General features: G+C 36.7%; 1 protein-coding gene and 2 pseudogenes across 1 annotated transcript; all 3 read right to left on the bottom strand.

Moving 5' to 3' along the window:
* Positions 1-3,938: 3,938 nt before the first annotated feature.
* LOC149151799 (uncharacterized) lies at positions 3,939-4,535 on the bottom strand. Its single transcript, XM_089443272.1, has one exon. It carries the CDS (start codon positions 4,533-4,535, stop codon positions 3,939-3,941), a length of 597 nt encoding a protein of 198 aa, XP_089299398.1.
* A 39,608-nt stretch (positions 4,536-44,143) lies between these two features.
* LOC149151798 (tubulin beta chain pseudogene) lies at positions 44,144-44,512 on the bottom strand (annotated as a pseudogene).
* Positions 44,513-45,126: 614 nt separating this feature from the next.
* On the bottom strand, positions 45,127-46,554 carry LOC149151797 (glucomannan 4-beta-mannosyltransferase 9 pseudogene; annotated as a pseudogene).
* Positions 46,555-72,089: the final 25,535 nt, after the last annotated feature.

Here is a 72,089-nt window from a genome sequence, read left to right as displayed (position 1 = left end):
CAAATAGGATGTTCCACATCAGTAAGCGGGTGCGGGGGGGCGCCTTAAGCTTCCAGAGCAATTTCCAAGTCAGAAGTATGTTCTGAGGCTTGTGAGGTTCCATTAGTCTAATATATCCCTGTTTCGGAGAATATACACCATGTCTGGCAAAAGCCCAAATGATCTCATCCGGTCCTTCAGTGAGACGGATGTGTGCCTGGGTAAGAGCATCCGTGAATTCCTGCCAATCCTGCTGCCACTGTACAGGGATGTCCAATTCTCGAGCCGATTTCCATGCCTGCTGAAGAAAGGAGGAGTTGTTATTGTCACCTATGTGTTTGATGTGGGTGATACCCCTGCTGTGTAAATGCCTTATTAAGTCTGCTGGTAGTCTATGTGCATTACCACAGCCTACCCATGGGTCTAGACCGATACGAACAACATTGCCCTCCTTGATACGCCACATAATGCCTTCACGCAGGAGAGGTAGTGTACTAATGACTGCTTTCCATATATTGGATATGTTATTACTCATCCCATGTTGTTGTCTGAACTAGTCCATCAAGTTTATGGGCCAAATATACTTCACTTGAGCAACTCGGGACCAGAGACTGTTAGTGGTAATAAGTTTCCAGCTGAGCTTTGCTGCCAGTGCTTTGGAAAATAGATCAAGCCTCTTGATGCCCCATCCTCCCCATCTCTTGGGCTTTACGATTGTGTCCCATTTGACCCAGGAGAAAAGTTTTCCCGGTTGATTGCCCTTCCATAGGAATCTCTAGCATATACTTTGTACTCTATTCAAAATACCTTTCAGTATCCAAGCAAGGGTCATCTAGTAGACCAGAGTGGCTTCAATCACAGCTTTAATGAGGAACAATCCACCTGCACGAACTAGATATTTGTGGTACCATACTTGTAGTCACTTTTCCACTTTCGCAATGAGCCATGTCCAGTCAGCGATCCTGTAACTGAGGGGCTTTAATCTAAAGCCCAGGTATTTTAGACTGTCTGCCAGATTCAGTGAGGTGAAGGGGAAGCGCTGTGATGTATATATAATCTCGTGCTCTGTGCAACCAAATGTAGTAATTGTGGATTTACTAAAATTTATTAACATCCCTGTAGCCTATTGAAAAAGATTGAAGATTTTCTGGAGGACCATGGTGTCCCCAATACTGCCATTTCAAAAAATGATAATGTCATCAACAAACAATAGATGAGTGAGGAAAAAATTCTCAGATATCTTGATTCCTATTAGTTGATTCCTATCGCGAGCAGATATAATGGTCCTACTTAATCCTTCCATGATAAGTAAGAAAAGTAAGGGTGAGAGTGGACATCCCTACATGAGTCCTCTCTCTGAGCTGAAGAAAGAAGTAGCTTCCCTATTTAGTAATACATTATATGATGCATCTATTATACAAATCATGATCCATTTGATATATGCATAAGGAAACCCTAGGTGGGTCAGCAAAAATCTGATGTAGAGCCAAGTTTCTCTGTCAAAAGCCTTTGAGAGCTCCACCTTCAGAATCATACCTTTCTGCTTCTTCATCTGCAGAGTGTGGAGGAGTTCCTGCGCTGTGGCTATGGCTTCATGAATCTGTCTATGATGAATGAAAGAAAACTATTCAGAAGATATGTGTTGAGAGAGGATAGGCTTCAGGAGATTAGCGATGATCTTTGCAATAATCTTGTACAGAAAGTTACAGAGGGAAATGGGACGGAAATTGTTGAAAGAGGAGGGATTGTCAAATTTCGTAATAAGGGAAATGAAGGTGGATTTTATGGCCGGGGATATTCTGCCACTCCTTCTGTAATCCTCCACAATCTTGAGTATGTCATCCACCAGGATTTCAAAAAAGGTTATGTAGAACTCAATGCTCCACCCATCTAGACCAGGGCTGTTGTCTTTGTTGAACCATTTTACAGTAGCCTCAAGCTCTTCCTTCAACACTTCCATCAACAGTTCCTACGTGTTTCACTGATGTAGGAATCTAGGGAAGTTTTCAGCAACCCGCATGATTTCCATGATGTTCAAAGCTCTAGGCGCCTTATAGATTCTTTTGAAATGCTCAATGGCTAATCTAGCCAGATCCCTATGTGATGATATTGAGTGTCCCTGGCCATCACGGAATTCCAAAATAGTGTTGATGGCTTTTCTATCGTTGGAAAATTTATGAAAGAGCTTGGTGTTGTCATCTCCTTTGGTGAGCCATATTGCCCTGCTACTGAGCCTCCAGCTTTCTTCCCTTTCCTTTAGAATTTGGGAGCGCTTCTTGATGTGGGAGGTGTAGAGTTCTTTACTCTCAGGTGTAGGGAAGGTGCCATTAGAGGTGTCCTCATGTGCAGCAATGGCCCTCTCTGCCTCCCTCAGAGTGTTGTTATCATTCATTCGCTTCTGGTGAGCCCATATGTTTGAGATCCTCTTTAGTTTAGTCAATTTCCTAATAAAGCCTTCAATATGATCCTCACTATAAGGAATAGGGTTGGTATGCCAATAATTAGAGACCATATGTATATAAGAAGGATCCTTTAGCCAAGAGGCATTGAGTTTGAAGGAGCTCTTGATCTTCTGACTCGCATCGGCCAATTCCAAAAATATTGGTCGATGATATGAGATGCCTCCAATACCAACCCATTGACGAATGCGGGGAAGACTGCTAAGGAAAGCTTCCTTGATGAGAAATCTGTCGAGCCTCCTGGCGAGACTGTGGTCACCACTGCGATTATTTGTCCAAGTAAATTGAATCCTGGTAGATGGGATGTCCACCCATTGATGTTCCTCAAGTAGGGTAGAGATAGTATTAGATAAGCTGTCTACCTGGGCCGAGTGTCCCCAAGATTCACTAAATCACAAAGAAAAGTTTAAGTCCCCTCCTAGAATGATGTTGTCTGCGTGAAGAAGATTTGAGTCCAAAAAAGTTCTCCAAAGGTTTGCCCTGTCTACACAAGGACCATAAACATTCATAATACGGATTTCCATCTCAAGAGGGTGGGAAAAAATATCCATGTCGATGAAGCCTCTACCACCCCAAATGTTCCTAATATCCAAATCTTTGTTACAAATACCAATAACAGAACCCCCAGATCTCCCAGACGCATCCAGAGCGTGGAAGGTCCAATTAGGCAGCCAGGAATTTAGAGTGTAAGTAAGAGGTTCAGCCAAACAGAGTATTTCTTGTAGAGATATAATGTCCGTCTGAGACGAAGTGAGAAGTCTTCTAAGCACTAGTTTTTGGGTAGAATAGCAAACCCTTTGCAATTGAATGATAAGATCTTCATGTAGGGTGAGACTGCGGGCCATTCCTAGCTCTAAGGGACCTGAAAATGGTTTGTTGTCGCTTGAGGGAAACTTCTTCTCCCGCTGTGTTTCTGGTTTTAGTGAGACGAGAGGGTCAGCCCCTTGAGGGCTTATGGGAGGCAGGGGTAGCCTCAGGGTCCAGACCAATCGCATCAAGGCCTCTCTCCTTTGATCTGGAACGGAGTGAGTACCAGGGGGATATGGAGGGGGAGGGGATGGAAAGAGAAGGAAGGGAGGAAGATGACAGGGATGGGATGCAGGGGGAGGTGGAGGGTGAGGGGAGGGGAAGGGAACAGATAAGGGAGGAGGGGGGAGCAAGACCCTGGGTTCTAGTTAAACCCAAGGAGATCATGGGCAATGAAAGAGGGGTAGATGTGCAATTGAATGAATGAGATGCAAAAAATTTAGATATGCCAGTCATAGGAGAAGTGTGAGAGGAGGATGAAAATAACATACCCAGCATCGAGTTGACCTCCTGTACAGGACCGGTGCACGCTGGAGGAGGAGGCGATGAAGAGTTTGAATCTGAGAGACCCTTGACTGCACCCGCTTTATCAGGTGTTCCCTGGGAGTCCCCTGCAGCCTTGTCGCGCTCCTCTAGTTCGATATCTTTTTCTTGCCGAGAGAGGATTCCCATGGGATGCTCGGTCTCCAAGCCCTATGCAGTATCCCTGATCATATGTAGGAGGGGGCAATCCTTGTATAAGTGCCCCACTTTGTGGCATCTGTGACAGCGATACGAAATGCCTTCATAGACAATGATTTGTTTGCGAGATGTGTCCCTCCACTGGACAGTGATGTACTCCTGTAAGCCGCCCCGAGTGTCTAGATTGATGAGGATCCGAGCATATGCCATCATTCCTGTGAGCTGATAAGACTTATTGTAATCCATATAGGAGCCTACCACATTGCCAATCCGCCTGAAGATGTCTTCAGACCAGTATTGTAGAGGAATGCTAGGGAGCCGAATCCAAACTTGTCCAAGGCCTATCTGCTCAGTGTCAGGATCGAAAAGGGGCATTGATCGCTTGAGGCGAATCGAGGCATGCTCAAAATGCCAGTAAGAGGACAACACCGAATTGGTATGGTCGGCACGAGCGAATCTCAAAGCAAACCATCCCCTCACAAAATTTTGCAGGAAGGGAATGTCAACCAGATGGTGCCCCCAAACCTCAAATGCGCAGGTCTTCAAGCGGGCAGCAGTGTAATTCCGTCCTCTAATGCGCCCAACCAAGACTCTGTCAGTGAAGTCCATAGTCTCTCCCCATTGTATGTCCTCTTCTAATCTAAGAAAAATATCATCCGCCTTGGACATGTAACACTTGTACTTCTTCTTAGATGCCAATGGAGGTGGCTGGAAATGAACCCCACTCGGAGGAGGGTCAGAAATAGGTTGGGAGTGTAAGGGTTAGACGAGGGAGGGTTGGGGTTGGCCGCAGAGACCAGGAAAGAACCGGCGAGTGGTGGAACGATGGTAAAGCTGCCAGAAGGAGGAGCAATGGAGACTTGAGGGGTAAATGCAGCAGAAACAAAGGGCACTGTTGGGGGGGAAAACGACCGGGACAGTGCTCTAGTCGCAGGGAGGTCCAAACCAGGGTTAGGGTTCAAACATTTGGAGATGAAACCGAGGTTTTCCGGGGAGTGTGGGGGGTAGAAAGCGATGGCCAAGTAGGTGGGTCATCCGGGAGGGGCACGGGTTGAGACGAATAACTCCCGGTGAGGCCATAGCTGTATAAACCTTCCGATGTGGAGAAACAGGAGCGCCAAATGGATACCCCCTCCAGTGTGTCTTCAGAGTAATCCATAGCCTCAAGATCTTCCATGACGATAGCTACTTCTTGGAACGACGGACACCTTGCATAACTGGAATAACGGAGAGTAAACCAAAGCTCAGAAAAGGATATTTTGCAGCAGGGGAAACACAAACCATCGACAGGTAGATGACCGGGAGATAGCAAAATAGTAATAACCCACCCGAGGTCCCGACAGGTCAACCAGAGCATAGAAAGGAGAAAGGTAATGGACGGAGCACAACAACAAGCGGCGAAGATACAGGTTACCGGCGGCCATCCATACTGTAACCTGTAGAGAAATAGAAGCCCTAACCCAAACCCTCGTGAGCCATCCTCTCCTCTATCTCATATTATTTGTATGATAATTATATTATATCTTAATTATATATTAATAATATTATATATAATTATAATATAAATGTTATGTTTATTTCAATTAGTTAAACTTAGTGTAAAGTGGCCCCATATTAGACATTGTCAGTGGAAAAAGCCATTAATGGTGGAATTGAACTTATGCAATGGTTAATTTCCATTTGTTGGATATTGGACAACAAATTTTCATATTGGATAAAACATGAGATATTTGCCAAGAGGGATTATACGAAGTAATGTTGGTGAAAAATTATGCACAGATAGAGAACCTAGGTTTAGACATAGGGGCCAACAAAAGGGTTTGATGTAGTCTAGTGTAAAGTCTACATTTTCACCTTACTCAAGAATAATAAGGTGTATCACCCGAGGCTTGTCACGACCTTACTTATAAGCTAAGGGATTGGAACCAAGCATTAGGGGGAATCTTCCAATGACTAACACTACTCTTTAACTTAGAAACACTTTATCAGATGCATAACCATTATGAAAGAATACAAATAAATCAACTAAAGCATTTGAAGGAACATAAAATATGCACATAAATTCAGAGTAAAAGTTTCAAGGGGTCACATAAAACTAACACAAGTAAATCCACAAACATCCCAACAAATCTCTTTCAATAGTTTCAAACATCAATACATTATTACAATCACCCTTTGATGCCTTTCCAATAGAACAAGAACTGGAACATAAACTTATACGGGACTAGGCAAAAACGTGATCATGTGAAGCTCAATAGGCTCAATGACAACATTTTGTTACACACACTTTCGCCTCTAGGCCAGTTTTCCTTTCCCTTAAGCTTTTATGCACTTCGATTACCTGGATTGTTGGTTTCTTCCTCGGATTCCCCTCCCTTTCCTTCTCGACTACTTTTTTTCTCGGTTACGACTACTTCCTTTGTTGTTGATGATGGTTTTTGACTTGACTATGACTGCATGTGTCCCTATTTCCATGAGCACCTTCCACAACTGTCATACCTTATCAGCTTCCTTCTCTTTCCATGGCTTATTTCTTCGCGACTTCCCATCAATCAAGTTTGGTCAAAATAGCTTTGTCCCCAAAAAGGACACAACATGCCCCAACTATAATTGATTTACTCACCCGACTTATGCATATTTTGAGGTAATAAACATCATGGGGGACAAAGACCCATATCAGACATTGCTAGGAATAGATTAGGCCTTTGTAAACTATGACTTAATTTACTTGAAGAAATAAACCAACATAGGTAAATCCACAAACATCCTCACAACTCTCTTTCATTAGGTTCAAACATAAATACATCATTATAGTGAGGCTCTAATTCCTTTCCAATAGAATAGGAATTATAACATAAACTAATATGGGAAAAGGTGAACATAGCATCATGCGAAGCTTAATAGGTTTTGTGAAATAATTTTGTTACACACCCTTTCTCCTCTAGCATGTTTTACCTTTTCCTTCTCGACTACTTCTATTGCTTGGATTCGACTACTTCAACTATTGATGATGGTTGTTTTCGACTTGGTTGTGATTGCATGTGTCCTTATTACCTTGAGCAACCTTCTGCAACTGCCAGACCATATCAAATTCATTCTCTTTCATTGGTTGCTTTCTTTATGACCCCCTGTCGGCCATGTTTGGTCAAAACATGTCAAACATTTGGCCCCATAACGAAGGACCCAATAGGCCCCTACCACAATCGATTGACTTTCCCTTGAGTAATTCATTTTTTTACCTTATTGTTGCTTCTTCTTGCTATGGAGCTTCTGTTGGTGCTACTCCTTCTTGGCATATTCCTTCAAATGAAGGACCCAACTCCAGAATGGATTAGATAATGTCGGTTTTAAATTGTGTGTACTTAGCAAGGGATGACTTCCATGAACATGTGATAGTGTTTCCTTGTTTGAACAACTGTGTGTAGTGAGTTCAACCATTAGTTGAGTGAGTCTTGTAGTCAAAAGAGTATTCCATTGAGCTTTTGTGGTTGCGTTGATCTAGTGAAATTTCTAGATGTGGACCTGTGAAGGTGGCTTAAGGTAGCGTAGTACAGTCTTCCTGTAGCATGATTCATCCTGAATTTGCTAAATCTATTTTTTCAGGATGTCCATCTATAAAAAAATCCTTTTTTTGGTGGAGGTGTGAGGTGGTGAGGGATTCATTGAAGAAGTAATTTGCTTTTTGGGACAGAGCATAGACTAGCTGATTTTTCTTTGCTATGAAGCCCAACTAGTCATGAACGTGAGCGAAGATTTCTTTAGCTTCCTCCATATCTTGTTGAATGGAAGATTTCATACAAGTCACTTCACTGATTTTTTGCTTGATTTCGCTAGCGTACTAGTTTGTTGGATTCGGGAGCGCCCTTTTGGTGGCAAAAATAGTTGTTTTAAGCTCTTTGTTTGCTGATAAAAGGTCAGTGCATGAAATTCTAATATGATCACAAAAAACTAAAATAGTGGAGGCCGAAAAATATCTAGTGCTTTGGGTACTATTTTCGTGAATGTGGTCAAAAGATCCTAGAACTTTGCATTGATTTCATCAATTTGTTGTTGTATTTACTGTTTCTCCTGTAGAAGTTGATCTCATTCATCTGCAATGAAAATAAGTTATTTTTGTTGTTTCTTCTGTCATAGTAGTAGGTGGAGGATATTGACTTTACAGTGGTGGCCATTGGCAACCAATTTCTTGGATTTACCTTGGGGTGAAGTCTCCTGCTGTAGGGTCTCAAAGGTGTGGGTACTTGTATGGTATGGAATGGAATGTGGTGGTGAAAGGGTGGTGGTGTTGGATGTTAGAGGCAATGTATGTATGGTTTTTGTGCCCTAGGTATAAAAAATAATAGGTTTTTTGGTTGTCATTTGTGTCCCTAGTGTTAGTAGAAAAGATAACATAAATGTATTAACTAACTTCGTGTTTGTAGGGTAAACAATGAGTGCATCTTTATTATTGTCCACAATGGACAGGGTTAGAGAATCCACTGCCATTTTAGCCTCGACATCAAGAAGGTTGTTGGACGGGGGGAATATCTGAGATAGTGGCAAAGGGGGAGGTTGTTTAGGGTGATGGATTCCACAACGTCAAGGACAAAGTGGAGGTAGACGATGGGTTTTCCTCAAGGGATGGTGTGGTGGTATGGGACTATGGTTCCTTGGTGGTGAGGTCGACAACTTGGGTAGAGGTAATCGTGATCAGTTTATTAGAAGTTGATGGTGGTCGGGAAATAATTGACCGAGTATCTTGGATGGTAGGTTCAATATGAGAGTGGGGACCCACTAAGGGAATTGAGGAAATGACTGGGCTAAACAAAAAAGTAATAATGGGAATAGCATTAAGAAATTGAAAGAATAAAGGAAAGGGACATACTAATGACCTCAGACCCTTGAGAGTATTGTGAACTAACGTCATCGTCATGTCGAGTTTCTTCAAGACAGGATTGAGTGTCCCCTCTGCCACTCACTTTCAGGAGGCGAAGGGGTTCTTTCCAGGAAGTGACCTAGGTGGCATATGTTCAAAAGAATATGTCGTCATACCATCCCGAACCTCTCCAAGAACTCCGGGCCAAGATGTGACTTCAGTATGGAACGCTTCTTTTGAGAGAATGTAAGGTTGATCTTGCATCTGGAATGTGTCTAGATTAACACATTTAAGCCCAATAAAGGTGTTTCCATGGCAATTGCCAATCCATATTTCATGTGAATATTCATCTAGGAGCAACAGTGGGATTTTGGGGTTGGCTTTGGTGGCAACTAGCACCATTTATTTCATTGTTGTTGGCATCCCTTAAAGTCCACCATGGTAAGTATTTGAGCACCAGAGGTTGATCCTCGGTAATAGGCACTACCTTTCTACCTAATGGTAGGCACCACTTCATCATAGCTAAGGAAATGATAAGATACCCATAAATAAAATATGTTTCCCTTTTCTATACATCTTCATAGGATTTGAATAGCTCATTCAATAGATAGATACACCAATTTAACTATGCAACTTTCTCACAAGATTCTACCACTAAAATGGTGTCCAGGGTGCACTCACCCCTTGAGTAATGGCATATTATTTTTCCACAAAGTATATAATAGGTGAGTTTGATGGTGGGAGTGTTAATTGGCTCAATAGATTCTCCCTTGCCACCACACTAAGTATCATATTTACCGTAATAATTGCTATCACTCGTCTTCTTTCCCCACTTGGAAGTAGTCTCAAAATTGGATGAAACTATGGCCCCTCCAGCGGATAGTCTTATCAGTTGTTGAATTTCATTGGCATGTATGGGGTATTCATTTTCAAGCTAGAGGGAGCCCCCATACATTTGGCTGGTAAAGAATTTAGTACACTGCATTGTTGCTCTTGATGTGGTGAACACTAGTAAACATCATAAATTCAGAAGTGTGGACCTTTGTATATCTTTGAAATCCTTTTTTATCTTGGACGATTGGATTCCAATTTTTTTTTGATGACCTATGTGAAACATTTGCACTTGAGCATGGGGAATAGAAATAATTGGATAGGTCGTTGTCCACAAGCATGACCTTCTCATATTTTCCATAGAGATTCTCAAGTTCAATGACTTAAGAGTTAGATGAATGGGTGGGAACAAAGATTTTGGAGATCTTGGTCATGGATGCATTTCTATGACTATACATAATAGACACAGTAGGCTTGAATTTGGACTGAGGGTTAGGGGAATTCGACACAGAAGCTAGACTGAGTAATTCGACCACCTACACTTTGATAATGAAGAACTTATCATTTCCATGCAAACTAGATAGGAAGGATCGACACAATATTTTTTATTAGACCGTTTAATTAATTAATATGACAATTTTCTATACTCAATTCAAATTTTGGGATTAACGGTGACTATTTCCTAGATGTTGTTATCATCCACAATATCCCAAGGCTGAGAAAGGATATCAATGGAGGTAACCTCAAACCACTTAGGGTTTAGTAGCTAGCCCTTCTAAACCAGAGAGGGATCTCTCTATAAATCTCATAGCCAAATATGACTGGAGTGGGAAAAATATATTACGCTAGATATTTCAGCTCATGTAAGGTTTTGAAATTTAGGGTTTTGCTAGATGAAGCATGAGTCAAGGAACCAAGGCTAGCATTTTAGGAAAAGCTTAGTTGCATAAATGCAAAGGATCAAGGTAGGTGTGTCTCAGTGGAACTTTGAGGCTTTGTCAGTGTAGTGTAGGGTTGAAAAACATAGTTTCAAAATGAGTATGAAAATCATGAGTCCATTCGTTACAAGATAGATAACATAATGATGAAATTTGTATAAAAAAAGAGCTTAAAATTTAAGAATTATGTTCATCAAACTCATAGAAATTTCATTGAAAGCACAGATATGGAAAGAAGATACATTAAAAATTCATAAAATTGAATCACAGAAGAAAAACACTACCACAAGATCATACCACATGAATTCCTAAATAATAGCAGCCACTAGCCTATATTACTTCAAATTGATCAAGTACAGAGGATCCAAAAGATCTCAAGCATCCAACCCTTTCTCTAACTTAGATTGGGTTACATATAGATCAAAATATCAGTTTTCCCCTCTCAGGGGTCAAATCCAAGATTCAGGAAATTGCTTACAATAATATATCCAACCATACCTAAGACTAGAGAGGTTAGAAACCAACTCCCAATTTGGTGCAAAATTGATTCATTTGACCATAAGAACCTATACAAGCATGAATCTACTTAATTTTCAGTTTGAAAAACATATTTACACCTAAATGCATCATTACAACTACTAAAATGACAAATTACATAAGAAAAATTTGAATTGGACTCAGCAAACTGAGAAAAATGAGTTCCAGGCAAAAACATAGCGAATTGCTTGAAAATGTAGCGTGCTTGGAGAAAGCACAGCGTGCTGCTTGTAAGTGGCTTTTGGAGGGGTTATTGAGCTCCAAATCAAGATGTAGAAAATGATGGAGAAGTATCTACCTATATACTACGCCATAGAATATTCAAGCACTGAAAAATACAACTTCTAAACCTCTAGAAACCATTTCTCACACATCTACTCCAGAAATATAACATGCCTCTAAAAAACATGGTAGAAAAGGTGTTTTTTGGGTACATTTTGAGTTTTTGACCTAGAAAAAGCTATTGACATGGATCTTCGGTTACATAAATTTAGTTTCCATGTCATAAGGAATCTAAAAATGCAATTGTTTGGTACCTTTTCTGCCCAAAGCTGTGTAAAATTTCCAAATTGCCCAAAATCTTCAAAAAAATCCATAATTTGTTCAAAGTGTTTGAAATATGTTCCTTGGATCTAGGTAATGATTCTTCAATATATGAGCGAAGCCTCAACCAACAACTGAAGCTTTGCCCCCCTTGTTTTGCTGAATTAGGGTTTCCCTTAGTTTTCTCTTAAAGTTTTGAATTCTGATTTGGGAAACCTTGTTTGGTATCACTGTAGATGTAGCTATGGCCTCATTTCAAGTGATTAATTTGAACCCTGCAATGTTGACCTTATCACTCCTAAGTTTTGTGGCAAAAAGACTGGTTAACTTGGCATGATATCCTACTTGTTGAATTTGCTCACAAAACCCTAAACAACCCACCTTTTGGAAACATTGTCTGGAAAATGCTGAAGACCTTAATTCTTTGGTGTCAAGTGGCTCAAACCTTGACACCTAACCTTATTTATTGTATGGCTTATTTTCTTCCTCCATTGTTCACAATTGCAAAGAAAAAACCCCAACCACAGAGATGGGAAAACATAGTTTTTTAGAGGGAGCAGGGGATTGGGATTAGTATATTTAGGTGAGGGAATGAAGGGGTTAGGGAAGAGATATGTAGGTAAGAAAAATTGGGGAGGAAGCGAGATGTGTTAGTAATTTTGGGAGGTGAAAAATGATGAAAATAGTGAAGGGATTGTTGTAGGGAATTTAAACATAGTCGTAACCCTAAAATAGCCAGAAATGCAGCGTGGAGACTAGGGTTAGGCATAGCGGTTAGGGAAATGAGTAAGGAAGGGTAATGAATGTTGTGGGGAGTGTATTTGGGTATGAGGAAGGATACGATAAGTAAGGAACTAAGTAATTGTTTTCAGTTTCAAAATATGGAGCTTCACCCACCAAAACATACCGTGGAGACTATGGGAGGTTTGGACCACTAAAACAATGAAAAGAACTGATGAAAGAAGATTACAATAGCTTCAACTGACCTGCCGATTAGCTAATGAAACCTTTACTAGGCCCTAAAAACCCATGCATATGAAAGCCTTGCTTCTCGTAGTGAAAATGTAGCAGACTGTAGAAAATTCCTTTTGAAGTTGCAATTCAGTTTTGAATGTCACTGGATGACCTTTGATGATGTGTTAGTGCTCAATGCCAATGTAATGTGAAACATAAATTATTGTATGGTCTTTATAAGAGTAAATTTCACCTTTTCTTTATGTCATTGCATGACATCATCCTCCATTTTGAAACCAAAGTGATGTGTTTTGCATTAATAATTTAATAAGTTGAAGTAGTACCTTTACCTTTAATTCATATGCCTCCTAAGATGCTAACTCCCTTATGTGTGGAATCAAGACCATAACCATGGACTTTTTTAAGCTTAAAACTGACATAATGATTACAATTAAAAGTGATGACCTATATAGACGCATATGATTATTCGATTGATCCATGGTCTGTAACACTTGAAAAATGACATGACTATGATGAATAACGATAACCATGAATGCTAAAGGGAGTAGCACTGACCTAGACACACCAACCAATTATCAAAGTTTTTTATTTGAAGACCTACTGAAACCATCAAAAACTTGATCTAGGACCCTAACAAAAACTTTGAAAGAGCACATTTGATCACTAGTGACTGGAAAGACTGACATACACTAACAGACGTGACATGTATGACGTGAAAAATGAAAAGGTGGGTGATCATGATATTTAAATATGAAAAAGTGGTGGAAAATTCCAAAAATATGATAACTAAATCATGTCAGAGATATTACGGGAGATATTTAACCCAAATTCGAAATGAAATAGTGAATTATTACTAATTATTGTGGATAATATGATTTCCACATGTGAATTCCCTACCACAATTAGTTGTGGAGGGAGGCACTGGACTTATTAACAGACCTAACAAAGGTAACTTTATTCATGATTGACACAACTAAAATAATTGATGCAACTGAAGTGACTCACTCAACCAGAATAAATGATGTAACTAAAATAACTAACATGACTAAAATAATTGAATCACTGTAGCTAAACCTAACTATGATCCCCTTTCAGTGACCAAATAAATTTGATGAAGAACTAGTTGTGCCATGGAAGGGATTTATGCATGCGTCATTCACCTAGCTACGAAAAAGTAATGCATCCAATTGCATGAGCTTGACAACTATGGATTCTTTCAATTATACAACAATGAATGGTCCTAAACAATTCATTATAAACTTCCCAGGATGTTTTAGAAACTTACTGTTGTATAAGAGAACCCGATCCCCAACTACAAAGGAAGTTCATCCCATGTGATGGCCTTCACACACATTTGAAAACATCAATTTTCTTGGTGTATTCCTTTGCACGTTAGAAAACTGTGGGCCACTAGAGTCCTGCCTGCAACACATTTCATGTGGTGGATTTCCCGCCCACATGTCCACCCATAACTCTAGAATGGAATTCCCATAACACAACCTGCTTCTCATGATTGTTGAAAGAACTTTGCAATATTTGATTAAGGTCCGTCTTGAATAACTATCCTATGATTAGTTGGTAATATGCAACTCAAAGTACCATGTGCCTCCATTGTGTCACTATGTACTCCTTTGAACATTTGTCTATGGTTAAGTATAATGCAATGTCTTCTATGTATTTTGGTATTGCCTCAACCTGAAACAAGTCACCATCCACTAGTTGATCATCTATTGATCTCCTTGCTTCAACTAACTCTAGCTGGGAAAGATGATCAAGACCCACATTCATCCTTTCATGGATGATTATTACATTGAATGTCAACTCCTGGAACAATAGAAGACATCTACAAATCCTTCCTTCGAGCACAAGCTTCTTCATTAGTTATTTTAGGGTAGAGTGATCAGTAAAGAACTTGAACACTCCCCCAGAAGATAGTTTTAGAACTTTTATAGCAAGTACACCATTGTGAGATCTTCGCACTCGGTTGTGGTATAGTTATTTTCCACTATGGAAAGCTTTTTTCTAGCAAAGTAGATTGGGTGATCAAGGTTACCATCTCTGGGCTAAGCTAAAGCAACTCCTATAGAGATTCTCGATGCATAAATATGAACATGAAACTACTTGTTTCAATCTGGGTAAAGTAGGATTGGTGCACTAGCTAGCTTCTGTTTTAGCAAATTGAAGGAAACTTTGCATTCATCATAGTAGGTAGACCTTTCATATTTTTTGAATAGCTTCTCTAGTGGTGCATTGATCAAGGCATAGTTGCAGATGAACTTGTGGTAATATCCTGTGTCGCCAAGAGTTGATCTCAGCTGCTCAACACCTGTCAATGGAGGCATATTCAAGATTTATGTCAGTTTAACAAGATTGACACACACCCCCTCCTTGCAAACTATATGATCCATTAGTGTTCCAAAGGGGATGGAAAAAATGCACTTTTTCAAGTTTAAGGAGATTTGCAGCTCCCTACAATCGTCAAGCATCACTAAGAGAAAACTAGAGTGCCATTTTAATAAAATATAGATTGTCCAATAGTCTATGTAAAACTTCATAAATCTATGAATATAGTCCTAGAAGGGAGTGATTACGATCCTCAAAAACATTTTTGGGGCATTCTTCAGTCTAAAGGGCATTACATGGTAGGCATAGGAACTTCATTCTGTCACGAATGTGGTTTTCTTCTTATCCTCCTCTACAATACGGATTTTGTGGTAACTAGAGAACCCATCTGTGAAAAAGTAGGCTTCATTACTTGCAACATTATCCAGGACTTCATCGTTGAATGGAGTAGGGAAGGGCTCATGAACGCAGGAATTTTTTAGATTGTTATAATCCACACAAACCTAGATTTCTTTAGAGTCCTTTTTATTGTGTATGATCATTGGACTGACCCACTCAACACCATCAACTATGAAAATAAGCACTACTGCCAACATTTTTTCAATCTCCCTTTTAACCTTCTCCTTGACCCTCGAGTTCAATATATATGGTTAGTGTTTCATTTGCCTCACATCTCTCATGCATAATCTTCATTTCACCCAACCCACCTTAATTCCTTTAACTCTGAAATCTATCAACAGAACATGCCTTCATACTCCGTTAGGAGATTGAAGATTTCCTTAGTAGTCTACTCATCCCAATAATTCCCAATCAAAGCTAATTTTGGCTTCTCCTCGGTACCCATATTGTTCTTTCAAAACTTCAGGGGTAGTAGTTTCAGACTAGTGGTTATAGGCCCATCTTCGGTGTTCCTCTCCCCTCCAAATTCCTTAAATGTATATTTCCTTCACCGCTCTAAATCATCTCCATCACGTTCTGGGTTTATCTTTCCGAAAGCCAAAACTTTGTGAAATATGAATTCATATATGTGATCAAGGGCATCCTGATCAAGGTAATCCTTAATAATCTTACTTGCTATGAAGAATACCCTTTTGACTTCTTTCAAAGAAGTTGTTATCCTTTCGTCGTCATTAGTGAAGGAAAAGTCACTGACAAATTGAGCTGTTATGTGGTCCCATTCACTGGCATGCCTCCTTATTTCCTCTTTCATGTACCATGCCTATGTAAATGTCCCCAGAGTGTGGATGAAGTTATGCACCCATAAATGGTTTGGAAGTCCTTCTCTAATCTACCTGGATTTATAGTCTTGTAGATTCCGGTGAGGGTTAGTTTTCCCTCCATACTTAGTGAAATTTGGTAGCTAGTCTTCTGAATACCAAAATGTGGCTATCAATGCTAACTTAACCACCCGCTAGTCTTTGAGATGGTTACAGTGAGAGCATGGCCACCTTGCTAGTGTCACATGGAGGGAGACATCCATCAAGGGCACTTTATGTACTTGCAAAATTTTTCAATTAACTTCATTGATAAAATCGGTAACAAAACCCATACCATTAAAAATAGGAAATTATCATACCTTGATACCAACCAAGTGAATATGGTGGATCGCTACCCACCACCTGGTGTTGATCTTATGTTTTTCTTGATTCCATTCATCCCATGTAATTTTGGATCCAACTTCTTATCTTTGAACACTTCTCTAGCTGGCTGACCCTCTCACCGTAGGATTTATGTAATCTTCCCTTTTTCCTACTATGATCTGGTACAACTGTTCTAGTAACTCAGGTTATTCTCTATCATCCATTGGCTCAGTGAACCTTGACCCTTTATAAGGGTCCAAGGGATGGATCACCCTAACTCCCTCCACTTCAAAGGTCATGGTTTTTACTTCAATTCAATTATCGCATAGTTTCCAAAGGATGATTCTATTCCTAGCAATGTTGGATAGGGGTATTTTCCTTGCATGACGTCTATTACCTTGAAATTTTCATGTCTTTACCCCTGCTATGTCAACATATACATATTCCATACGTACCACTGGGAGGATACAACACTAATTTTCCATGTGTAAATGAATTGGAGAGAACGCCAACTTAGGCCTTCCCAAGGCTTCCCAGGTTTTTCTTGGTAAAATATTCACATCTAAACCAAAGTCTAGCATTGTATCCTTGATATGGAATCCTACAATCTAGGCATCAAACTGAAATTCTCTCCCTGTCCTTTTCTTGTTCCTCTACACCGCTCTAGAGTGTCTTTCAGGGAAATTGGCATAAATGAGTCCTTCCCCAAGATCCCCATCCTTGAAAACAACTTTAATATTTTTCCACAAGTTCCCTAGCATTTTCTTGTCATTCATGATTCGTAAAAACAACCTGAACCATTCTACTATAGGTTGGGAATTAGTTTGCGGCAGTTTCAAGATTTTTTCCTTTGAATATTATGGTTTTTCTCCTTAGGGCTCATTAGTTGGAATCAAATTGTTAAAAATATCTACAACATCTTTGTAGCACTACTTCTGCTGAATGGAATCATATGAGCACTTTGGTGAGGCAAGCTTTATGATCCTTGGTTGTTCGGCATCTCCAAAGCTAGCTTTTGTATTATTTCCTGCCTGAATTACTATGTTAATGTTTAAGAGGGGAGTTGGCTTAGATTCCCTCGGTTTTGCATTAATTCAGTTTGCTCCCCTTTGGAATTTGCACTCTTCCCATTAGCTCTGGGAAATATTTTGTTGCATGCGTGTTGAACATGCACTAATAACACCAAGTTATTCTGGGTAGCAAATGGTCTCTTGCAACATGCCCCTCTTGATTGCAATTTTAGCAAAAGATCAGACATTTGCCTCCTGTCCTTCCCCCCTTGTTCCTCCACCTCCTCCTCCTTAAGGAGCTTCATTGATCCTGTAGGTAGAACAATCCAATCGATCAGCTAGGGCATCTAATGCTCTACACTGATTAGTGTGGTGAGTCGGTGAACCACACAACTCACATAAAACATTGTTTGGAACTTTTGAATACTTCTGTAAAATTGGATAGAGGTGAGGGAGATGTCCATAAGTCTTGCAAATTTCACAACATTCATTTGGATTTTCTCCCTACCAATTAGGAAAGGCATTGAATTATGTGCAACCTATATAAACCTTGCGTACCAACCTGCACAATTTTAGTGGCAGGAAAATATGTTGAGGGCCCTGCTGGTACAAAGGGAGTGATCGAGACCCTCAGTCCAGGGCATTTTGTTGCATGATGACCCTCGATATGGAAGGGTGTACACTGTATGTGGGTCGCAAAGGTCACATTGGCTGCATGCCCCTCAACTTCTCTGTCAGAGCAACATTCTAATGTTCTAGTCCTATGACAGTGCGGTCATGGGAAATTGCTCCTCCTAGATGTTTATGTGGGTATCCTGCCATGGCCTCAATTCGAGTTTCTTGTTCCAAGGCATCTTGCATATTATCAATTTTTTGTTGAGTCAGTGACATGCAAGTAAGTGGCAATAGTGTTTTCATTAACCAATCCCGTTGATAATTGGGATCAACATGGTAGCTCAGCTTGCGAGTGAAATCATTAAATATTTGCTTCATCTCCCATAGAGTTTCTCCTTCCTGCCGCTTGATCTCCCATATTTTAGATAACCCCTTTTGATTAGTCTGTGTGAGTTTAAAATCTTGAACAAACTCCCGTCGAACTTCGTCTATCATCATATTCTATAGTAATGTAGACCACTTGATGAACCATCCCAGTTGTTTGTCTCGAAGAGTGGTCTAAAATTCAATAAGCTTCATGGAATATGAATTTTGGGTAAAGGATCCCACCATGTTACTAGCCATACATGGTTGAACCGGCAGAACAAGTATGAATCATTGGGAACCTATTTGCGATGATCCTTGGAGACCTAAACTATAATTACTATGTCTACCTCTAGAGATAGCAGCCTTATAGGTATTATGTATTCTCTGGACCTTTATAACTTTACCTAGATTAGATAAAAATGGGAAAGGGTTGTGATAAAGTACCAGGGGAAGGTTGGGGGATGTGGTTCTTGAATTACTAGGAAACAAGTCGCTATTCATAGGAGACACATTATCCTTGGAAAAAATTCTTCTCATAGCGAAGTGCATGTCATCATCCAATCCCTGCTCGAGGCCTGATCCATCTGGTGTCCCCATCTCTTCCAGTGGAGGGAATATCTACTTCTTCTCTCAACCTTTATTGTAGTGGAAGCCCCAACCTCTCATGTTGGACCAGGTTTCATTCTATATTCATCCCCATTACTATGCACCTTCAACTACCTTCTTTCTCCTTCTCATGCTTCCATACTGCTTAACAACTCTCTTGCTTGTTGTAGCTCCCTTTGCCATCTATGAATCTTATGCGGAGATTTCTCCCACCATTATTTGGTTATCTATTCTCTCCTTTGTTCCCTCATATCTTTAGCCCTTCAGAAGTCATCCATGTCCATTTCTTCAATATTTTTATATCTCCCAACTAGGTAGCATTCCTCTCCTTATATCCCTCCCGTAGTACTGGGGATTTAAGCTTTCATGGGTGGGTCCTGGAACACCAGAAAATTATCCTCTACCATTAAAAATTTAATACACAATAGGATCTCCTTCAACAGTCATCCTTGCAACCCTGACTTGAAAACAACCTCAGCCTTAGAAAAGTACATATGGCCCTCTGTAGTGAACTCGATAATATACCCTTCTAGAGTTGTTTGCACCCATAAGTCTACAACTTGAGTTATATCTTCATCTAGCCTGTGTAATTCAATGAGGTTAGCATGAGTCCATGTACATGGAGAACTACTTTAGCTGCTAGTATTCTCTTTAGTCTGCAACCTTGATAACCAATTGTAAAGGTCCTCTGGGAATTTGCACTAGAATATCTCATATTGGTCACTTGCAGGTTGTGTGTACCAAATTTCTTCTTTCACCCACTTCACACTTCGGTGATGGAGTTGTGCTTGTTGAGAGGTAAACCGCTCTACTTAGTCATGCCACCAATCTTGCAGATCCTTCTTAAAAATTCACGACACCATATTCTAGATCTCTTTGGGAGATTTCAGGTCTCGACAACATAACCATTTGCTGGTGAAAAATGACGGACAGGTAGAGACCCTCGGTTCAGAAACAAAGGGTCAGTAATAGTCTATCGTAATGCTGAGATTTTCACCTTACTCAAGAAGAATAAGGCATCTCACCTGAGGCATGTGGTGACCTTACTTAGTTAAGGGACTTGAACCAAGCATCAGGAGGAATCACGCAACAACTAACAATACTCTTTAACTTAGAACCACTACATCAGATGCATAACCATTGTGAAAGACAACAACCAAAGCATTTGAAGGAACATAGAATATGCACACACATTCATAATAAAAATTGTAAAGGGTCACATAGAACTAACACAGGTAAATCCATAAACATCCCTGCAAGTCTCCTTCATTAATTTCAAACATCAATACACCATTACAGTTAGGCTCTCAAGCCTTTACAATAAATAGGAATTGGAACATAAACAAATATGGAACTAGGTGAATACAAGATTATGGAAAGCTCAATAGGCTCTATGACAACATTTCGTTACACACACTTTCTCCTCTAGCATGTTATTACTTTTCCTTCAGCTTTTATGCAGTTCACTCATCTAGATTGTTGATTTCATCTTTGGATGCCCCACCCTTTCCTTCTCAGTTACATCTGTTGCTCAGCTACGCCTACTTTATTTCTTGTTAATGACTATTTTCAGCTCAGATATGAATGAATTTGTCCCTATTTCCTTGACCAACCTTCTACAACTTCTAGACCTTATCGAATTCCTCTCTTTCCTCGACAACTTTTTCCATGACTCCCAGTTAGTCAAGTTTGGTCAAAACATGTCAAAACTTTGTCCTCAAAACGAAGGACCCAACAAGTATGTCAGATAATCAAAGGGAAAATATATTTCGTCAGATATTTGCCCGTTAAAGATTTTCCATTAGATATTCGATGGGCGTCGAGATTTTAGAAAAAGAAACAAAAAATACATTTAATTTCTGACACATTTTCTGATTTTATCTATTTCATGTTTGTTGTATCTTCCTTGCAGTGGATCTAATATTGTTTTGTTGTAATATGCCTCTTTTGGTACTATATTCAATCTTCTTAGTACGTTTCCCATTGTATAGGAACCTTGGTAAACATTACCACATTTAGTGCATTTCCATTCATGGGGTCTATCATCTTCTCAAATCCTCAGTTTTGTGACATGCCCCCAAAGAGGAAAGTGATTGTCTTGAATTGGAGTTGCTCTTGCATTTTAGGTATACAAAAGGAAGCTGTGGGGAAATTGTAAAATTCTAGAATAGTGTGAAAATAATCTACAATTCTGGGCATTTGCACCTTCTCTTCATCCCATAGTACAACACTTATATCTCACTATAGAGAATTCCAATGCTTATTTATCACTTCTTTAGACAACTCAAATATTGCTGCTCTGTTTCTTACTGAAAATGTAAGTGGATCTCTAATAAGGATTTTAGAGGCATCCATTATCCATACTGTTAGTTTTAGAATTTCTATGTTTTAACTTTTCAATGGTTTCTGATATGGGTCATTATGGGCTCGTAATAGATATGTGGCCTACAATTTCTTGGTGGGAGTCATTAGTTTCAGGTTGGTGATGGCTGGTTTCCTAACCATTTTTATGGAAACTAATATTGATTTTAACTATTATTGTAGCGATATTTCATTTTTTGGTACATTCATTATTTACTATTCCCCATAGTTCAATGGGGTTATGTCACTTGAGTTCTCCTATCCCTAGGGTTGTTGGGATGGGGTGGAGAAGTCCTTAATTCATAGGGGATGGCCTTGAGGAGTCCCCTCGCCAAAGGGGGATATCTAGGTGACCCAAAAACTATATTCACCTCAAAATAGTGCAAGGAGAGGAGGGGCACTGGGCAATATCACAGTTTATCTGGTTAATTAATTTTAAATTCAGAGTTTTTATTTTTATTTTTATTTATTTTTAGATATAACTTGGGAAATTTGGGAGAACTTCTTGTCATAATTGAGACATATTTTCTTGTCTCCACTATCCTAGATGGTTTTCATCTTTCAAAACTTGTGTTTGAATGCTACTTTCTATAATTTAGGTGCTTATGCTTTAGTGCGGGTATAAAAGTGTGTGCTACTATAAGAATATGTGTGCTAGTGAAAGAATCTAATGAATGATTAAAAACCTGTTGGCTGAAGGGACCCAATCCCTTTTTTATTTCTTTTGAACATTTAGGGTTGAGCTTTAGTGTTTGGGTGAATATACCTTGTTTGTTAAGACTGAAATTGTTTGACAATAAAAAATATTAGAATGTTGTTGACTTATTATTTGTCAAATTGGTCCATGTATTTGATTCATTTTAATTAATCAAGATACTCTCTAATTAGTATTGGAAAAATGATTGTAGTTGCCCATTTTTCTGACAGTATGAGAATGGAGTTATCATTGATGGAAGTGTACTTGGTCTTCAGTTGCATTACCAAAGTTATTATATCTTTCTATATTTTCATCACTTTTGAAGCTTCTATATATTTTGATTCATACTATAGTCAAATTTACCTCAGTGTTAAATTTTTGTTAAATCACACATTAGATTGTTGTTTTTGGAATCTTTTATTTTGGCTTTTCAGGTTGCAATACAACACCTCAATCTGTGGTTGCGATACTTTATATGTCCATCTCATTCATTATAGAAATTGTTAGACTAGATTTCCTTCATAAATATTTGCGGAATTGGTATTTGTTGTAGCTTATTATGTTTTTTCCTTTCTGAACTTTGTTTCTAACTAATTTTTTGCCAGTTGTTTGCAGTTATAACTTATACTGAATAAGTAATCCAATTTACAATTTTTTATGACACATTTTGTAGTTTTCAAAGAATTGACTATTGTATTTTCTAGGTAGATATATGCAATGATGTATACCAATGTCTAAGTGTTTTGCTAGTTTAATTTCTCTAGGATCTTGGTGAAGTGAAAAAATGGTAGTAGAAAGGAAATCTTTTAATCCAGAAGATCACTAATGTGGCAGTGATTATTGTGGAGGCTGGTGGAATTGTTATGGGGACTGATCACTGATATTACTTTGGAATTATTCAATTTGTAGCAAAATATTCTTTACTAAATGGAATTTCAAAATTGAAAATTTCCATAAGCCAGTTTCATTAGGGGCATTTTGAGGTCTAAAATGGGCCTCCTATAAAAAATGTACAACCAAAATAAACTTTTGAAGAACCAATAGGATTCAAGATGATGATGTCAAACATGGGGGATGATTCACCATTTTTGGAGTAGAAAAGTAAAAAGATTAAAAAATAATAAAATAATATTTTCAACTCGTATTTTCAACTTATCTCCCTAAGGTTTTACTCAAATTTGAAGTGTGAGTTCTCGTTGGATGAAAATTTTAATTCCTCATCCGAGGAGTACCCAATTTGCGTACTTTCAATGGACCCTGCTACACAAAAAATTAGAAATACATGAAAAACATGATTGAAATCATGTGTTTTCATGTATTTCTCATTCTTCATGTAGCAGGGTCCATATAAAGTATAAAACATGGTTAGTGCTTGGATGAGGAATTAAATTCTACATCCAATGAATATTGCCACTTGAAATTTGAATAAATCCATAGGGAGATAAGTTGAAAATACGAGTTGAAAAAATAGTTTTTTCCTTTTTCCCTCTAAAATTTGATGAGGTAATCTAATCTTATTTTATTATTTCCACTATTATTTTATAATTTATTTAGGAGGCGCATTTTATACCTCAGAACTCCCCTAATGGTGGTTACATACTCGGAGTTAGAGAAACGCTCATAATTGTGTGGCCGAATGTTGGATTAACAAGTGCCCTAGAAGGGGATTTCATACAAATGTATTGAGCAATTGTTCAATAATGGAAAAATATCCAACATAAGAAGGAAAACACAAAGAGTCCATATCTTTTATATATATGTGTGTGTGCATGCATGTGTCTATATATACACACATATAATTGATAATGAATAAGTGAGTTGTAAAATGAGGCTTATGATTGTATATTTTATAAGTAGACTAGTGATGAAGGTGAAAGGTTGTGTCCATTAGTTGATTTAATTAGCATTATTATTAGTATATAATGCTATATGTATTATATTCATTGCACAAAATCTTTCCATCTTTAACCAGAGGAGGTTGGTTGTGTTAATGATTTTGCCTCATGAACCACTTGACTGAGCTTGTGCTGAGGCTTCTCATTGCAACACAATGATTTTACAGTGACTGGGCTTGTGAAGTTCCTATTCGTTTTCCAATTAATTTTGAAAATCAACTCGGATCACTAGGAATCAAATACCATTCAATATTCTCATGTTCTGTCTACTTTCCAAATTCTTTAGAAAATCAACTTCGTATATAGGGACATATTGTTGAGATTCTTGTTAAGCTACTTATATATCTTTTTTTCATTAGCTTAATTATTGGATAATTATGTCTAAATGGGTGTTTATACCCATCACACTACCTTTCTTGGAGTGCGTGCCTATTATTTAATTTTTTAGATACTTGACCTTGTGATTTGTAAACATCCATGGATATGTCACTATATAGTTTGTCACAACAAATCTGGTAATACTATATTTAAAATCTGAAATTCTATACTATTATAGTTTTCTTATATTCCTAGCTCTGTAGCTTTTACTGTATATAGTGCATGCATGCCAATAAAACTAATTTAGGAAATAGAGAACAGAAAATTAAAATCTCATGCACACATTAGACATAATATTTTCTCTAGGAAATCCTTTCCGGAGAAATACCTAGCTGGAAGGTAAGGACGCATCTCTCTCTTTCTTTGTCTGGAAATATGTTTGTGAGTATAAAGAAGTATGACTTGTGGTCCATGGAATACTAAATTGCACATATCCTCTCTATGTGATCTACCTCCTATCACTCTTAGCTATTTTTTCTCCTCTATGGAACAAATGCACTTGGCATAAAAATGGAATCCGTTTTCCTCTGAGTGGCCTGGTTATAACACAACATCATAGCCTACTACTAGGTAAGTTGGACTACCTCAACTCTTAATCAAAGTTATAATACAGACTGTTATAGATTTTTTGCATCACAATCACATGAATATCCCATTTTCCATGAATAATGGGTTCTCACATGACATCCTCTCAAACTATGGTTGTAAAAACAGGAAGGTCGACATCTGAGTGGCATAACTTTGGCATACAGAGTCCAATTGACATGATTCCTGAACCATTGGAAAGGCATTTGTGTGTAGAATGGCATGAAAAGTTTTTACACTAAAGAAACATCCCCTCCCCCCCCCCCGGAAAAAAAATAAAAAAATAAAAAACAAATTTCGTTTTATTCCTCAAAATGTTCCTGGAAGGTTTCAGATCCTATTTTGCCAAAGTTGGGCCCCGGGAGTAAAAATGGTCCCATGAGCTGATTCCTCTACTTTTTCCACTTGGAATGCATCGAGATGGATGAAAAAAATTATAATGATCCAATATATATCACCTTGTGAGACATTGTACTTGATAACCTTCACATTCAGTTCTCAGAATTTGATCACTCGCAAAAGCATCAGGTGGGCTATCAGGAATAAACTTTCGCTATGTCATTGGGATCCAGAAGATAGCTTAATTTTTTTTGTTTGTCATGGTTGATAGTTACTTTTTAATATATTTCAATGGATATTATGCTTTTCTTTCATCAAATATTCTTTTGTGGGAAAATATAATGTACTGCATTTTTTAATACCACAATCTCTACTAGATATTATGTTATGTTTCAGTGGTTTAGCAATAACAACATGGTTATGACAAAGAAGAAAATATATCATATAATAACATAAGATATAAAATTAATTGACATCTAAATCTTCTATCTATATGTGATTTTATAGGTCCTAGATGTTCATTGTTATTTTGTTAGTTGAATAATTTTTTTTTTTGTCTTAAAATAGGAAAAAGAAGAGAGAAGCAAATAACTTAATAGTGATTATGCTTTTCCTTGATAATTTTTGGGTTGGCAAAGAGTTTGGTATTTTTTTTACATTTAGATCTCACAAAATCATATTACCTCTAAAAATATGGTTGATACCATAAAGTTTGTAAATTACAATAAAATATTCTAGTGGAAAATTGCTCTTTGCCATCCATTTTTTTAATCTTAGTTCTTATTGACAATGATTTCTAAGAATGATTTTATTATGCATGTCTATAAATTTTTTTTTTTTTTTGTGATTTCTTACTTGATACCTAGGTAACCCTTTAAAACTTAGGAGATCCACATATCTGACATTTTCAGTGGGTATGTGGAGATAACATGCGGAAATGATACTATGGAGTACAACTAGTTAAGGATGGGCTTAGTTTTATTTTTAGGAATCATAAAGGAGAGGAAATGCCAAGATGAAACCAATCAATAATTATATTAGTAGGAGGTTTACATCCTCTAGACCCTGAGGATCATGGCATATTGGTCCATATTACCCACCCACATGTATAGGTAACCATGAGAGAAATGTTTTCTTCTGTGATGCAATTTGCGAGCCAATTGTCATGCATTATTTATTATATGTTGTCATTTTATTTCCATTTATTTTCACAATTTATCTACATCCTGAGATTTTTAGTATGTAACTTAGTTAGCATGATTATCCCTAATATTTTCCTGAAGGTTGAATAATAATTCCCTAAGTTGTTCTTTTCTATGGTGAACTTTTATTTTATTTTTTTATGCAGTTCATTTGGCGAAATAGTGGCCACAATAGCTTAACTGAAGAAAAAAATAAATAAATAGATAAATAAAAAATAAAAATAAATAAATAAGTAAATAAATTTTAAAAAATAAAAATAAATAAAAACTTGTTTGAATTTCATTTTTTTGGGGGGAAAAATGACACTGACATTGTTGACATTGAGGTATATGTCATTTAAATCCTCTATAGTCTATTTTCGTTTATATTCTAGTGTTCATTGTCTTTCATGAAGTGACAAAATCAGAAAGCAAGAAAGAAGAGAACCGGTCTAGTGATACCCTTAAAGCCAATATCCAACATGAGACACATACATACAAGGTAATAGTCAAGTCTTTAGAGTTGGTGAATTCACCTGCAATTCCTTCACAAAACAATGATAATGTTTTGAAGTGATGAAACAATATTTCATGTGTAAATTGTAGTCCAACCAATATTAAGTTGGAAACTCATATTGTAATACTTGGAATCTCATATAATATAATTTATGTGGTTGAAATTATTTATAGTTGTACCTGATATTATTTAGTATTGTAAATAACATATAACTTTGTGTTTTCATATTAGATGAACATGCACATTGTATGGCATTTTTTTAATTTAGTTGCAAAATCATATTAATTAATATATGTTGATTAATATTGAACACATAAATCAATCTAAAACTAGTACATTAGTGGTTTATATTGATTAATGATGAAAACAAATAAAATGAATAGACAATGACTAAATTATTTGTTTATAATGATTATTAATGAAAATAAATGAAATGAATATAAACTACTAAATCATTCATTTATATAATGAATATGAAACTACCAAAAGAAGATAAATGACTGCTATAGATGATAAATTTGTAATTACAAATGATGACTAAAATTTGCATATACATGATTGTTAGTAGCTAATTTACAATATCTTATAACACAACCATAATTTAATCATATTTATTTGGTCATTGATTGGTTTCAAACGATGACAAAAATTTGCACATATATGAATATTAGTAGCTAATTTGTAGTATCTTATAACACAACCAAAATTTTGGTCATATTTCTTTGGTCATTAATTAGTTTTCTCGGGTGATCATGTAGTAGTATATTTTGTTGTGTATTTGGTCACTAATTATGACAATTAATAACTAAATATACTACTAGATGATAAAGTTAGACAACCCATTAATGATTGAGCAAAATATGACTAAAATTTTGCCGCATTATAAGATACTATAAATTAGCCACTATTGGTCACCGAATGAAAAAGGGTCATTTATGTGCACATTTTAGCTGTTTTTTTAGTAACTAATTAACCATTTTGTACTAGTGCAGGTGCACTCTCAAGCCTAGTATGGAAGAGATGTTAAAATGTCTGGTCATGTTATGTTATTGTTATGTTATGCTATCTGAACATTTTGACTTGATAAAGTTACAAACAATTAAAAATATAAATTAAATCAAAACTAAATTGAACTAATAAAATAATAATTATGATTGTTAATTAAATTTGTTTGACTCGTTAAAATTATATAAGAATAAAATTAGAATAAAACATAAATAAAATAAACCCCCATGGGGGTGACGGATAGTGAGATATCATAAATCGTGGTGAGGGATCTCCACCCAATTCTTTGGTATTTACTTGGGAAGAGTCACCATTTGGCAGGTGGGACACATGCAGTCACACATGTAGAGTCTAGTCTTTAAGGATCGCCAATTAATGTCATTTGAAATAAATGTGATTTTAGTGTACCTGATGTGCGAATAGTGGTTCACATGGTGGTGATTCGGTACCCATGGGAATTTATTGGAAAGAATGTTAGTTGGGATTATTTTGGAATCATTCATGGAGGTTTTCTCTAAGGAGTAGAGTCTAAGTTTAAGTGTAGGACACGAGAGGGGTTTCAGGGGTGATTTTGGTCTTGTAAACTTGAGTATGCAAGAGGATCTATGAAACGAGGAATTTAGCATTGTAAGGAAAGATCAAAGACTCAATCTGAATTCACTAGGAAACATCACTATTTTCACTATGCAGACATCTTTTGCAGAGATTCGTTGGGTAATTTAAACTAGGTATAATCATCTATGTCCTATTTCTTTCCCTGTGTGGGTTTTATTTTGCGTTGTTTAGTCTTTGGAGAGTTGAGTGTGGTGTTTTAGATGTTTGGTTTGAAAAAGGGTGTCTACGGCTACCCTCTCTATAGGATATGCGAAAGTGGGGTTATCTACACTGATTCTTGCGGGTGTTTAGACCCACTCTTCATTTCCCGACTGGTAATCATGGGGAGGAGTTGAATTTATTATTCAACTATGGGGTGTTTATCATCTTGATGTCTTGCTTTCACGGGTATAAATTTTCTTTGTTAATTGTGGATTGGTGAAGTGACGAATGGGGTTAGGGATGTTGCTCTGATACCTACTTTATATATCTCTTCAGTGGTTAAGAAAAAATTGTGTGGTTCTTTTAGTGCATGGTGGGGGTCGTGGGCAGCTATAACACCCTCCAAATCATGTGTCTACACTTTTCCGCATAACTGGGGTAATGGGTGTTTTGCCAAGGGGATTTTTTGAGGTTAATAAGACCCATGTTTGAAGCAAAAAATCAAAACTCTAAAAGGCAAGGTGATTCATGAGTTGGAAATACTCCCACATTAGATGGCAATTTTAATATCCTTTAATAGTTTTATTGTTCACTACTCCAGCTTAACTAGGCCCAACAAGATAACCATAATGATAGCATTGGCTCCATGAACCACCTAAAATGAAATATGTGGGAAATTCATGACAACATAGTGAGTCTTTGGAAAGGACAAAGGTGCATTCAAGAATAGTTGGACTAGTTGAAATCTAGCATGGCTCACATGGAGGGTCACATCCATTAAAGTTTAAACCCTCATCTTCTCTGGGCTCAACTCCATACCATCCTATCCTGGTACATTCTAATGATAACTAAGGTGTATTGGTTGGTTTTTTGTGTTGTTAGTATTTTGTAAATTGTTATGAAACAAGCTCACAAAAAGATAGAAAGGATAGATCAACATCTTAGACCTCAACCTCTTCGAGGGGGCAACCTCCTTTATATTACACAAATGAACAATTCTTGGATGATACAAATGACTAAACCTCCCTTCTATATATAGGAGTCTAAGGGGTCACAATATAATCAAGTTGACATAACAGTGATAACATAAGGGCACAAAAATAACAATATGGGGACAATAGGGGCAATATAATAACAATAAGGGCTAAAATGACAATAGTAATGGGGGAATCACTAGTATTATAGGGACCTAACATGCCCATATCTTTTCGAAAAGAGTTGTACTCAACGCTTGAGTAGTTATGGATGATTCTGTATAAAATTCCCATCCTCCCATGTGGAATCTTCATCGGATAAGTTCTTCCACTTAATGAGATACTGGGAAATTGATCGATTCTGTAGCTGTTGATTTCTTGTTCCTGTGACTGCTTCTGGTTCCAATATGATATTTTCTTCCTTGTCAAGTTTAGGCAATATTGTTTGAACTAGAAGCTTGTCACCTATAACCTTCTTTAAACATGAAACATGGAAAACTAGGTGCACTTGGGAAGCTGCAGGAAGCTCCAATTTGTATGCCATAGTACCAATCTTTTGCAACACCTTGTACGAACAATAATACTTTGGCGATAATTTATTATCCTTCTTAGCTTGCTTGAGGGACATTTATTTATATGGTTGTAGCTTTAGGAATACCTAGTAACCTAAATCAAAACATCCTTCGCTGCGATGTTGATCTGCCTATTCTTTCATTCTATTCTGCGCCAATGTGAGGTTATCCTTTAAGAGTTTGAGAACTTGTTTTTTATGCTCGATGTGATGTTCCACTACTTGAACCTTAGAATTTTCTCTTAAATATGATGTGATAGATGGTGGTTGATATCCATAAAGTGCCATAAATGGGGTCATTTTTGCTGCAGTATGGAAGGAAGTGTTATACCACCATTCAACCAAAGGCAACCATTTGACCAATTGTGTTTGTTTATCATATACAAAGCAACAGAGATATCCTTCCAAACATTTGTTTACTATCTCAGTTTTCTCATCAGATTGAGGATGATAAGATGAGCTATGAGCTAACTAAGTACCGAGACAAGAAAATAATTCTATCCAAAAATCTACAGTGAAAATGGGATCTCTGTAACTTACAATAATCTTTGGGTTTCCATGTAGCTTTTGAATTGTTTCAATAAATGTAGTAGAAACTGTATTGGCTTTAAATGGATGTGATAATGCACAAAAGTGTGCATACTTGGTAAGTCTCTCAACTACCACGATGATGACACTCTTTCCTTCAGACTTGGGTAAACCTGTGATAAAATCCATTGAACCTCCTCCCAATGCTGGCTTGGAATGGATAAAGGTTGTAATAGACCTGGGTTCTTAATTGTTTCAACTTTATTTTGTTGGAAAACTAAACATTTTGCCACAAACTTTTGAATATATGATTTAAGGCCATCCCAAAAAAATTCCTTCTTAACCCTATGGTAAGTTTTTAAAAATCATGAGTGCCCTCCTATGGGAGAAGTGTGCAATTCCATAAGAATTTTTTGCTCGAGTTGGGAATTATTACATAGGTATAAGTGATCTTTGTACCATAACGAACCATTTTTCTAGCTAAATGCATTAGATGTACTGGGATGTTATTGTAGCTTTTGAATGGGTGCCCACACTTCTTTGTCATTTGTCCATTCATCCCTTGCTTCATTTATCCAATCTGGTTGGATAATAGAAATGGCACACAACAATTCTCCCACATCCTCATCCTCTCTTGAGAGTGCATCTGCCACAACATTTAGCTTCCCTTTTTTGTCGATGATTTCAAAGTCATGACCCAACATCTTTGTGACCCATTTTTGTTGCTCTTTAGAGGATAATATTTTTTCTAAAAAGTATTTAATACTATCATGATTTGTTTTTACCTTGAAGTGTCTTCCCATTAGGTAGGCTCACCATTTCTTAAGTGCATGTAGTATTGCCGACATTTCCTTCTCATAAAAAGCTTTGTGTAAATACTTTCCTTTGATTGGAGGACTTTCGAAAGAAATGGGTATTTCATCTTGCATTCAAACAACAACAATTCCATTTCTTGAAGCATCACATTCCACAATAAAGGTTTTTGTGAAGTCCAGCAAAACTTAGAGCAGTGCTTGGCACATTGCCTCTTTAAGATATTCGAAGGCCTTTCTTGCTTCTAGAGTCCATGAAAATGCATCTTTCTTCAATAATGTTGTTAGAGGTGCTGTTATTCTCTCGTAATTCTAAACAAACTTATGATAATACCCTGTCAACTCGAGAAATCCTCGTAGATGCTTTATGGATGTGGGGATTTTCCATTCCTTAATGGCTTTAATTTTTCTAGGGTCTACCTTAACACCTTCATGAGATACAATATGACCCAGATATTCCACCTCTTGTACTCCAAAGAAACATTTGGAGCTTTTTGCATATAATTGTTTCTCCTCCAATAGTTTGAGCACCCTGTCAACATGTTGAGCATGATCCTTCCACGACTTGTTGTAGATTAGTATATCATCAAAAAATACAAACACAAATTTTCTAAGGAAGGGTTTGAAAATGGAATTCATCAAACCTTGAAATATAGAAGGTGCAATGGTAAGGCCAAAAGGCAAGACCAAAAATTCATAGTGACCCCCATGAGTTCCAAATGTTGTTTTGAGAATGTCTTCAGTCTTCAGTCTTCCAACATGGTGAAGTAAATTGATCCATGGAATTCATCCAATAATTCATCAATGACAGGAATAGGAAATTTATCTTTAATAGTGATCATGTTGAGCTCCCTATAATCTGGACACATGTGCCATGATCCATGGTTCTTGTGCACCAATAATACTGGAGCAGAGAAAGAGATTTGACTAGGTTGAATTATACCAGCCTCTAGCATTTCTACACCCATACATTTAATTTCACTCTTTTGGGCATAGGGATATCTGTAGAGCCTGATGTTTGGAGGAACACTTCCTGGAATCAAATGAATAGCATGATCATGATCACCAATAGGTGGGAGGCCTTTGGGAGTCTCAAATACCTTGGAATGATTGTCCAAGACTTTTTGGAGATTTGTAGAAATAGATGATTTCAATGTGGGAACCTCTAGCAAACATAATTATGAAATTACGCCTCGTTGTTCCTTCTTTAGAAGATTTGTCATACTATTAGAGCTGATTATATTTCCTGGTTTCTCTGCAATATCCCTTAATTCAATTTCCTTAAAAATTAAAAGCTATTGTACCTAAGGATTATAGCCATTGGACTCTTAATACAACATCAACACCACCCATTGGAATGGAAAGCATTGGGCTATTCAATACATATTCTCCCATGGATAGCTTGATATTATGGCACTTTGTAGAGAAATTTATGGTTCCTCCACTTGCAACCATCACTTGACACTCTGGTGTTCGATATAGGAAGCAATTCAATTCCTTGGCTATCTTACAATGAACAAAATTATGGGTACTTCCCGAATCAAGCAACACTATTACCTTTTTCTTCTTGATATGTCCTTCTATCCTAATAGTTTGGAGAGTGGTAATTCCAACCACTGCATTATAAGATATGGTCGATTCATTTCCTCTTTATCTAGGGTTTGTTCCAAGAGTATATCCTCTTCTTTTGACATTTCTTGCTCCTTTTCTTCCTCCTCTTCACAATCTATGTAGAATAATTTCTTCTCAACACACTTATGACCTTTAGAGTAATTTGCTATCACAACTATAACAAAGCCCTTTTGCTCTTTTTTCTTCAATTTTTTTTGGTGTCAACCTTGTAGGTTGTGGAAGGTGAGGGGCAACAACACTTCCATCTTTATAGTTGTGAGTGGTAGAATTCCTGGTTTCCATAATTTTAGTTTCCATTTTTCTTGCTAACTTGAATTCCTTCTCCAGTGAATGAGGCTCCCAAAGGTAGACCTCATGCTGGATATTATCCTTTAAAGTCCCTATGAACACATCAATCCTCTGCTCCTTTGGAATATCTTTTACCCTTATGTTCAATTTTTGGAAGTCCTCAATTTGCTCCATCATTGAACCCTTTTGTTTGAGATTTATTAATTGGCTAAAAAAGGTGTTGCTTTTTGTATCCTCATAATGTGCTATCATTTCTTCTGTAAAAATTTCCCAAGTGACAATTTGTTTATGAGATAAAAGCCATCGATACCATACAAACTGATTTTGTTCCAAATATAAAGTTGCAATACGTACCATTTGTGTGTTTTTCAAATTATGGAGATCGAAAAATTGCTCCATCTGTAGTATCCATGTTTGAGGATCCTTGCCATCAAACTTCCTCATATCGATTTTTGGAACATGGTGGGTCTTCAATCCAACATTAGAGTTTGTGAAATCATGATTAACATTTATTTTTTTCTCATCATGAGTTTCCTTTACTACCCTTTCCCATTAGTAACCATTTAATGTAGCAACTTATTCAAATTTATCTTCAATTCTCCCATCTTAACATCCATGCCATTCATCTTAGTGTTCATGTCATTCATCTTACCTTCCATGCCATCCATATTATCTTGCATGCCATCCATCTTATCTTCCACGCCATTCATCTTGGCTTTAGTTACCTCTTGTGACAGTGAAATGTGTTGTACTTGGTCTTGTAATTTTGATATATCATGTTGCATTTCTTCCTCTTCTTCTCGCGTCATGCCAGAGCTTTCAGGTTGCTTACTAGGTGTTTCCACTTTCATTCTTCGGGGCATCAATTAATGCTAATAATTCTTCACTAATCCCTTTGAATTCCTTCAAACTAATTTTTCAATCCAATCTTATGCAAAATTTAAAAAAACTACATAGCTTTTTTTTCACTTTGTAAGAGCACGATATCGAGTCTATTGTATCTCTATAACTGCGGATCTAGAATATCTGAAATCACATCCTATAGTATCCCTTTGGGCCCTCTTTCTAACCTTGCAAGTCTAATCAAGATTGGATTCTCCAAGGAATAGTTATGCCAAATCTCCCACGATGACCTGATTATAGACTACTTCAGTAGAGAAAACTTGTATGAAGTTCCACGTGTCATTGTTTCGACCTTAGTACATGAAATTGATATACAGGAAACTACATGATGTCCTCTTTCTGAGACTTCTTATAAAATTTCAATCTGACACTCTGAACAAAAGTTATGACTATTTTCCCCAAGACACCTGTTTGGAATGTAATTCGAGAGTATGCAAAAACCATAACTTCCTCAGATCATATCTCCGAAAATGTAGCGAGACAAGCTCTAAAATTTGGACCCGAAGTTTAAAACACTTTCGGCTCAAATGGGTTTTTTTTTTAACTTCTGAAAAAACACAGGAAAAAGCTATAGCAAAAATGCCACAATGACCTGTTTGGAGCAGCGAAAGCCTAGAATCCAAAGCTCTGATAACAAATGTTATGAAACCAACTCACAAAAAGATAGAAAATATAGATCAACGTCTTAGAATTCAGCCCCTTTGAGGGGGAAATCCCCTTTATATTACACCAATGAACAATTCTTGGATGATACAAATGACTCAACCTCCCTTCTATATATAGGAGTGTAAGGGGTCACAATATAATGAAGTCGACATAACCGTAATAACATAAGGGCACAACAATAACAATAGTGGGTTTCTATGGGGCACACTAATAACAATATGGGGATAATATGGGCACAATAATAACAATAAGGGCTACAATGACAATAGTAATGAAGGAATCACTAGTATTATAGGGACCTAACATAAATGGTTTCCATTTAGTATATGTAGATCACTACTAGTTTGAAATTATATCATGTATTTGGACATGCACCTATTGGCCAACAAATCTAGTAAGAGTGAGGCGAACAAGTTTTTGAAAGACGTCATGAAACGATGTCATATTTCGAGGTAATAGAAATTATCAATTAAAAAGAAATAAAAAATAAAAAATAAAATTAATGATTATGATTATTAACTATTAATAACTAAACCAGCCTAGATCCATCTTAACTCTATATCTACCAAGCACCAAGAGGGATCAAATCTCTTGAAGTGAAAACCTCTTTTAAAGTGAAAAGAGATTTGATCCCTCTTGATGCTTGGTAAATCCAGAATTAAGATGGTTCTAAGTGAGTATTAATAAAGTTTTTATTATTAAAGTAATCAATTATAATATTCTTAAAACTATTAATAGGGTAAATAATATTGATATAATTTTTTTGAATAATCTTATCAATATAAATCTCAATTAATGAAATTAATGTTTATCAATTTTATTAATATTGAAAGGGGGACAAGAAAAGCACAATAAGCTAAGTAATGGATTCATATCAATATTATTTACCTTATTAATAGTTTTAATAATGTTATAAATGATTCCTTTAATAGTATCATCTTTATTAATATTATCCACCAAATATATCAAATGACTAATTTTTTATTTTTTTATTTTTTCCAAATAATATTATCACTATAACAATGACAATAGGTGGCTACCTATTAAACAAATATTAATAAACAAATAAAAAATTTAAGGTAATAATATCGTTATTAATAAAATTATTATCATCATTTAAATCAGTTTTTAACATTAATTATAGATATATATATATATATATATATATGAAAAAATATTGTATTTCCTTCTGAGCAGGAATGTACATGGATATAATATATACTTTAGGTCAGTATTTCACTAGGAAGATTAGACCATAGCCTAAAGTTCACTCTCCGAAGAGAAAGGCATATGATAGCATAGTGTTAAAAAAAACAAAAAACATTATACATAGTTTGAAAAAATGGCTAGATTAGCCATTAGGATACACTGTGATACCATAAAACAAAACCTGCATGATCATAGCATAAGACTAAGTAGAGAGATAAGAGTTTGTATCTGCAACTTGAATGGGTCCTCATTGTTGTTGGGTGTGCTTCTTGTTGGGGGAGGGATACCAACTAGGTTTTCTTCTATGTGATGTAGGTTCCTCATATAAAAATGCAAATTCTCTAGAGAGTGTAGGTTCTTTTCTTGATGCTCTAATGGTTCCATCAATATTTTATCGATGAGAAAATTCAAATGCTAATATAAGTTGATGGTGTGCATGTATTGGTTGAAACGACCATGCGTTTGTCCAACATCCGAGACCCAATCTACCAGTTTTGCAAGAACCTCTATGTCTGAAAGCTAACGCTAATAAGAGGGTCCTACTCATTCCATACAGGTGAGCCCCTCCTACATGGGGCCCGAGGTGAGTTCTCGAATCCTGGTAGTTGTTTCCTCTAGGTGATGTTGGATACCTGAGTGTACTTGTGAGGCCCACTCTTGATAGTAGGTTTCTCCTTGGTGAACATGTGCACTCTAGTGCGGCATAGTGAGAGGCCCAATAAGGATTACAGAGAAAACTCTTTGTGGGAAGAAGTATAAGAGGCAGGCACAAAGAGAGGGGCCACATGTAGAAGGGAAAGAGAAAGGTGTCTGGATGATAGAGGAAGTCGAGATCTAGTAAGGGAGAGAAAAACTAGTGATCCATGGAAAAGATGAGCTATCTTAGGAGGGAGAAAAGAGGAAAACACAAAGCCCACCAGAAAAACAAACAAAAGAAAGTGCATAGTTATGGGAGACAAATCAGAGAGAGAGAGAATAGAAACATAAAATAAAGCCAAGAAGTGTGAAAAGAGTGCCCAAAAAGAACGCTAGTTAAGGAGATACTAGAAAATAATTTAAATGTAGAGACAAAGACCAGACAAGGGGGGGTATTCAAACCATAATTTATCAAGAGTCCTCCTGCTAAAGGTGTTCAACATCTTGATAGACCTTCTTCTAATGTACATGATGAGCCAAACTTGAAGGTAACACCATGAGCATCGAACGTGCGAGGAGAGGGAAATAGATAGGCCAGTCTTATGATCCATGCTAATAATTGGTAAATTCTACTGAAACTCTAGTTGGGGAGGGAGGACTTGTTAATTTTAGAGCAATAATTGTATATAAAGGAGGGCTTGACTAGGGCTCGACAAGGTGGATGGAAAATTACCCCAATTCATATTATAAAACGATGACACAAGAGTTGCAAATGAGGGGATTTGGTACCCAACAACACCACGTGTGAATTTCACTATGAAGGAGTGCACCATAAGATGCATTAGAGTGGGAATGATCATCAAATTAGCAAATGCCTAACAAGTAGTCTGGTAGAATGGTAGACATTGAATACAATGCTAATGAATAGTCATGTTTTCAGGTGAATTACAATTGGTTCACATGAGGCAATGTCTTGTGATCAATAACACTACAAAACATTTTATGGGTGCATGCTACCATGTCCCCTAGCCACTTGGCTAGGTGGGGCAATGGCAGCTTCTCCCCTTCCCTTTGTTGCACCGTAAACACCTCATTCAGGAAAATGTTAATAATATTTTTTTTTTCCAAATTAAAATAAATTCTATTACTGAGAAAATATATTACACTAAGGCTTTAGCCTATGCATGTCCATGCCTGAATGTGGGGCAAAAATGACAAAAAAAGGTCTGGACTTCCCATGATGGGAAACCAGTCCAAATCAAAAATAAGATTGCTAGTATTATCTTACTGCCCACGCAGGGGAAACTAGCAATTACGCATAGCTTTTAATCAGTTTTTCAGAGAAAAACAAAAAATCTACCTAATAACCAAATAAGAGAAAGTTTTCCTCAAAACCACGTAAAAGAAACCAGAAACCATAATTCCCATAACCTAAGAATAGTAGACACATGGCAGGTTGTGTGGTCGATCAGGTGTGTTGTGGAGATGACGGGTTTTCCTCAACAATGAAGCACCTGTAATCCTCCATATCGTCATCTGCCTTCTTCGAAGCCTCCGTGTCTTCTTCCTGCTTCGCTGATTATTCCTCCATGATAACACAATGGTAAGGATCCATGTCTTCGTCATCATATTGGTCCTAGTTTGTCTCCTTCCCAGTTTGCTTCATCTCTGCACAATGAGTGCTCTTCTTGACCATGGCTGGCTCTGCTCTGGTGTGGCAACCACCATCTATGACATGCTCATCCTCGTGGAAGGTGATGGAATGTGAGCTCGCCGCGACTCTATCAAGCATAATTATGGAATGGCATCCACCCTCTGTAGCTTGCTCCTAATTGTGAAAGGTAATGGAGATGGTGGCAGTAATGATGGGCTTGTTCAGGGAGCAGGGGTAGAGGAATTAGGCTGAGAGGAGGGGCGGTTTTGGATTGGAGGTAATTCCGCTGGGTGGTGAAGCAGGGGGTGTTGGGTGGAGGCAGAGAGGACATGAGCGGCCTCTACCACTACGAGTGTTTGGGTAGCGACCTGTAGTCAGATGAGCCGAAGAGGAGGTGGTTTTAGAGGCCAAAGAAGGAGGGGGATGAGTCAATCTTCCTTTGCTACCGCCTCTGCAAATACGCATTCTATGGCATGTTCTTGGCATGTTGACACCATGAGTATGAGAATTTATACCAGGATAAGCCTGAGAGTGATGAGAAGGCTCAGCAGGTTCAGCGGTCGGCTCAGAGGAGGAATTAGCTGCAGAGGCCGAGTGGAAGATGAAATTGCAGACCAGGCTTTGAGTAAAGTGGATTCCCGGGCCTAGATCAGTGCAACAAAGGATGCTGCAGCACCTCCCCGTAGCAATGCGAGAGCTAGGTGCTGCAGCTGCCTGAGGGCATAAACATTGCAGAGGTAGGGGATAAGAGACAGGGGCGGTGGAGTTAATATCCCCAGAGGTCATCATTGCGCGGAGCCGAGGCGGGTAGTTGCAGGCTGGTTGAGGATGACGCCAGCTTAAATGCCATTTATGGCCAATGTTAATACAGTTTATAGACTTATGTGCAGGATTACGGAGGGCCATGTGGCATGGCCACTTGTTGTCTCGTTCTGCCGCCACCTTAATATCTTTGATGTGCACCTGCATCCGGGAGTTAATAATATTAATAATAATATTGTTATACTAAATTTAAGTTCATTGATATTATTAACTAATTGATCTAAAAAAACAAAAGCTTTATTTACAACCAAAATAGTTTTTAATGATTATGGACCATCAATTAACAAAAACTTTTATCACATTAATATTAATATTGATAATATTACTAATTACACTTAACTAAGAATAATATTATAAGATAATATATAATTTAATAGTGTTATTACCAATATGAATATTAAAATTAACAATATTACTATTTAAATACTAATATTATTAAAAACCATTAATTATAACACTAATATTAACACTGACATTTTAATAATAATACTATATCACTTAATAATTAACGTAACATTTCATAACAATATTAAACTAATTAATAATATTAATAATAATTAAAGAATTAATTAATCAATTTTTTTAATCTAACGAATTATTAATAAATCCGACCTTACTAACTAAATAAAAATTCTAATTAATAATAAATTATAATTATATTAATAAACGTACGCTAATTATTTTTTAATGATTACAGAGCATTAATTAACCATACTCTTTATTTAATAATAGCAATAGTATCTGTAATCACAATAACATTAGTATTAAGAATATTATTAATAACACTTAATTAATATTAATATTAGTATTATAAAATAATAAAATTAATATGAATATTAAAATTAATAATATTACTAGTTAAATAATATTATTAAAACTAACATTAATATTAACAATAATATTTTTAATATCAATACTTTATCACTTAATAATTAACTAAACATTTAATTGATAAGATTAAATTAATTAATGATATCAATAATTTTCAGATTTTTTTTTAATTAAACAAATTATCAATAAATCCTACTTAACAAACTACCTATAAATTGAAATTAATTGCTATGAGAGATGCATTCTATAGCCCACTATGAGGGAATGTTTGATTTCATTTATGCTCAACTTGGAGTTAACATGTGCCCCTCTTAAAATAAAAATAAAATATTTTATAAACAACAAAATAAGTTTGACTATAATAAAAAAACAAAAATGAATATGAATGTTTATTTAGTTTTAATAAAAGTAATTAAAAATATAAAGTAATTAGAAGTAAAAAAATATAGAGTAAGATATCAAAACTTTATACTTCTAAAAAATATTTCAACACAAAATTTAAATAAACTATTTGAAGATCTACATTAACTAATTTACGTGATATCAACTTCATATATATATATTAGAAAAAGATGTTGAAATAAAATATTTTATTTTTTAACATAATAAAATATTCAATGTCGGAAGAAAAATAAATAATTAAAGGTTAAGAAACAAAGTAAAAAATATCACATACTTTCTAATAAAATTAATAAGAGGGAGATGTGTAATTCATTATTTTTTAATATAAAATGAATATGCCACATTTAAAACTATTTATAATAAAAAAATTCAATCTTGGTTATTAATAAAATATTTTAATATGAAGGGTTAAGGAATAATCATAGTTAAAAATATATTAATAACAAAAAACTATTTTAATCTCGACAATGTGGTCCATAGATAAAATGACTCAATGCATATGTTATATAAAAAAAAATTATGTGAACTTTGTACATATTATATATTGTTTTAAAAAATATGTATATATCATATAAAACAATTATATGTATATGATATATTATTATATATCATATAAAACAATTGGAAAAAAAAACTTTTTTATGGTAAAAAATTAAGAAGTAGTTTCACTATTTTACATTTCGGTCATTTTTTAGGTATATTTTTAGGTTAATTTTCCTTTTCTATGTATATTTATATATAGGGAGAGAGAGAGTGTGCTAGCTCCAATACAAATTCATTGGGATCTATTAAGAGATGAGAGGGATGCAAATTTATTATTTTTGCGTACTTTAAAAGAGGTTTTCATGGGAAGAGATTTGATCATTCTCAACGCATGCTAGATACATGATTAAAATGAATCTATATTAGTAATATATTTTTAATACCCCTACCATAGAATCTTTAATAAAACTCATATAATTACACAAGTATAAATATTATTATCTTTTCCACCCAAAAAAAGTTAGAAGTTAGAATAAGTTATTGATAACTGCATTGCTTTCTTTATTCGGGAAAACCATTTTTTGCAGGAGAAGGGGGGATTGAGATGAGAAAACTGATGCGCTTCAGGTGCGACCCGGAGAGGAAAAAGATCGAAATATATAATTTCAAAAAGGAAAAAAATGTGAAGCATGATTCGAATCCTTGACTCTTTGTTCTTATTTAGAGAGGTTCGGGTAAAGCTTCGAGTTTTATAACGCAAAGGGAATACTTTTTTACATGTGTATGCTTCGAATTGATGCAAATGTGGGGAACACTCTTTTCGACTGGAAATTTCATGCCGTGGAACCTGAAGCCTCCTTACGATTTTCTAAGTGAATGAAAGGAGATGAAAGGGAAGCTCAGTTTCGATGATTTTTGAAATGGTTGATAGCAAGAGTCGGACAATAGGAAGAGGGAGTTAATTATTGCTTTGTGTAGGGGAGACTAGTGTGTTGAGGGAATAAGTAACTTCCAATAAGATGGTAGATGTGATTTCTAATACAATTACTGTAACACATGTGACATACAAACGAATCTCGAGTGATACTAAGAGCCAAAGATTGAGCGTAGCACAACAAACAGATAAGTAGCTATGACTTTTGGCTTAATAGAATGGATAATTTTTGTGATGTTCTTTGAAAAGGAGCACGGTGTTTTTGCTTAGTGAATGATATTCTGGCATATAAGTAGATAAAATTATAGACACTCAATAATATATTCTATTAATTGTTGAATGAGGAAATTACACACATATTTATACAATCAATAGTCTTAAGATAGGAATGCTATCTTAGACATACAGTAGTGTGGTTGAGAGATTCTCTCAACCACACACTAAACTAGGAGAAACTAAATTCCTATTATGTAGGAACAAACTCCTCAAATGGAAAATTACAACCATAGACAAGTAGGAATTAATTATTTCCAACTCCCCCCCTTAATGACTACTTGTCATGATAGTCAAATCCACCACCATCAGGCGAATTGCATGTACAGAACCTCCAAAAAAAACAAAGAGAGATCAGTGCCTTTCTAAGCCAAATATTCATGTCCAAATACCAATCGCAAACAGTTGCGCTGATTGCGCCTTTCGACGCAACTGTTAGATAGAAAAGTGCACCAACCCTCTTATGCTCAGACACTCCAATATCTGAGACTGTGAGCCAGGTGTTACTGCAGTCCACCTGCTCCTACGAGCACAAAGCTCCCGTGTACACGTTAGCCACTCAGGCAATATGCCACCACCGGGCACGTCCGATCTACCACCACCGGGCAAATCCACCAACTTCAATATGCCACCACCGGGCAAGTTCGATCTGCCACCACCGGGCAAATCCGCCAACTTCAATATGTGCACTAAGCTCTCGTGTACACACAGCCACAAAGGCAAGCTTGTCAAACAACGCATTGACATCCACGATTCGAGCCACAAAGGCACCTCAAGCCACATAGGCAATTTAGCCACAAAGGCACTTCAGTCACAAAGACTATATAGATGGTTTCTGGCTCACCACCAACCCTCACTTTCAAGTGATAAAAGATGGTTTCAGGCTGACCATAAACCATTACAAAGTGGTTTTGAGATCACCACGAACTTTCAGATGCCCTTAAAAAACTTACATCTGATTCCACATTTTGGAGTTTCTGGGTACATACAATGACTATTATAATAACATGCTAGGGAGTCTATTCCACAAACCACACTAATTCAAACAAACATCTACTTTGTTGTCCACCATAAACATTGTCGCTGCTCCTTTACCTCATTTGTGAGGGGTCCACTGATAAAGGAACCAGAACATAGGCACTCATAGCCACACGAAGAGAACACAATTTTCCCTTCAGGAACAGTAATCCAGGACTCCACGGTCCAATCCTCCATCGCATTTCAGTATCCAATTCTCCTGGCATCGCAACATAATGCCACTTCCCCTACCCACAGTATCAAGGCTAGTCATTGTTTTCAAGCATACTGCCTCATGCTTGCTAACAATCTGCAACATGATCTTGATCAACCTCTAATCTCTGATGTAGCTCCAATTGATGTCGTTTTCACTGTCATGTATTCACCATTCCCTGCAAATTTGCTTAGTGTTGGAATGACCAGTTCCAACACACACTCAAAATTGTGACAATAGTTGGTCATACTACTGTCACTTAAATTACAACTAGTTTCATTGTCATGACAGTTAATCAATATATTGCAGCATCATCAGATAATTAAACAAATACATTTTGACAATAGCATAAACTTCACGGCCAAATAGTGAGAGTAGAAACCAGGTCGCCTTTGCTGGAGGATAAACAGAGAGCAAAAAGATGGGCTGATACACCCCCAATCACCCAAGACTGCTCATATTGCAGTAATTGGCGTGCCAGACTGCCCGCTGCCACTGGCATGTGCTGCTGCTGCTTTTTTTTTTTTATTACCAGCCCCACTCTGGCCGAAGACAAAGTTATCAGGCCTGAATATTTGGCCATAGGCACCCGATCTGACACTATCAATAGTGCCAGGCTCCAGATCCATCAGCATAGCCCTAGGCACATACCTCCCTCTGCTTGCCTCATTGTAATATACATTGATTCTCTCCAACTGCACATCGGAATCCCTACGGTAAGATCCCGTGGGATCGATCCCGTGCTCGTCACAGATCACTTCCCAGAACTTGGAACCGATCTGGTTCCCGCATTGCCCTCCCTGGATGTGCAATATTTCCCTCATTTTTCTGCCTCTTTCGCCCGCTCAAAATTCAATTCAAGGGGCTAATCTTACAGAGACCTTCTCTATGGATTTCAAGGTTGCAAACAAGGTGGATTTGATATTATCAAACGAAGCGACGAGCCTTCAAGACTACTGGACGGCTTGTCAAAGAAACTGCTCCTGCACTGCTTTTTCTTTCATACCAGCTAATCCCAGGCTCTCTTCTTGCAAGATTTGGGCTGGGGATTTGCTGACTGTGCACGAAACCAGTGATGTCGACGTGTCTCTTTTCGTCCCATCACAGAGCTAGTATAGTGACAGGTTCATTCCTAGCAGATCGGGATCGAACCTCAGCCTCTTCACTGTTGAGGACAGAACTTTTTGGTCCCAACGCCGGCACTCTTTCTCCGGCCACGCCAGAGAAGGCTGCAGGTTACGGTTGCAGGGACTCGAAGAATTCCCCCATGAGCCCCAACAGGAATATTTTCAGATTCAAAGTTAACGCAGTGGCGCTGCCGATAACCTCTTGAATATCAGCCCTGATGAGAGCAATTTCCGCCATGACCCATAGTATGAGCCTTGACCACAGCGGGTACTCCTCCCTGCAAAGCTCCGCAAGATGGCATCCCGTTGCCACGCCCACTCTCACCGCGAGCAGCTGGATTATCAAACCCATTCCCGTCGCCAATGCTCATGAGAAATCCGGGCCCCGCAAACAGCCACAGCTTCCGCCATGAAAACGGAGGCACGTAACCCTGGAATAAATGCAGCATTGATTCCCACTGATAGAGGTCCATTCTTCACCAGATTTGCAGCCATTTGATCTTCATCAATAGGAACAACGCTGAAATTCGAAACATGTGGCACAATTTTGTTCTTGTTAAAGCTGCAAGTTTCGTCTTTTCCAGTATATGGGTAGTCCTCTTCCTTCTCCAATCCACCAGCTTTCAGAGCATTGATTCGCCAAACTCCAGCAGTTCCGTTGAACCCAAAGAAGGCGTGAGTAGAAGAGCCCACTTCTTGTTCGACAGTGAAATGATAATCCAAGGACATCTCCTGCATTCTTGTCATCAAGCATTCATCCGAATTCACAAATTTCCAACGGGCCTGAACAAGAGCCAGCTCAGGATTGTGCACCAGGAATGGAATCGTTCGCCATAGGTAGTCTGGTTCTGGCTGGAAATCTGCATCGAAGATGGCTACATAGTCACAGTCCTTCACATAGCTGTGTTTAATTCCTTCTTTCAGAGCACCTGCCTTGTAACCATTCATGTTGTCTCTGATCTCACATTTGATGTTTATTCCCTTGCTAGCCCATCTCTGGCACTCCATTGTTACCAACTCCTTGATAGCTGGGTCAGTAGAATCATCAAGAACTTGAATGATAATCCTGTCTGAAGGCCATGAATGCCCACAAGCTGCTCCAATGGAAAGCTGATAAACCTCTTTCTCATTGTACATGGGAATCTGCACCAGAACCATTGGATAGGCACTGTTTCCAAGCTCTATGTCATCTCTTATAGGCTCCCATTTGTATCTCTTCTCAGGCCTCTTCCCAAACAGCTTCACCAGCACTATAACAACGGCCATGTACACCCTCTCAATAAACAGCATCAGAGACATTATCAAGCAAATACCAACAACAAATCTCAGCAACGGAGCAATAAGGGGCGCTCTAATCTGCCTCCATATCAATGCAAGCTGTTCGGTCATGTCATTGCTCGGAAATGACTCTGGAAGGAGACTTGCAGAAGATAACTGATCCATATTGAATCAGAAAGCCAAGCTGGCCACCTAGATCCTCTGCACCAAATTGTACCGCAGCCTAATATACCTTGCCAAAGATCTGGATCTGGCCTGCCCAGCCCTGATAAGTATGGATATCAGAGATCTTCTTCCTCCTATTATTCTCCTCCCCTTGCTCCTACAAGCCCATGGCCTCTGAGTCCCTTGTTAATGAATGAAGACAACAAGAAATGAATTGTCCCTGACAGTTATACCCCACTGAATTCGGCAATGTGGGTTTTGAAATTCATTCGTTAGCACTGTCTATTCTTATTTGGACATGGGAACAACAGTAATACTGATCAGTCAAAACGGCTCCGGCTCCACTCCACCTGCAGGAGCAATGAGAACCCTTTCAAACTCATACAGCTGCCATTTGGTAGTGCCAAGGGCAGTCTGTAGCTCCCATCTCAGAATATCAACTGAATTGTCCAAATTCTCACCGTAACTTGGATCTGTGCTTGTTGCATTCCGAGCAGACACCCAACTTTTGTATGCGGATTCCAACCTGTCAGCGGAGTCTTGCACATCCTCGTCAGCTGAGAAAAAAGGATCGGCTTCCCACCGACCAAAATTCGCCGTCATATTTAAACAATTCAGCCAATTAAACGTTTCAAAAATCCCAAATAGAGAAATTTGATGAATACCAATCCTCTGCCTATGATATCCACACATATCTGTCTGTGAATAAACGATTGCAGAACGGCAAATGCGTCACACCTCACGCAGATCACCAGATCCACGACATCGTTCTACAGCTCTTCTTCAGGTATTCACGTCAACCACGCCCTCTACTCTTCGGCTCCATCAACACACAGTGCATCCATCAACACAATACCAGTCGGTAGTTTCGGTCCATAATTCTCCCAATGAAGCAGATCTCAGGGGTAAATACCAACAGCCACACCAACGGAGGGTGATGGAAAACCAGCGGAGGAAACCAACAAAACAATCATAAAACTCATTATTTTTCCTTAGCCCAGGATAAAATTATAGACACTCAATAATATATTCTATTAATTGTTGAATGAGGAAATTACACACATATTTATACAATCAATAGTCTTAAGATAGGAATGCTATCTTAGACGTACAGTAGTGTGGTTGAGAGATTCTCTCAACCACACACTAAACTAGGAGAAACTAAATTCCTATTATGTAGGAACAAACTCCTCAAATGGAAAATTACAACTATAGACAAGTAGGAATTAATTATTTCCAACTTAAGTATGGTAAAAGTAAAATTGATTATACTAATTTCTAGGAAAATAATGCACATAATTATCACTTGCATAAAACATTAGTCATGCTATTATAGAAACAATGTATCGTAAAAGATAAATTAATTGTGTTAATTCTTAAGAAAAACATATAAATTCTGGTGGATTAAATGATAAAAACTACGATTATTTTCTTGGAAATTTGCTTGTGAATCATGTGCATATACAAAACAGCCGATGTTTGTTTTCATATTAGATTAGATTGTATATTTGTATACATAGAAAAAATTGTTATTGTGTTAAATAGAACACATGTTCCATGAACAAAAGAACAACTATGGTGTTAGGAATTCTCGCATAAGAATTATGCATTTGAATGTATAAAGGAATAACTATGGTCTAGTTTTCTTGAAAAAAAATGTTCACATAAATAATAACTATGCTATTAGTTTTTTCTCTTTTGGGAAAAGAGTATTTATTTATATGCACAATACAATAGCTTTTGACCTAGATTTATTGAAAAGACTATATTAATATTTTATTAGTTTCTTGCAAAGAACATGTTCTTATATGCATATAGATGATCAATATTTTATTGATTTTATTGAAAGAAACATGTGTTTTATATACAAAGAATCATTAACTATTATGTAATCTTCTTTTTAGAACAAGATTACATAGTTGGACACATGAAAATAATGGTTATTAAATTAGTTTTATATTTATTTGCATAATAATAATAGTTGATTGTGATAGTTTCTTGAAAATGAAATAAGTTTTTCATGCATGGAAATAATAGCTACTGAATTATATGTAATGTCATGCTCCATTGTGTTAGGTTTTTGGGAAAGAACATATAGTTGCATGCATACCTATGAAAACTATTATGATTGCAAAAAGGACTACTGGTTTACCATGCATGCCTATGATTGCAATTTCTTCAAGGTGACAAAGAACTAGGATCATGATACAATAATGTTATTAAAGTGACTAACTTAATGGTTCTACTAGCTTAATGTTAGAACTAGTGGTAATATGAGGATGTTGATTACCTTGTTGTTCAATTTTTCACAATTTTACAAATTGATGACTCAATGGTAATGTTAGGTGGTATACATTAATGATTATTAATTACATGCATATGCATAAGTGAAATGACATGTTGCATGAGCTAGAACTAAAGAATGGTTAATGACTAAAGGATTGTTCCCTTAACTATTGTTTTGGAAAACAACTTTATGGAAACTTCATTTTCAAATCTAGAGGATGTATCCTTACTTGTAATGCATAGAAGTGTTTTATGGAAAGTAACGGAACAAATACCTTTCTACATCGTTAAAATATTAGGTGCATAGATGCATTTGAAAGTGAAATGAATCTTGAATGCATTTAACAAATGTTTTGTGCATAATAGTATTTTGTAGAAGGTATGGTTTTATTAAAAAAGATTGTGATTAATGTTGCTAATGTAATTAAGCAGTGGCACTTAATAGCAACATAAGAACCTACTAAAGTTAAAATGTTGCAATGTGATTTTCAACTCCAATTAGAAAGTATAATGTGATGATATACAAAATATGGTAATTTTTTTCTAAATTGCATGATGGTTATTTTGAAGTGAATATTATTGTATGACATGTGTTGTCAGTTATGATTTCTTATCGACATACTTTTACAAATTATGGGACCCAAGTTAAGGGTCAAGTATGAATGAATGATGTACATAAATTTTCCTTTTCTTTAATGATAATGTGCATATAGTTAGTTATGTAAATTATAGTGGGAAATGGCGCTAAAAGAGAATTTTGCATGCCAAACAATTGTGGACAATTGTGAAAGGCCAGGAGGCCTTAAGTTGATAACGATTGACTTCTCGAAGGGGTTGATGGTGGTTTCCTGCCCAGATTTCCTCTCGCTAGAGATAGATGATCTAGGTAAGGGAAAGGAGTTGGAAAATATGGTGAAGATGGTAAAAATCCTGACGCAACTCTGTTGATTTTGGAGCTTGTTGGAAGAGGCCAAAAATTCCTCATAGATGGGACACTGTCAGAGGAATAAGTAGGATGATGCCAACAGGAATATTGTATTCAACCCTGTGTTGTAATTGGAATTCTTGAGATGGTTGGGCAGTGGACTTCCAGACTGGACCTAGTATGGTCTCTATCAGAGATGTGTCTAGATTTGAAAATGGCTTAATTTGGTTGGGAGGAGTATTCCTTTGCCATTGTGGTTCTCTAATAGCAGAACAAATTAACTAATCAGTCATGTATTGTGTTAAAAATATTTTTTTTTATATGATTGTGTAAGAATTTTATGTACATCTTGGCAGGAAAGGAGCCTAGTTCCCATAAAGGAATTATTGGAAGTGTAAATTCCTTTATTATATTATCAATATAGTGAATGTCATAGCAGGGGTAAAGACAATATACACTTGGTTTAGCTATTGATCATTTTGATGATTATAGGGCTAGGTTTTCTCTGAGTACTTGTAGAAGTACTGTGATTGAAATATCACATGACATTGCATAACTAATTGATAGTTAAAAGTATTTCATTTGATTGAAAATGTTGTGATTAATGTGATTATGTTGTATTTTTTTGTCATACATTATAGGGTGCTTGTCATGGAATGTTGATGGGTTCTCAAAAGACTACTTACATACAAGTGACCATGATTTCTAAAAGTAATTGGTAAGTAATGGTAAGTTGGTATGGAAATTTTGTTTTTATTTCTAAAAAATGAATAATGCCTAAGTGATAGAAAGCATAATTTGCTTATTTTTGTAGTTGTAAATGCTTATGAATATTATTAAAACGTTATTGTTTTTGGTTATTGGTATTTTTTTTGGAAATGAAATCCTTTATTTTGAAGGGGATGGACCCCATTTTGGGTGGTTTAAATATTTATATCTTGAGTAAAAGTTAAAGTCTTGGTGAGAAATGAATACTGAGGATGGTGTTCTCTTTAAGGGGTGGAGTAGGTAATACCCATACCATAGAAGCTTCTGTAAAACTCATATAATTACATGAGTAGAAATATTATTATCGTTTCCACGAAGAACAATTACAAGTTAAAGTAAGTTCTTGATAACTGCCTTGCTTTCTTTATTCAGGAAAACCATTTTTTGTAGGAGGAAGGGGGAATGACATAGGAAAATTGGTGTGCTTCATGTCCGGGCCAAAGAGGAAAAAGATTGAAATAGAGAATTTCATAAAGGAAGAAAATGTGGAGCATGAATCGAATCCTTGAATCTTTGTTTTAATCTTGAGAGGTCTAGGTAAAGCTTCGAGTTTTATAACACAAAGGGAATCCTTTTGTAGATGTGTATGCTTCGAATTGACACAAATATGGGGAACACTCTTTTTGACTAGAAACTTCATTCCACATAACCAGAAGCCTCCTTACGGTTCACTAAGTGAATGAAAGGAGTGAAAGGGGAGCTCAATTTGCAAGATTTTTGAAGTGGTTGATAGCAAGAGCCGAACAATAGGAAGAGACTGTTAATTTCCAATCTATGAAGAGGAGACCAATGTGTTGAGGAAAGATGTGATTTCCAACAATAAGATGTTACATGTGATCTCTAATACTATTACTATAACAGAATTGACTAACTAATGAAACTGGAGTGATTCTAAGAGCCAAAGATTGACCATAAGACAACAAAGAGATAAGTAGCTATGACTTTTGGCTTAATACAATGGATAATTTTTGTGATGTTCTTTCAAAAGGAACACATTTTTTGTGCTTAGTTAAGTATATTTTTGCATAAAATCATGGTAAAAGTAAAATTGATTATACAAATATTTGGAAAAAGAATGCACATAATTATCAATTGCATAAAAGATTAGCCATGTTATTTTAGTAACACTACACGATAAAAGATAAATTAATTGTGCTAATTCTTTGAAAATAAAAGTGTATGAATTCTTGTTCATTAAATGATAAGAATCAATATTATTTTCTTGGAAACTTTCTTGCGAATCATGTGCATAGAGAAGATAACCCATGTTTGTTTTCAAAAAATATTTTGTGTTTGTATGCATAGAAGGAATGACAATTGTGTTAAAAAGAACAAATGTTTCATGCACAAAAGAACAACTATGGTGTTAGGATTTCTCGCATAAGAATTACGTATTTTCAAGTATAAAGGAATAACTATTGTATGGTTTTCTTGGAAAAATAAAATGTGCACATAAATAATAACTATGGTATTAGTTCTTTTCTCTTTTGGGAAAAGAGTATTTATTTATGTGCACAAAACAATAAATTTTGACATAGATTTCTTGAAAATAGTGTATGACTATTTTATTAGTTCCTTGCTAAGAACATGTGCTTATATGCACATAGATGATCATTATTTTACTAATTTTCTTGAAAGAAACATGTGTTTTATATCCATAGAATCATTAGCTATTATGTTAGCTTCTTTTTAGAACAAGAGTACATAGTTGGACACATGAAAATAATGGCTATTAAATTATTTTTTTATTTATATACATGATAATAGTAGTTAATTATGATTGTTTCTTGAAAATGAAATATGTTTTTCATGCATGGAAATAATAGATATTTAACTATATGTAATGCCATGCTCCGTTGTGTTAGTGTTTTAGCGGCTACAACCACTCTCCAAACTTTTGACCTGCACCAATTTCAGAGCCTCTGTTGATATTTTCACTTGATGACTACCCACACGTGGGTTCGCTTCGTGAGCTCGTGTGAGTCCATGCATCCACCTTGATTTTTCATTTCATTAAAGTTTCTCCATGGTGGTGTCTAAGTCATGCTTACGACCATGTTCTGGTTATGCTCAAAGTCTTTTCTTCGTATGTGCTTGTTGGGTTCACTATGAAAACATCTCTCGCACTCACACACACAGTCATGTTCATTGTCACGCAAGCATCGTCTCGATCAATTAATGGTCAATCAAAAGTGTTGTGCTTGTTACTTGCACCGTCGATTGGTCATTTTGAACATGTGTTTCTGGATGGTTTGAGTCATTTCATCATCGAGTCATTTGAGTGTGTGTTTGCATGATCACCTATGCATCTTTCAATCGTTCACACACTTAGTCACTTTTGGTGAAGTTATGATGACTAGACTCCCCTTTGACAGTCATACCATCACCTGACCATCGAATCGATCGACTCTCAACCAGAACAGAGTAGAATCACCTAGATAGTATTTTCAAGCTGCGTTGCTCGCAAGCAGTTCAATCAACTTCCATGTTGAACACCCGGACAATCGAACTCGACAACCACCCCAAGACTAACTCCCTTCAAAAATTGCACAGAGGCCACTGACCCCACTCACTCAAATGACTGGGGAAATTGTGTAGACATATCATATAGACACCAAGGGCCCATCCATGTCTCCTTTAGAAAATTCTGTAGTTTTCCCAGTCAGTCATCCAGACAGTCGACCGAGTGCTCATCCAAGAAATTGTGCAGTTTTCATGAGCAGGTCTTCTAATATCCAATAGTCTGCTGAGCTTAGAAATTATGCAGAGATGATCAGCAGGGTGACTTCCTAGCTTCAATGCAATTTCCCCTCCAACAACAGACTACCAACTCCCTCCAAGAATTGTGCAGCTTCTGTTGTGAGTGACGGAGAAGAAAATTGCCAGTTCCCTCTCGAAATTGCGTAGTTTTGGCTTCCAGTAACCCCAACATCCAACTTCGAGTCCCCTATGGGAATTGCATAGTTTTGGCTGCCAGTGACCCCAGCAGCCAAGTGCCAATTCCCTATGGGAATTACATAGCTTTTGTTGCGAGTCTCCAAGGGAGTTCCTCCCAAAAACTGCACAATTTCTGCCTACTGACCCTTCATGCAGCCTGACCCGTTCCTTTGTAAAATTGCATAAATCTGGTTGTCCAACCCCCACTTCCTATTCATTCTAGAAAATGTGAAGAGCATGCCTACCTTGCGTTCCTATAGCCCAAACTATCCCTCTAAAAATTTGCGCAATTTTGCCTCCCAACCAAGCCAGAGATCACACGAAGTCATTGTTGACTCAGATTTCCCATCTCCATAACTCAGTGACTCTTGCGTAGTTTCCATTAGGAGTGCCTAGAGCCATCATCCTGCTTCACAACCTTGTGGCCTCTCCCAGTCACCTACATCTGAAATGATCATGTGCCATGGTAGACTAGGAGGTTTTGCGTTTCATGTCGTCTCGTCATGAGTGACTGTAGGTAAAGGTACACAACCAAACATGGCAAGATAGTGAATGGGATGATCGAAGGGAGTACATGTAGAAGGACAGGTTCACCAACGGACGAATGAACAAATCATGCGAAGTGGACGAACGTGACAAAAATGCACTTTCTCAAACAGATGAGCTTGTCAATCCTTACAGCATGCAAGCAAGGAACAACATGCTAAAGCTTCATCAAGTGAACAAAGGACTGTCGAAGACTCCGTGCACTTCGCCATGCAGAGGTGAAGCTATGATACACCATGAAGATATACATCACCCAGTAGCACTATAGCTCAACATGCACTCTAAGAGCAGCATGAATGTACTAGCACTGTCATGTCAAGTCATTTCAAGTCATGTCATGAGTCATGTCACACACATCTCCACTATGGGCTATGTTGTCAATAAATATGATTTAACATGGAAGTCCAAGAGCGCCACTTGTTGAACAACAAGTCATGTGAGTCGAAAAGCCATGGAAGCCAAATGGTCATGAGGGTAGTCGAACAACCACAAGGGTTAGTTTCACCCTTGACTATAAATACCATCTCATTTGTACATGCAGGGGATTTTTTCACCTCATCTCCTCCCGCATAGCCAAGAGAGTCTGTAATATTTTCTTTGAGGAGTAAATAGTGGCTCCAATGCCTCGCACTTAGGGTTAGTGATGTATGGTGTACTGATGTGTCTTGGAAATTTCGCTTAATTCAGAAGCCTGCTAACAGGCCAGCACATTTTCACACATGTATTGTATCTATTGTAAGACTGATCTTTAACACTTGTAATGCACGTTTCTTTAACCTGTGTTCTACATATAAACTATTTCATTTTTTGTAATTCATAATATATTAGTGGAAATGTGTTGTATATGGTGTTAACATTGTCTCGCCCATGTAGACTGCTCTCTCAGACATCAGACAAACCTTTCACATGAAGCTTGCTATAACAACTATTGCACTCATTTGGACTGATCCATTGAGTGTTGTATGTGTTATCTTACCTTGTATGTTGTGACTACCGCATCCATGTAGACTTCTCCTATGGAAGTTGTGCATGTCCTATTGTGTTGTGTGTTCCTAGCAGTGTTGGGACTGCTCCCAATTGACCTGGAACTCACTCTCACCCTCTCCCTCAATAATGAAAGAACCATTGACACAGGTGACACTTACCCTCACAAGGCACATGAATCTCACTTCTCAAAGATAAAGCAAACCACTCTCTTATGCTTACAAGCAAGAGTTGAGGCAGATCTTTAAGATAGTGGCAACCGGGCCATCATACCGGATGGGACTCCTACACAAAACTGTGTAAGGTCTAGTTGGGACTTCATACTGGGGAGATCCCCTGATGTTGGTGGGTCCAGCACTGTTAACATTTTGGTGCTAGAAGGAGGTCAAGATGACAAGATAAGTCCTCACATCTGTTTTGAATCTCTACATATCTATCATGAATAACTACCAATTTCCTCTTCTTGAGTGTATGACTTATGGAAATGATTTCATCATCTCGGAAAAGCTCTCGGATAAATTGTCTCCTAAAATATTTGATCATGAGGCTATGTAGCCTTGGTTAGGCACACAGTCATCATTGTAGGTTCATGCAAAAGACATGGATTCTTTGAAGAATACATGAGCTACGTGTTGTTCATCTACATGCTTTGAGGGAACCCCATGCACTAGTGTGCCACGTTCTCAGAAAAATCTATTCATTCTCTTGCTCATCTGGTGACAAAGATAGACCATGCTTTTAATAAATTTAACTAGAAAGCACTTGATTAACAAATTCTGAAATTACGAAAAGCACTCGATGAATCCGTTGATTATTTTTACACACGCTTTTGTAGTCTTGCATACCGATTTCTTGAAGATGAAATTGATTGGTAATTTATTTATGGGAGATTCCAGTATCTTCTTCACATATTCAAACCCAACTCAGCACGCTTTGATGATGGAGCTGCACAATCACAAGTAGGCATAGTCGCTGTCACAAGTGACTACCCGCCTTCACCTCATCAAATAGATGAACCACTGCAAAGTGATGTGGGAGATCGTTCACATGCCTCTGTTGAAGTGTCACACTCTCCCACCCCACCTACTCTTGAGATTTTTGCAGATTTGGCTTGCAAGACTATTGGTTTTCACGTGGACTCTTTCCCTCGACCACCGTCCTCAAGTTCTCTTGATCCTCCGGATTGTACTATCTTGTGTTCTCCCATTCCAGACTCCTCACCTGTTGTGAACGAGGATCAAGCTGTCGAAGGAGTTGGTGTTATGCGACCAATCTACACCATCATTCATGATGAGTGTGTGCGGGAATCTAAAGAAGAACCCATGGTGAAGGATGATTGCCTTGCAGCCATGCCTCATCTGTTTCATCCTGACATCCCTTGTGATTCTACCACTACTGATTTCCCTTGTGAAAATCCATTTCTGGATGTTTCTACTTCCGATCATTCACAAGACACCTTAGACATGGAAAATTTTAGGGGAAAATGTTCGCCCTTTGGCAAAATTAAGGGGTTTTAAATTTTTAGTGGGCGAATATTTCGTATCATAGTACATGTTTACAAATCACCTCAAATAGCCCACCTTATTTTAAGGGAGGGTAAAAAAGGTAAATTTAGCCCTTGAAATTAGGAGTTACAAGCTTCCATTTGCCCTAATTTCAAGAATAGGTTTTATTTAAGTGAATCCTATGGGCCAAATACCATATTTATAAAAGAGGTATGGTAAATAAATAAAACATTTTTTATATTTATTCCATAAGTCACCTTATATACATGCAAGGGTGTAAACAAAAAAAAATATAAGTAAAGTGGAGGCATGGTAAATAAATAAAACCTGTTTTTAAACTTACTCAAAAGCTATGGAAAATAAATAAAAATATAAATAAACTAGACGTATGTTAAATAAATGAAACCTCTTTTTATATTTAGTCCATAACCCTCGTTCTATTTATGAAGGCTCAAAAAAGAGGTTTTATTTAAGTGAATCCTATGGGCCAAATACCATATTTGTAAAAGAGGTATGGTGAATTAATAAAATAAAACATTTTTTTATATTTAATTCATAAGTCACCTTATATTTACGAACACTCAAAAAATGCGTTATATTTAGGTAAAACCTATGGGAAAAATACTATGGGACAAATACCATGGGCTAGATTACTATTAATGCCATGCAAAAAAACATTATTAACCCTAATATTAGTATTAATAAAAATAAAAATGGCACATGGTATTTACCCATGGTATTCACCTGGAATGTAGCCTATTTAAATGGGGGAATTAAACCATCATAGATCCATCTTTACTCTGGATCTACTAACCCTCGAGAGGTATCAAATATCATGATATGCCAACTAGCATAGAGTGAAAAAATATTTGATCCATCTCGGGGCTTGGTGGATCAAGAGTAAAAATGGATGTTGTAATTTAATGTATGTTAAACATTTTATCTTGGTTAAAATAAAAAATAAAATAAAAATCAACTATTAATTTTATTAATTTTTATAAATTACTAATAGTAATTTTTAAGCTCTAGGTTTATGATAACCCATGGTATTGACCCATGGTAATACCATGGTATTCATGTGAGCATAGACTATTTAAAGGGGAAATTCTATCATCTTATATCCATCTTAATTCTGGGTCTACCAAGTGCTCAGAGGGATAAATAGATTTCATCTCCCTAAGAGTGGTAGATGTGGAGTTAAGATGGATATAGGTTGGTTTTTATGATAATGAAGATATTAAAAAGAATTAGGAAATTATATTGTAAAAACATCTTAAGGTGAATGGTTAAAGCATAGACATTGGACAAGTATATTTGTATACTTCTATTTTAAACTGAAACAAATCTAGGGCTAAAAGGAATGGATTGATTGCACTAGTCATCCTTTTATAACTTTCCAACATAGGCTAGAGTAAACAGATTGTAATTTGGGTAATTTTTCTAACTATAAACAGGAACATACTTGTGTATTGGCAGGGTGGTTACGAGGTCCCTAGAAGTGATGAATTTGAATTATCTTGGTTTTATATATAGTATTAGGTTTTTTCTCATGCTTTCTGTGAATGACAAGAGTGAATTTTATTCTGCACCAACTAGGTTATCGATATGTAATTTCTTTAATTTTGATTTCAAAAGAGATTTTAAAGAAATGCAATGATTTCATTTGTGTATTCAATAAACACAATATTCTAATGGAATTCTGCATTTGTGGTTTACCTCTACATATTCCATGGAGAAGTATTAGTGGTGTGACATCAACTGTACTCAAGCAGAGGCTTTAGTTTTACTCTTTTCTAGAAGCAAATACTTTCTTCCAACATTTTTGAGTTCCATGAAAAATTTGAAAGTCCTAATAGTATTCAATTATGGGTTCAAGAGAGACATAGTATTCAATTATGGGTTAAAGAGATCCACATTGAATGATCTATCGACCTTATCTTCACTTAGTTTAAGACTATTCACTTGGAGAGGCTGCATGTGCCTCCACTTCAAGAGCATAGTAAAGTCATGTAGAACTTAGAGAAGCTATCTTTAAGCTTTTAGTGAAGATTGGAAAAATGTCTGGGTTCAATAACACCCAGTCAAGCATTAAGCTTCAAATAATTCTAGATTTTAACCTGGAGCACTTTCACGATTTGGAGGAGATGCCCCCTCATATTTGTGACACATCTTCAGTTATGAATTGGACTACTACTAATTGTCATTTCCTTCGAAAGTTACCTGATGACTTGGGGAACGTCAACTCTTTAAGAATGTTAAGGAAGGAAAGAAAGTACATTATGCTAAGTTCTCTTATGCTTTTCAAGTTTTTCTTGGATATCTACAATGTTTCAGGTAGGAAAGTACATTCTGTTAATGAAAATTTGTCTTGATAGAAAGGCCCAATTTCAAATTCTAATGCTTTCAAAAAATATTGTATAACTGTAATGTTTCTAAAAGGAAAGCATATTTTTTCAATTTAAGTATCATGATCCCATATTCCAACTTATTTTTCAGTAACCCATTAGGCTTTTTAGCTTTGGATAAATCCATGTCTTTTGATAATATCCTCTTGCAAATTAGAACGCAATTTCCTTTTGGCAATAACCACATACAATGTCTTGATTTTGTTGCTTGAAAATAGAGGTTATTCTTTACTATTTCATAGAATTTCTTATAATCTTTCCATAAGTATTGATTTGTAATCTCAGTCACTGAGGGATGACAGTAATGACAAAGGTAATATTCCATGGTTTGAAGTTCCCCTCTTACTAAATATTTAAATATATCACCACAATTTAACTGTTAGTTAAAGGAATTGTATTTGATTTGTAAACAATTCATTGCTTGATTTATAGATTTTGATTTTTTCCCTTTTTTATTTTTTTCTCAGATTTGGTATGAGATATCTTCCAAGATTTGGGTTCCCTAGTTTCCTCACCATAGCTACTAGGTTCAGATGCTATCATTAAATATTCTCGTAACATTACAACTTTTCCAGTAAGTGTGCTTTGAAACATTGTTGTTGCTTTTCCTGGTGTTAATGCAAATAAGCACTGCAACTAGTGCCATTATTTAGATTAAGTGCCAAAATCTAGGTGGTCTTGTAATGATGGAGTGATTGCTTTCTAGCTACTAAGGCCATATGCGTTCTTATCTCCTATGTTGTCCTCAGATATTCAAATTTAGAATAATAATTGACGTCTTGTTTCCACTGTAGATTGCAATCAGTTTCTTGAACATAATATATAGTAGATTATATTTTACTAATCAATTGTGGATGTGATCCCTCACAGGAAAGGAAATTCGAAGTGACTTTCATTTCACATTGATTTTTCAAAACATCAACACAAGAAATGAGATTCAAAGTGACACTGATTTTTCAAAATGGAGGCAAGAGAAAAGGAAACTTTGTATTCAACAATGCTCTTAATTTCATATGTACATGCACAAACATATTAGTAGAAAATATTGAAGTGTTTCCTAAGTAATATTTTCCATTCCACTACATTCTTTGCAGCTTGTAAATAAATAACTCGGAACAATTCATTACACTACTTGTTATTCTTTATTAATCAGTGGTTAAGATTTTGATATTGAACTCACTAAGGTTTTTCTTGCTTCTCTGAAATTGTGTGTTCTATAATGCTTCTTTTTCATTCACTATGTGTAGCATATAAAGTGTGTCTAATGGAGTAGGAAGATTGGAAAGTCTTGTGATCCTTGAACTATATTACAAGGCAGAAACCCAACGGGACAGGGTAGGTGCATCCCCACAAAGGGGTCACAAATACCAAAGTTGGTATTGGCTAGTGCCTTGAGCTAGAAAATTTCCTTTACCCTTGTATTAACAGTGAATCTGGAGAGGATTCTAATATTATCTTTATAATATTTATAGCAGTTAAGATTGATGAATAAAATTCATGAGACATGAACTAGGATGTCCTTGCAAGGCGGTTGTTGATTATTGGAAGCTATGATGGCCATTATGTCAGGCCAGGTGGTCGCACTCTCTTGATCGTGAGCATGATTGTGATCAAGATGGAAGACTTCATAGTCTAGATTGATTGCTTAGTAGTGATAGTTAGTGGGCTCATTCAAAAAATCTTTTATTTCACTAATCCTTTTTATAGTGTTGTCATATGCAATTTCAAAAGGTTTTAATTACACTATAGAGTTGAGTTTTGAGAGAGTTGTGATTCACAATGTTAAGTATAACAGTTATGACACTTGAATGAAGACAAGCATAGTAGAGGTATCAGACTCTGTTATAAGTTTACCTACATATTATAAGGGACTTGGTTGGGTTTTTCATAATTTTATAAACAAGTTCCATGTCGTGGAAATGTGGAAAAAAAATAGTGATGTTGCCACCATGTGGATCTTGTCATATATGGTTTTATACTTTTTCAAAAAATTCTCTAAGAGTTCACAATGCTAAGATTCACTACGACTTTACAAAGTTTTATTATTTAGTGAAAGACTCGCCAAGATCTTACGAGATTTTATAATTGAGTAAAATATTCGCCGTGCCTAGTGAGAGATTCGCTAAAAAATTATATATACATATTATATTATTGATAAAATCACCTTCCATTTTTCCTATATACCATGGAGATTCGCTCATTTATTATACATATAAATTTAGGGGGGTTCTTGAAATTTTCATGTACAGAGGACACATCTTCCTTGGAAAATCTATTCAATCTATCATTTATCTTTCTTGAAAACAAAGAGGGTGAACATCTTTGCTTCTCATCTACCCCTTTGCCCGAATCATCAAATCATGAGGATGCCGACAAACATCTTGAATTTTCTAATCTTGGTTGTCGTGATCTATCCACTTCCTCATCTAATCATAATGTTGATTCAACTATTGTCAATCTATCCAAGACACTAGTCTATGATGATCCATTTGTCAATGAGGTTGAAACCCCACATACTATCGAGGAACATCAGCCCGAGCTGATGGTTAAGTCAGGCCCTCGCCATCCTGAGGTTGGTTTCACTTCTGGTCAAGAAATTTTTGAAACACTCAAGGGTCCTCATTACTCTCTTATTTGCATTGAAGATCAACCAAACACCTATATTTCACTTTCTCCACTCAATCTACACAATCCCATCGCTCATGAGGTGGAGGAATCTTACACAACAAGAACACATGCACAACATAAGTGGCCTACCTTTCTCACATTTTCTTGCACATCACAGTGAAGAGAATGCACACACTCAACATCTTCATGTAGTGTAGCACAACACCATGGTAGCTCCACAGAGTGCATGTCATGCATGTTCACTGATCTCTGTTCTATGGTCACTTGTAAACTCGGAGTGTGTTTGTCTCCACTGTTATATCTTTCTTGTTTGTTGGTTCACATAATTGTCTTGTTCACAAACCATGCCTTCACTAATGTGGGTCTACTGATTCGTCGGTGGCTGCATTGGAAGTATCACCTCATGTGAGATGGCCCATGCACCTTTAGCTTAGTTGTAGGAGTAGTGTTTTCTTTTTTGCTTGTATTTTCTTTTTGGTTTGCATGGTTGTTTTCTTGCTGACTTGGTTGTTTTGCTTGATTGTTGTTTTTTTCACTTTGTTTGTTTTTCTTACTATTTTTATTTACATTGTTTTGTATGCTTGGTATATTACTATTTTTGTTTCCAGAAATAAGTGCTTCCAACTACTATGTTCTAGCTTTTGAATAGAGTATGTGGTTAAAATTTGAGGAAAACTCATGACACTGCAGCACTTGGCTAGTGTTGTGTCCACCTTCCCTATGCTTGGTTGTAACATTCGGCCGATGAAGTCCTGATGGAAAATACGAATCATGTGCGAGGAAAGTTTCGGTCGAACTGTGAACCTGTGTTCACACTGGGAAGCCCCATGCCTATACTCAGCCTTGTGCTCTGTGTGTTCAATCTCATCCAACTAGTAGAAATGGAGAAGGGGAAAATATAAACGAGCAAACCTATCTCAGAGGTATTACATGATTCTCTAAAGGAACAATTTCTTCTGCTCTCAATTAGTCAGGATCCCTCTTCCGCCCCAAAAATAAATAAGTGCCTATGCATAGTCTTCCTGAAAAATACAAAGGCAAAAGAAGAGAAAGTCTTCTTACGTAGAGACGTGAAGCATGCACTCCACCGGGGTATTGACCAAGCTCGATGGCAGTGGAGCAATGTGTTTTTTCCTGTGTGACTCCATCAGGGTACTGTCCAAGCCTGCTGGCAGCAAAGAAACACCAGAGATGAAAATTTATACTCTGAAAATCTTCAACTCGTGAGCTAAACTACCCTTCCCAGATTTGAAACACTGATATCTAAGCTCAAATTTTTATTCTGTTTGATTGAGTTGTCAAAGGGTGAACCATGTATGTCCATGGGGTAAGTGGGGAAGCTAAAGTAGCCCTCATAATGATTCAATAATCCCTCAAAGACCAAGGCCCTATGTTATAAAGGAACTGAAACAAAGAAACTATTGGTGTTCTACCAATGTGTCACCAAGTGTTGTAGTGGTTACAACCACCCTCCAAAATTTTGGCCTGCACCAATATCAGAGCCTCCCTTGAGAGTTTCACTTAATGAGTGCCCACACACGGGTTGGTTCTATGAGCTTGTGTGAGTACTCACATTCGCCTTAGTTGTTCATTTCCTTCAAGTTTCTACATGCTAGTGTTTAAGTCATGCTTGCAACAATGTTCTAGTTATGCTCAATGTCTTCGATTAGTATGTGCTTGTTGTGAAAGAATCTGTTGCAGTCACACACAGAGTCATGTTCACTGTCATGCAAGTATCGTCGCGATCAATGAACTGTCAATCATGAGTGTCGCGCTTGTCACTTGCACCGTCGGTCAGTCATGTTGAACATGTGTGTGTCGATGGTTTGAGTTGTTTTGTCATCGAGTCATGTGAGTGTGTGTTTTCATGATCACCTATGCAACTTTTGATTGTTCACACACTTAGTCATTTTTGTGGAAGTTCTGACATCTAGACTCCCCTTTGACTGCCGGACCATCACCCCACCATTGACTCGATCGACTATTAACAATAACAACGCAGAAGCACCAAGCTAGTCTTTTCAAGGTGCGTTGCCTGCAAGCAGTTCAATCAACTTCCATGCTGACCATCCAAATAGTTGGACCTCACAGTCACACTAGGACTGACTCCTTTAAAAAATTGTGTAGAGGACACTAATGCCACTCGCTTAACTAACTGAGGAAATTGCACCGATAGGCCGGACAAACACCAAGTGCCCGTCCTTGTATCCTTCAGAAAATTGTGCAGTTTTCCTAGTCAGTCATCCAGACAATCAACTGGCTGCTCATCCAAGAAATTATGTAGTTTTCATGAGCATTCCTTCTACTGTCTAGTAGTCCACTCAGTTCAAAAATTACATAGAGATGATCAGCAGGCTGACTTCCCAGCTTTAGTGCAATTTCCTAGACAACAACTCTTAGTAGCAGACTGCTAGTTCCCTCCAAGAATTGCGTTGTTTCTCTTGCTAGTGACTAAGTAGCCAACTGCGAGTTCCCTATGGGAATTGTGCAATTTTGGCTACCAGTGACCCTAGCAGCCAACTACCAATCCGCTCTAGGAATTTCCTAGTTTTGGTTGCCAGTGACCCCAACAGTCATTTGCCAGTTCCCTTTGGGAATTGCACAGTTTTGGCTGCCAGTCTCCTGAGCAGTTCCTCCCAAAAATTGCACAATTTCTACCTGCTAACCCTTCATGTAGCCTGACCTGTTCCTTTGGAAAATTGCACAAATCTAGATGTCCAACCCCCACTGCTCATTCATTCCGAAAAATGTGTAGAGCATGCCTACCTTACCTTCCTACAGTCTAGACTGTCCCTCCCAAAATTTGTGAAATTTTGCCTCCCAGTCGAGCCAGACCTCGCAAGTAGTCACTGTCAACTCATATTTCCCGTCTCCATCACTAAGTGACTCTTGTGCAGTTTTCATCAGTAGTTCTTGGAGCCATCATCCCGTTTCACAACCTTGTCACCTCTCCTAGTCACTTGCATTTGAAAAGATCATGTGCCATGGTAGACTAGGAGGTTTTGGATTTGATGTCATATTATCATGAGTGACTGTAGGTACAGGTAGACCAATAAACACGGAAGGATGACGAATGGGATGAATGAAGGGAGCACATGTAGAAGGACAGGCTCACCAATGGAAGAACGAATGAAGCATTCGAAGTAGATGAATGCAACGAACATGCACCTTCACAAATAGATGAGTCTATTGAGCCTTCTAGCATGAAAGCAAGGAACAACATGTTAAAGATTGATCAAGTGAACCAAGGACCATCGAAGACTCTATTCCCTTCGCCATTTGGAGGTGAAGCTATGATACACCATGAAGACATCCATCACCCAGGAGCACTATAGCTTGAAATTCACTACAGGAGGAGCACGAATGTACCAACAATGTCATGCCAAGTCATGTTGAGTCATCTCGCCCACATCTCCACTATGGGCTATGTTGTTAATCAATGTGATGTAACTTGCAAGTCCAAGAGACCCACTTATTGAACAAAGAGTCATGTAAGTTGAAACCTCATGGAAGCCAAACAATCATGGGGTAGTCGAACAACCACAAAGGTCAATTTCACCCTTGGCTACAAATACCCCCTCATTTGTACATGCAAGGGGCTTTTTCACCTCAACTCCTCCCACATAGCCAAGAGAGTTTGTAATATTTCCTTTGAGAAGTATGTAGTGGCTCTAATGCCCCGCACTCGGGGTTAGTGATGTATGGTGTAATGATGTGTCTTAGAATTTTTGCTTAATTCAGAAGCATGCTAATAGGACATCATGTTTTCACACATGTATTGTATCTATTGTAAGACTGATCTTTAACACTTGTAATGCATGTTTCCTTAAACTATTTTCTACATCTGAACTATTTCGTTTGTTGTAATGCATAATCTATTAATGGAAATGTGTTGTATATGCTGTTAACGCAGTCTAGCCTAAGTATACTGCTCTCCCGGACATCAAACAGACCTTTCACATGAAGCTTGATGTAAGAACCATTGCACTCGTTCGAAGTGATCCATTGAGTGTTGTACGTGTTATATTACCTTGTATGTTGTGATTGTCGCATTTGTGTGGATTGCTCCTCCGGAAGCTATCCATGTCCTATTGTGTTGTGTGTTCCTAACAATGTTGGGACTACTCCCAATCAACCTAGAACTCACTCTCACCCTCTCCCTTGACTGTGAAAGAACCATTGACACAAGTGACACTTACATGCACCAGGCATGTGAACCTCACTTCTCGAAGACAAAACAAACCACTCTCCTATGCTGAAAAGCAAGAGTTGAGGTAGATCTTTATGATAATGGCAACTGGGCCATTGTACTAGATGGGACTTCTACACCAAATGGTGTGAGGTATAGTTGGGACTTCATACCGTGGAGATCCCATAATGTTGGCAGGTCCAGCACCGTCAACAGTTAGGTTTTTGGGAAAGAACATATCTAGTTGCATGCAAGAAATAATAAATATTATGTCAATGTTATTTTGAATAGAAACATGTGTTTTAATTGGATATTATGTTTAAGATCTCCTTTGAGAACAAGGATGTGTACTTTCATGCATGAAAACAATATCTAATGAATTAGATTTATTGAAAAGGAAATGTGTTCTTGCATGCATGTCTTAGGTAGCTTCGTTTGGAAGGAAAGATGTGTTTTCATGCAAGAGAACTATAACTATTGTGAAAAAGAATAAGAATATTCATGCATAGAAGTATAGTTGTCATGTTAGTTTCTTTTGGAAATAACATGTAGTTGCATATTAGCTTTATCTTGGAAAAGAGCATCTATTTTCATAGCTATTTTGGATTCTCTCCTTTGGGAAAAGATGTTGTTGGAAAGAACACGGATTTGCATGCATAACAACATTTTCCATGGTGTTAGCTTCCTTTTATGAATTTGCATGCACCAAAAGTAATACTGAGGGGGCTAGTTTTTGTTGATAAAGTTTTGCGAGTGTAAAAATCAAAACTATTGTGTTAGAAAAATATACAATTTCATGCACTAACTATGATACTAGTTTCCCTTTGAAAGGAGTATTTGTCTACATGCTCTATGATTATAGTTGTTGGGCTAGTTCTCTTGAAACATTGTTATGCAATTGTATGCACAATAATGATATCTTCTATTTCATCTTTCTTTTGGAAATATTATGCACTTGCATTCTTGATATTATGTTAGCTTTGTTTTGAAGAAATACTATGTATCTGCATGAAATTGTGAAAATTTTATGTATTCACATGAAAAACCATAGCTAATATGCTAGTTTATTCTAAAAGAATAATGAAATTTGTAATGATTTTTTTCTTTGGGAAAGAATGTGGACCCGTGTGTGGGGAATAAAAATTAAAGTGGAATTTATATATAGACATGCTTGATAGTTATATGCCTTTTATTAACATGTGTGCAATCACTACAAGGAAAAGACCTTCTAACAAAGGTTTTTGCGGAAGCCCCTATAAAAATAGCCCAAAAATCCATTTGTAGTGGAGGTCACTAGTGGAGGTGGGTGGGAAGATGTTTAAGCAGATGTTTTTTTTATGGTGTGTCTAGAATATACAAATGCATCAATTATTTACTATACATATAAGAACTAGGGTTGAATAGAACATTGTGCATCGTGGTAAATTTATTTGTTTTTAAATATAAAAGAAACCGTGTGCTAAATAACAAAGAGAACTAGTGCGTATACTACTCGATAAGACAAGAAAAGGGTTAAATTTACAAAATTTTCCATCCTAAAATTCATTTTTCCCAGTCCTGTGCTATATTGTGATCACAACCCAGTGTTAAACCAATACTATAATGCCCCGGTGCTTTCTGAGTATACCACACACCAATTCTTGAATATTATATAGCATCATATAAAGGTTAAATTTTAAAAATTATCGATGCTATATACATCTGTATCACCAACGCCCTTCTTGTAGTAAAATTCCTTGGTGCATACTTAGAAGGCACACCGCTATAGTTTTTAATTTTGAAAAAAATGTGGCACTATATTCCAATAAAGAACCGATGTTATTCATGTATTAAAATGCCTCGATTGATCTTAAAAAGAGAAATTCTAGGGGATTTTTTAAATGTGTTAATTATTTAAAATTCCCTGGTGCATCTTAACAAGAGCACCACTGCAGGGTTTTTAATTTAAAAGAAATGGTGTTAATAGTTAGGAAACACAGGTGATGTTCATGTATTAAATCACCCTGGTGAATCTTCGAAAGAGCACCACTAGGTGGTTTTTATTTTTATTTTAAATGCAGTGTTATAGTCAGACAAAGCACTAGTGTGGTACATGTATTCGAACTCCCCTGTGCATCTTAACAAAAGCATCGCTATAGTGTTTTTATTTAAAAAAATGGTTCTCTTGGATATTTGACACACCGGACCAGTTATAATAATGCACTAAAAGAGGGCTAAATAAAAAAAACTAACGACCATAAATTTCATTTTTACCATCTACAGTGTTGTAGAGCTCTGCAGCACCGGTGCTACTCTTACCTCATGTAAGTGCCCTAACATCAATTCTTCTCTTGCTCACCATCCTTTTGTACCATGCTTGGTGCATGGCTTTTCAATTTTCTCGAATGGTGGTGAGCTTTTTTTTTCACAGTTACATGTCAACAATGCCTCCTCAAAGACTAAATGTCTAGGTAATGTCTATGTTTCTCTCTAATTTATTTTTTTAGCAGATTAGAATTGAAAAATAAGTCAAAAAATCCATTATTAAAAAAAAAATCATGTGTGGTGCATTTGATAGCTTCGGATCGCATCAGTAGTGATGCACCCTGTAAATTTACAGGGTGCAACACAGTTCAGTGTGTGAACCTAACACACTATTATTTTTGTGGTGTGTTTCGTAAATGAAAACACATCGGGAATATCTATAAATTTTACATCGGTGCTGACATTTTTAGGTTACTCTCAGTGCGTTTATATTCACCAAACGCACCACTCAAATAATATTAAAAAATATAATTCAATGCGTTCGATAAACTGAACGTTATGCATCGGTGTGAAAATATTATACGTGTGCACCAATTCATAAGTCTGCGACACAACATGATGAAAATGTATATATGTGAACCAAAAATAGTGTGTCATACATATGTACGTACTTTATCTGGTGTGGTTGTGTTTGATAGTGCATCGAAGTGAGTGCATTACTAATTTTTGGGCACACCAGGTTTTTTTTTTTTAATTGAAAGTTATGTTTCTATATTTATAAATACATGTTTCATTTAATAAAAAAAATTATGTTTTATGTATGAGGTTGATGTATTTTATATGTCAGTCAGGTAGAAGAGACATTAACAGAGGGAACAAGAGTAGGATCATAAGCAAATGGCAAACCAATACAATGTGTTCCAACCATGGGAGGATCGAGAGAGGGAGAGGGATTTAAAACCTTGCCCTATTGGTGCGGCGACCTAAGTGATCTTGAGGAATGTAGGCCTCCTTAAGTAATATGATGAGGCTACATCCCTGAAGGCGTACTCTATCTTGTTGGCACATCTGATCCACTAGTGGAGTGTCTAGGAACAGGGTTTCCATGTTGTCCTAAGGTGTGGTATAGGAGGAAGACATATATTTTATCACTAGCCTATCTAGGAGAGGGGAGGATTTTCCCCAATTCACTTATGTCCCCCACGACATTCCACTAGAGGTTCAACTTGTCTACTATCAAAGATATGTTGGGGCTCATGTAGTCTGTCCAACAGTTTTTCAGGCACGTGGTGGAAAGCTATGAATTGCTTCTTTTTTTGCACAAGAGGTTAGGTGCCTCTCATTATTAGTGACTAGAATTGCACATTATACTAGTGATGGGCATCACATTAGTTTCCCTCTTTTGTATTATGTCGATTCTTTGATTGAGGCACCATGATGTATCAAATGGTATTCCATTTGTTTTAGGCAATTTTGTAGGGATTTAGATAGATGTCATGCAATGATACATGGGAGGAAGAACTTCCCTTTCACTTCAGATCTTTTTTGTTTATTTTTTGAGAGGTTTCTAGAGACGAGGCCTACATTTGACTGTCGCCCTCCTAGGTCGATGACTGAGGTGAAAATGCATATGTGAGGCCAGATGATGCCCAGGAGGGGCCTTCCAGAGTATCTCACCATGATTTTTGCCTAAAAATTAGCGCTACCAGCCAGTGAGGTTGACCGTGCGTGTATCTTGTTGTCATTCCATACACGGGTATTGATTGAAGACAGTATCCCAACATCATCTTCACACCAGATGAGCCTATAGATGATAGAGGTAATATTAGTGTTTTCTTTAATTTAATCTAGTTTCATTTTATTATTTTAATTAATTAGAATAAAATTTATTCTAACATGTTATTTAACTTGTTTTATTAAATTGTTTAATGAAATTGTCTTATTATTGGTGTGTAGTATATATTTTGTAAACATTGAGACATTCTTTGGAGACATGCATCCTCCCCCACCAGAGGGAGCAGATGAGGAGATGGGCGAGGCCCAAGAGGATGAGGCACATCCTCAAGGGGGCATGGGAATATAGGCTTTTAGGGTTGGTCTGATATTTAGGATGGATTATTGTGACAGATTATCTAGAGTTTTTGTTGAGGAGGGAGTGCACACTATGAGGGCTCGATACATCAGTGTAGATCCTAGGTTCGTGGATATCTTAAGGGATTATTTCCACGAGATGATGACTCTTATGCGACATATCATCAGAGTTAGTAGGCTACTAGTAGTGATGAGGGATGCAGGGCATGCAGTGCTTGATATGTCAGATGACCCTTCATGCAATGCTACCTTGTTAAATCATGATGATGAGGGTGGTGATCATGCTTCTGGTAGTACTACCCCATTGGATTATGGTCAGGGTGTTGATTATCCTTCTGTTAGTAAACCTCCTCATCATTCTCCTTATGATCAAATGCAAGAGCCAGAGGATGTGCCTCATGCTTCTCCAGAGATAAAAAACTAGCCACCTCCCCCTCCAGCTTAGAGTTCAACAGTTGAGGTAGTACTTGACCATCCATGGTCTTCTACTACAGATTAGGTTGCCATTACTACATTTATATTTGCTAGAGGTGTATATATTTAGATGATGGTAGTGAACTTGAATGTGTATCTTAGATGATGTTTATGTTTGTTAGAGGGCTATCATCATGATTTTTATTTTTATGAAATAATAATTATTATAGATTATGTGTTGGTGAACTTATATCAAAATTTTGTATAAGAAATTGCATGCAAAACAAATTACTTTAAAAAAAATGCAAAGATATTTTTATGAACTAAAAAAAATATTATGGTTGAAACTATGATTGTAAATTACAATAAATATTTTTCAATTTCTTAGATAGTTCATTCATATTCATTCTAACCTAATTAGTAAAATATTTCAATACTCACTAGGAAAAAAAATTGAAGGTAAAATAATTTAGTTAGTTCGTGATAAGACAAAAATGTGTAACTCATTCAATTTTAATATATAATACTCTTAATAGTAAATTATTCAAAAATGCAATTTAACCAATAAAAGTGACTTTGTGGTTGATCCATATATAGAGATAGAAAACGAGTACTATAGATCCATTTTAATGACAAATTTATCAATCACTAAAAAATATTTAATCCTTTGACATGTAAATATTTTTTCAAGTTTTACATTCTAAAAAGAGCTTTTCATATAATGAGATTCGATCCCTCTCAGCTCTTGGTAGATCCATTTTAAGATGGATCTATATTGGTTTATAAAATTCAATTTATTGTTAAATTTAAAAAACTTAAGTCATAATTTGTTATAATTAATTGAGATTTAATAAAACTTTAAAAAAATTATTTTAATAAAATTTAATTTATCACTAAAGTTATGAGACTTTCAAGTAATTTAAATTTAATATTGATAGCAACTTTTACCAATTTAAACTAGAAAATTCTCTCTCTAAAGATGAGGATCAAGAAATGTAAAATAAGGCTTGTGAAGTTACCTGTAGTTGGGGATTTTCTCTATTGGAAGTTCTCCCTTAAAGGGGCAAGTGAACATTTTTCTAGTAATAAAGATATAACATTTTGGTGCTATTTTGGTTCTTTGTTTGCTATTGTACTGAATTAAATTTAGCTATTTTTAATAATAAATATGATTTAAATAATACCAAAATCATACTATATTAGATTTAAACTTTTGACAATTAATATATTTGATTATTTCTTAATGAACAACTCAAGAAATTTTTTTTTTCCACATACTTATAACAAGATAGTCACTAAAATTCATGTTTTCACATTTCTCCTTGCTAAAATTACATCATGTTCATAATCATAAAGAAACATCTACTTTAAATAATTTACTTATAAATACATAAAAGTAGATATTTATTTTACATAATGTAAATAGGAAAGAAAAATGCATCACCAAGTCTATTAGAAAGTTAAAAAAATGCCTCTTAATCACCATCATACTATTTATCATTTAATTCTTATCCATAAAATACTTATTAATTCAACTTTTATCTATATTACCATTGAAAAGAAAAGTCAAAGCTAGTCCATTATCCAAGAAGAAAAAGTTAAAACCTCTCATGCATCCATGTAAGCCGCTTTGTTTCTCTTATGGTCCATAAAAAGATGTAATCGACATTTTATACATGCATAAGACCTCCTTCTAGTTTACATTTTGTTACAAGAAATGGAATTTAAATATAGCAAACATGACTTTACCTCTCATGTCAAGAATTAATCTTACATATTAATACAAAAGTTTCTCATTGTTAAAGTCTTCATAGAGTTATCACTACATGATTTATATTTATTTTGAACTAAACAAGAAGAAAAAACATGTGAACTGATTAATAAACCAATAAGTATCGAAATCAAGAAT

Source organism: Pinus tabuliformis, chromosome 9, assembly GCF_031772625.1.
Source record: "Pinus tabuliformis cultivar Carrire ecotype Pingquan chromosome 9, CPIR1, whole genome shotgun sequence".
Classification (NCBI taxonomy): domain Eukaryota; kingdom Viridiplantae; phylum Streptophyta; class Pinopsida; order Pinales; family Pinaceae; genus Pinus; species Pinus tabuliformis.
This window is presented reverse-complemented; position numbering and strand designations above follow the sequence as displayed.

Coding starts and splice junctions, on each gene's coding strand:
- LOC149151799 (XM_089443272.1), bottom strand. CDS start 4,535: ATGGACTTCACTGACAGAGTCTTGGTTGGGCGCATTAGAGGACGGAAT.